The 57797-nt window shown below is 43.4% G+C and overlaps 1 protein-coding gene across 5 annotated transcripts; it reads left to right on the top strand.

Annotated features, from left to right (window-relative positions):
* The first annotated feature begins 6022 nt into the window (after window positions 1-6022).
* CYLD (CYLD lysine 63 deubiquitinase) lies at window positions 6023-56127 on the top strand. 5 transcript variants are annotated; one of them, XM_038753660.1, is made up of 19 exons: window positions 6316-6395; window positions 7609-7728; window positions 10493-10552; window positions 15031-15682; window positions 23383-23685; window positions 26987-27092; window positions 36103-36201; window positions 38198-38314; window positions 41128-41507; window positions 43191-43356; window positions 44915-45056; window positions 46260-46382; window positions 48214-48305; window positions 48645-48711; window positions 49965-50097; window positions 51149-51257; window positions 51424-51542; window positions 53296-53512; window positions 54587-56106. In XM_038753660.1, the coding sequence occupies exons 4-19, from the start codon at window positions 15179-15181 to the stop codon at window positions 54769-54771; spliced, it is 2862 nt and encodes a 953-aa protein (XP_038609588.1). In that variant the 5' UTR covers window positions 6316-6395; window positions 7609-7728; window positions 10493-10552; window positions 15031-15178; the 3' UTR covers window positions 54772-56106. The 5 variants fall into 5 exon arrangements, with proteins under 5 accessions (XP_038609587.1, XP_038609588.1, XP_038609586.1 ...); XM_038753659.1 differs by lacking the exons at window positions 6316-6395; window positions 10493-10552 and adding an exon at window positions 6023-6098; XM_038753658.1 differs by lacking the exon at window positions 10493-10552.
* Window positions 56128-57797: the final 1670 nt, after the last annotated feature.

Genomic DNA, 57797 nt, shown 5'->3' with positions numbered 1-57797 from the left:
CACGGTGGGGCTGGGTTTAGGGAGTGAAAGACGGTAAGTCTGTGGAGATGATTGATGGGAGCAGCATGGATCTGGGTCTCTATGCCGAGTTTTGAATGGTTTTATTCTTCAAAAGCATGTGTTTACTCCACCTCTGGAGCTCTTGGAATCCACTGGTGTTATCAGTTATTGACTCTTGACCAGAAAGCTTCAGTTGGAGCAGGAATTGCTACCAGACTCTCTCAGCTACAAAACTCAATTCATGAAGGAAAAGAAGCCGTACCATGACTCGAGTAACTTCTCTTGGAGAATTAGGCAGTGGTGAGAATCATTGAGCTGCGGGAAAACTTCCTTTGTTCAGTATGTAGGATAAGTTGGTCAGGCATCAACGCGAGCAGTGGTGTTAAGTGGAGTTAAACGGAACCATGTAAATCATAGTTGGGATTTATTTTCTACAAAAAATTTGCACCCTTTATTCACCCCTCCCTCAGCCCCACTGCACTTATCCCTAATTTATTTATTTATGTTAATGTTTTTCTCCCCCTGTTGCCTGTAAGTTTATTGTGTACCAGGAATGTGTTTACCAACTCGGTTATATTGTGCTCTCCCAAGCTTAGTACAGCACTCTGCAAACAGAGAGTCCTCAATAAATATCATTGACTGACTGATCCTCGCCTTGCCCATTACTCATCAGCCTTCTTGCTGACCTCCCTGCCTCCTGTCTCTCCCCACTCCAGTCCATACTTCACTCTGCTGCCTGGATGGATCATTTTTCTACAGAAATGTTCAGGACATGTCATCTCTCTCAAAAACTCCAGTGATTGTCCATCCACCTCTGCATCCAACAAAAACTTCTCACTATTGGCTTTAAAACACCTCACCACCTTGCCCCCTCCTACCTCATCTCGCTACTCTACTACTACTACCCAGCCTGAATACTTCACTCCTCTATTGCTAACCTTCTCACTGTGTCTCCATCTCACCTAATTTGCCATCGACCACTTGCCCACATCCTGCCTCTGGCCTACCTCTGGCCTCCTCAAATCCGACAATTACTCTCCCCCCCTTCAAGGCCTTATTGAAGGCCCAACTCCTCCAAGAGGTCTTCCCATACCAAGGCCCCACCTTTCCTCTACTTCCACTCCCTTCTGCATAGCCCTGTTCTTGCTCCCTTTGTTCTTCCTCTCCCCCAGCCCCACAGCAATTATGTAAATATCTGTAATTTATTTATTTGTATTGTCAGTCTCCTCCCCACCCCCATCACCTCCCAGACTGTAAGCTAGTTATGGGCAGGGGATATGTCTGTTTATTGTATTGTACTCTCTCAAGTGCTTAGTACAGAAGCAGAGAGCATCTTAGTAGAGAAGCAGTGTGGCTCAGTGGAAAGAGCCACAGGCTTTGGAGTCGGGGGTTGGGGGTTCAAATCCTGGCTCTGCCAACTGTCAGCTGTGTGACTTTGGGCAAGTCACTTAACTTCTCTGTGCCTCAGTTACCTCATCTGTAAAATGGGGGTTAAGACGGTGAGCCCCCCATGGGACAACCTGATCACCTTGTAACCTCCCCAGCACTTAGAACAGTGCTTTGCACATAGTAAGCGCTTAACAAATGCCATCAGCATTATTATTATTACAGTGCTCTCTGCACACAGTAAGCATTCAAGAAATATGATTGATTGAATGAATGAATGAATAAAAAAGGCCTGGAAAGGTTGATTGCAGGTTCTTTGAGGAGACAGGGGGTTTTGTGTAGTTGTTAGGGGTTGGCATAGTTTATGGGGCTCTCTGGGAAATGTTCTTCTCTCCACTTATCTTTCCTAGCCTAGAGGTTTGCTCTACTGCTGCTATTGCTGTCATTTATTGGCACCATTTATCGAAGAAGAAAAGCTCTTTTTCATCAGAGAAGCAGCGTGGTCTAGTGGAAGGAGCACAGGAATGGGAGTCAGAGGACCAGGGTTCTAATTCTCGCTCCACCACTTGCCAGCTTTGTGACCTGGGACAAATCACCTGATTTCTCCCTCAGTTTCCTCATCTGTTCTCCTTCGTGTATGATCTGATTGTACCAACTGATGCGTGGTATTTATTGAGTATTTGCAGTGTACTGAGAACTTTAGGGATACAGTCACTACTCCAGCTCGTAGCCCATAGAAAATGCCACAGTTATTATCTCCCCCATCATCAAAGGAACATTTCCATGCAATCTGACAGAAAACAAAGCCCTGCGAGATGTATACTTTAGATGTTTAAGAAGATTTGTCATCTCTTATTAAAACTTTTTTAAAAGCCCAATTCTTCAAAGAGGCCTTCCTGATTAAGCCCTCATTTCCTCTTCTCCCAGTCCTGCATCACTCATGCCCTTGGATTATGGGTTATGCACATTGTAAGCGCTCAGTAAATTCCATTGATTCAGATTCATTCATTCAATCATATTTATTGAGTGCTTACTGTGTGCAAAGCACTGCACTAATTGTTTGGAAGAGTACAATCTAACCATCGACAGACACATTCCCTGCCCACAACGAGTTTACGGTCTTGATGAAGATGACAAAGATAATGGTATTTGTTAAGTGCATACTATGTGTCCAAGCACTGTTTTAAGCATTTGGATAGATACAAGTTAATCAGGCTGGACACAGTCCTTAATAATAATAATAATAATGGCATTTATTAAGTGCTTACTATGTGCAAAGCACTGTTCAGGTTACAAGATGATCAGGTTGTCCCACGGGGGCTCACAGTCTTCATCCCCATTTTACAGATGAGGTAACTGAGGCCCAGAGAAGTGAAGTGACTTGCCCAAGGTCACACAGCTGACAAGTGGCAGAGCTGGGTTTTGAACCCATGTTTTCTGACTCCAAAGCCCGTGCCCTTTCCACTGAGCCATGAGTCCTTGTCTCACCTGGGGCTCACACTCTAAAGAGGAGGGAGAACAGGTATTGAACCCCGTTTTTATAGATAAGGAAGCAGGCACAGAGAAGTGAAGTGACTTGCCTAAGGTCACACAGCAGACAAGTGGTGGAGTCAGGATTAGAACCCAGGGTCTCTTGACTCCCAGGCCCTGGCTCTAGCCACTTGCCCACACTCCTTCCCGAGCCCCACTAATACACCTGATTGGCTGCTCCTGCCTACAGATGCCAGGGCTCTTAATGACCTGTACTCGGGGGATGATTTTGAGGGTTTCCAAGGTGACAGGAGGCTGGAAAAGTCCCAAATCATATCATCTCCCAATTAGGCTGACACATTGACATCCTGGTTTCTCCAGAAGGGAATAAAATTATATTTTATTGTAGAAGCACATGCCTGTCTGCTCCATCTTATTCCAGCAAGCCCCGGTGTGTGGTCAGTGGTTAGATCCTCTGTCCATCCCTATGCAGATTTGGGTTCTTTCTAAAAATACTTCTTGCCCAGTGTCTTTTCTTCATCTTTGCTGCCAAGCCACATAGCTTCCTGGCCTATTAGAGGGTTACTGTCCTTGAAGATTCATCCAGTTAGCTGTTATGGTAGGAGCTTGGTAGGGGTGAAAAACATGAGTCATAGCTATTATGGGTCAAAGTTCCTGCTTCTCCTTTATTATTTCCTTTCCTCCTCCCCTGCCTCTCACATTGGCTGCACCGGCTCTTGTTTTATAAAGTGCCCCAGGCAATGGGTCATCTATAGGTATGCAAATGAGACGGCATGTTCAGTGAGCTGAAGCCATGGTATACAACCGGTTTGCTTCCTAATCCTGATGCTTGTCCTTGACATAGGGCAGAGGTCAGTTTTTCCATTGGTCAAATGAATCAGTCTGTCAGTCAGGCAATCGGTATTTATTGAGCGCTTACTATGTGCAGAGCACTGTACTAAGTGCTTGGGAGAGTACAATACAACAATAAAAACCATTCCCTGCCCATAACGAGCTTAGTAGAGTGGTCCTCAGTTTCCGCCTTTTTCATAGCTGGAAAAACACTTTGTCACCGACATATCCAGGGTGGTTGTTATTGTTGTTGTTGGTGTGGTTGTTACCATTAATAATGTAAGTGTTCTCAAGCACAAATCCTTGGAAGAGTCATTTTCTACAGGGGGATATCACACTGCGATTAACCCACAGGCACATCTATATTCTTGCACTCTTCCTCCTCCTCTTCTTCCTCCACAGGATTCATCCTCTTCATAATTGTTCCTTCAAATGTCAGAGGAGAAGGAATTAATTAACAGTGGTATCTGATGTTCAATGAAAGGCTTCATGGCTTAATAAAAAGCAGTTCTTTAAGTATTTTGAGCACATCTGGGAATCAAGGACCGCCCTTTTAATTGAAAGCTCCTTAACTACACTATGACGCACTGGCCTTTGGCCAGAGAGGGATGAGCTGTTGTTTCTGGAAATCCATCCTTCATCTCCATGACCTCTCTGTCTCTCCAAAAGAGAATGATGAAAGCTGTGAAAACAGCAATCCCTTCCCCCACTACTTCCTTCCCTCTCATCTCAGAGGGAAGCAGCTTGGCCTAAGTGGAAAGGGCACAGGCTTGGGAGTCAGGAGACCTGGATACTAAACACAACGCTGCCATTTCCCCCCTTCAGTCTTATGGAGAGCATGTCTTCTCCAAGAGGCCTTCCTTGACTAAGCCCCCCTTTCCTCTTCTCCCACTCCCTTCTGCGTCCCCCTAACTTGCTCCCTTTGCTCATCGCCCCCCCACTCCAGCCCTACAGCACTTATGTACATATCTGTAACATTTATTTATATTAATGTCTGTCACCCCCCATCTAGACTGTAGGCTTGTTCATTCATTCAATTGCATTTATTGAGCGCTTACTGTGTGCAGAGCACTGTACTATGCGCTTGAGAAGTACAAGTTGTTGTGGGCAGGGAATGTGTCTGTTTATTGTTGTATTATATCCTCCCAAACACTTAGTACAGTGTTCTGCACACAGTAAGTGCTCAATAAAAACGATTGAGTGGAATGAATGAATGAATGAATGGATCTGCCCACTGTGTAACTTTGGGCAAGTCACTTAACTTCTCTGTGCCTCACTTTCCTCATCTGTGAAGTGGGAATTGAATACTCCTTCTCCTACCTGCTTAGATGGTGATCCCCACGCGGGATAGGAACTGGGTCTGGTCTGATTGTAGTATTTCTACCCTAGTGCCTAGTGTATAAAATAATACCACAATCATTATTATTGTTATTATTGGCATTTAAGAGCTTAACAGGTACAATTATTATCACTAGGGGATACAAAGGAATGAGGAAGATGCATAAATACAGGGGATAAATTATGCAGGGAATAAACTCTTGCAGGGAATGGTGAATTCCGAGGAGCGGCATGGAGAAAACGGCCTGTGTCCACCCCTGTTTGAAAGCCTGAGAGGCGAGGCTTCAGGAGAAAGCCAGCTGAAGGTTGGAAATATCTGGACCCGGTAACTCCGTGATCAAATCCAGAGGAAAATGGTCCAAGTCTCACTTCTGGCCCCAGGGCGCGGGGGCTCATGGGAGTGAGCCACTGTTTTGTTTTGTTCTCTGTCTCCCCCCTTCTAGACTGTGAGCCCACTGTTGGGTAGGGACCGTCTCTATATGTTGCCAACTTGTACTTCCCAAGCGCTTAGTACAGTGCTCTGCACCCATTAAGCGCTCAATAAATACGATTGATTGATTGATTGATTGATTGATTGGGGTGTGATTGGAGGCGGCGGGCCTGCCCCCTTCCCCACAGCCCAGCTGGGTAGGCGTTTGACAGCTCTCGCTGGGGGCGGGGGGAGAAAGCGGGCTGTCCCTCAGGCAGCCAATGGCGAGGAGGCGTTTCGCCTACGTCACCTGATTGACAGCCCTCCCCCCTCCCTTTGGTTCGACCGAGCTTGACGGCGCGGAAAGTCCCTTCGGCGGAGGAGGGCGCTGCCATTGGAGGCAGCGCTGTCAGGGCGCGGGCCAATCGGAGTTGAGCGTAGGCGGGTCCTCGGGCCGCGGTTGGCCGGGACGGCGCGGCTCCGGCAGCAGGTTCGGTTGAGCGCAGGGGGCTGGGGGTAGGGGGGGGGGTGCCCAGGCAGGCAGGCAGGCAGCCGCCTTCTCCTGAGGTAAATAGGGGGGGACCGAGGCGGGCGAGGATCGAGGCGAGCCGCCGGGGGAGGCGGAGGGACCCGCGGCTCCGCGGTGAGTGGGGCGAGGGCAGCGCCGGGGAGGGCAGCAAGGCCACGGTCCTCCCCGGCCCCCCATCGGGTCCGTTATCTGCGTCTCCCGCCCCTCCCCTATCATCCCCTCCCCCCCCGCCCGCCCCGCCGGGATGGTGCGCCCCCTGTGACGTCACAGTCGGGGGTTTCCCCCGCCCCGCCTCCTCCTCCTCCTCCCGGGCCACGCCCCCTGCAGGCCGGGCCGGGGGTGTGTGTGGAAATCCCAACCCCCCTGACAGGAATGGGCACCCGTTCACTGCTGAGGGGGAACTGGCCTTTGGTGAGCTCATTCCTCCTGCCTGGACGTCAGGAGTTGGGGTGGGGGGGGGTGTGTGGAGAAGAAGTGGTGGAGAGACCCATTTTACAGATGGGGCAGCTGAGGCCTTGAGGCCCTGACCAGAGGAGGCCCGGATGCCCTGACACAAGAGGAGGCCCTGGCCAGAGGAGGCCCTGAGGCCTTGACCAGAGCAGGCCTGGACACCTTCACCAGAGTAGGCCCAGATGCCTTGACCAGAGGAGGCCCTGAGGCCGTGACCAGAGGAGGCCCTGAGGCCTTGGCCAGAGTAGGCCCGGACGCCTTGGCCAGAGTAGGACTGGACGCCTTGGCCAGTGCAGGCCCGGATGCCTTGACCAGAGGAGGCCCTGACCCGAGGAGGCCCTGAGGCCTTGACCAGAGGAGGCCCTGAGGCAGACACCTTGACCAGAGCAGGCCCGGATGCCTTGACCAGAGCAGGCCCGGATGCTTTGACCAGAGCAGGCCCGGACGCCTTGACCAGATCAGGCCCGGACGCCTTGACCAGATCAGGCCCGGACGCCTTGACCAGATCAGGCCCGGATGCCTTGGCCAGAGCAGGCCCAGATACCTTGGCCAGAGCAGGCCCGGAAAGCTTGACCAGAGTAGGCCCAGACACCTTGACCAGAGGAGGCCCTGAGGCCTTGACCAGAGGAGGCCCGGATGCCTTGGCCAGTGCAGGCCCGGACGCCTTGACCAGAACAGGCCCAGACAGCTTGACCAGAGGAGGCCCTGAGGCCTTGACCAGAGGAGGCCCTGAGGTGGACACTTTGACCAGAGCAGGCCCGGACGCCTTGACCAGAGCAGGCCCGGATGCCTTGGCCAGAGCAGACCCGGGTGCCTTGAGCAGAGCAGGCCCAGAAGCCATGACCAGAGCAGGCTTAGCAGCCTGCCCCTCCTAGACCACTCTACTCTGGCGCTGGGACTCCTGGGTCTCTGCTGTCTCCCCCCCCCCCCCCCCCCCCCACCCCCCAAGAAGAAGAGTTTGCAGGGAGGGAGAGTGTCTCTCCCCCCCACCCCCCCCAAGAAGAGTTTGCTGGGAGGGAGAGTGGGGTGCACAAATCCTACCTTTGGGGACTGACTTGCTTTGCCCTGTTTCAGTTCTCCCAGCATCCGCGTGAGGATTTTAGAACACCTGTGAGTTTTACTGTTCAGGGGTGTTCCGTTAGACGTCCAGGTGTTATTATTATTTTTTCTTTAGTTTTAAAGGTCTGATAAATGAACAGCCATCTGCCACCAAGAAACCGGATTCAGTCATTCCTCGGCTCGTGTGGCTACTGATAACTTGTGGCTATAGATTCCTCTGGGGAAGACAACTCGGGTGAGAATCTCAAATGCTCTTGGAAGGTGGTTTATTTACCCTCCCTAGAAGTTGCGCTGTCAGCCCGTTTCTAAACAGTGAGCCTGTTGTTGGGTAGGGACCGTCTCTATATGTTGCTGATTTGTGCTTCCCAAGCGCTTAGTACGGTGCTCTGCACACAGTAAGTGCTCAATAACTATGATTGAATGAATGAATTAACTCAGGTTCTTAGCTGTTCTAGCAAATTCTGAAAAGGAGCTGTTCCTCTTGTAGGCATCAATCCCTAGGAAAAAATGAAGGGTGTGGGTGGGCTGGAGAGCCCAAGAGTTGATTATTTTCTTGCAATTCTTCCCCCCCGCCCTTCAACGCACACCCCAGGTTAAATTAATGGCCTTAATAGGGCATAAGTATTAGCCTGCCATTCTCAAGAATGTAAGTGGGTGGATTGGAGCTAGTACATAATCAGGGGGATATGCTGTTCTTGAAATGTTTATTGAAGCCCTGAAAACCATTTCCTTATGTTCCGTCCACAAAATCCTGCAGTGTTCTTGTCAACATGACCCTCACTTGAATGGAAGCTACTTTTTGACAAGACCTGGGCATTTAACTTAAAAAAAAAAAAAGCCTATCATAACCCGACTTTCTTCTCTTTGCCAGAATCATTTGTTAAAACCGCAGTTATAGTTGAAGGCAAGAAAAATGAGAGGGAGAAGCAGAATGACATCATAGCAAGACCTTTACTCTGATCATCTTACACTATCTGGATTCTTGTATATGAGAAGTTCTTACCATTGTAATGCAAAATGAAAATCTGTAGGCTTTTCATGCCCCACATAAATTGAGGATCTAAAAACAGATTATCATTATCATTGCCTTCAAAATTGAACTGTATTGTTTCATTGGTACAGCAATTTTGACCTAGCACTTGGCAGATTAACATTATTAGAAAACTCTCACAAGGATTGTGAAATGAACATTGTATTTGAAAGTGGGCGAAGAGGTACAGATGGAGTTTTTGCCCTAGTTGGACAGTATCTGGAGGAAGTTCTCTGCAAAAAATGAAGTCATGGTTTGTAGTGATTGATGGGGAAATGGAATCCCCGCCTTCAGTTTAGCTCATATAGGAGCAAACGACAATTGAGATATGTGCGTAATATCTAGCGGATTTTAAACTCTCCCTACTGAGATTGGAAATTAAATATCAGACATGACATAGCAGGGACTGAAAGTATAAATGGACTCAGAGTGTTAAAAGGGATTAGACTAAGAAATTTCCAGGTGCCTTTCCAGTCTGATGAGACCAGATATTATGCATGTTGTGGGGAGAAGTAAGACATTTCAAGTCGTGGGGGCAAAGTCTGGGAGACTCCGACTTACAGTGAATGAGGCGAATGCCACAGGCTTGGTTGGGGCTTGGCGCAACATCAGAGACAAGTCTACTCCTGGGTACTTCTGCTGGCCAGGGGCAGCTTAGTGCCCGGGCCTCATTGAACCCTAAGGTTGAAAGAACAGCATTCTCTTTGGAGTAATTCCAGCCGGATTGGGCATCCTGGCACTTATTATTTTACCAGTGCCCTGCTCCGGACCATCCGCTTCTCTTGCCGAACATAGCTGTACTTTGAGCAGTTTGGCTGGGTCATGTAAGCATAAGGACTCGCCTCCTTCTGTGGAAGGGTGATCTAGTTTACTTTCTTGTCTTTTTCTTTCTATATACATGGTTATATGGTATAGGCATGTACTATATGCTATAAAAAAAGTGTGTGTGTGTGTGTGCACATGCACACTTTTTAAAAAAACTTAAACATTTAAAAAAATTTAAAAAAATGTGGAAGTGCCCACATTCTGGTCCCAAACTGACAGGACAAAGCAAACCTTTAGCATCAACCAAATACTTGCAAGGAAGAATATCAGTGGAAAATGCTTATCCCTTTGGAAAAACCTGCTCCATTAACCTATCCCCTTAATAAGTCTGCCTGATTGAACTAAATCATTTTGGACTTGTTAGCCTCTGGTCCTCTTCTCATATCCTGTTGTTTTCACAGACCCTGGAGTCCCCAGAAGGCAGCCCTGAGACACCACTACTTTGGGTCTAGGAGACCCTAATCCATCAATCAGTGGCCTTTCTTGAGCGCTTACAGCATACAGAGCACTGTACTAAGCATTTGGGAGGGTACAATACAACAGAATTGCTAGGCACATTGCCTGCCCACAAGGAGCTTACAGTCTAGATGGGGAGACAGACATTAAAGTCAATCAGGAGGTAGGCAGGGGGTGGCCATCACATAACTAAATTTTATCATCATGTTCATAGATAAGGCCAAGAACAGTCACGCTGTTAAGAAACAGGAGGATTTGAGGCTTGAAAAATTGTTTAAATGAGCATTGGGTTCTTCCGTGCAGATGAGGCCCTAGGTGTGGTTGTCCAGCTGAAAACTGTTTAAATATAGGAGTGGCTAGCTTTGATTCCTGCCTGGAACAGTCCTTGGCAAGTTGATTTTCATCTTGCCAGTTCTCTGAATAGGGATCCTGTGCCACCTATTCCCCCCACCTTCTCTCTCATCCTCCCCTCCAAAATGGTGTTCTATCTGAGGTACTGGAAGAGGCACATTTTATCTTACCAACCTGATTTGTAGTCAGTCTAGGGCAAGGCAGTTTTATTCTATTTTATATTCTTTCTGAACTCCGATAATGAGTGGAAAACCTCCAGTACTTTCTAAAACAGTATATCCCAGGAGATGGAGGAAGTTCTTGAATTCCAACCTCTCGTTTGTTTTTCCATGTGAAGTGATTCCTGTGACTATGCAGATTGGGGCAGGAAAGAGCATTGAGAAGACATTCTCACTAGGTGAGCCATTGTGACTGGAATAGTATCCATATTTTTAGCCACATGAATGATTCAGCCACTTGTAATGACCTGTTGATTTCTCCTCTTTTACTGGGATTCATCTGTTAGAGCAGACTGATGATTCTGTTGCAATTTGTCTTATAAACATATTATTGTTTTTGAGCCATTTCAAATTCTGTACCGTATTATGACAGTGGTTGATAGTAAGTCTTTCAAACCTGGGTTTTCCTTTAATTCTTTATTAGGGTGCCCAGATGCTGCCCAGTAAGATGTTTTACCTGACGACAGATATAGCACTTTGTGCATTTATATTCTCTGCTTGCTCAGCATAAGAAACTCCTTTTCTCTTAGTTTAATTTTAATCTATAGTCTCTGGAGTTTTAGTCCTAAAGTATCCTTAAGGCGCAAGTAACTATTACTTCATGAATTGAAACTCCCAAGCTATACAAACTCCGCAAAAACCGCATGTGGCCTTTTCTTCTTAAATATAATCTATCGGATAGGCAGCACATCCTGTAATGCTAAATTTATGGTGTAGCTTCAAAGCTTCCATAGTAGCGCTACTTCAGTTGTCAGAATATTACTTGAAGAGCGGGAAAAGACTTTAAAGTCATCTTCTCCAATCCCTCCTCCTTTTTAGGGAAATTAGAGTGAACCATATCGTTTTCTTGAAAAGCTCTCTAAGATGAAGACTTTAGCAAGGTGTTCACTGAAGCCAATCAGTCAATCGTATTAATTGAGTGCTTACTGTGTGCAGAGCACTGTACTAAGCACTTAGGAAAATACAGTATAACAGACAGATTCCCTGCCCACAACAAGCTTACAGTCTAGAGACAGACATTAATGTAAATAAATTACAGAAATGAACATAAGTGGTGTTGGGCTGGGAGTAGGGATGATTAAAGGGATCAAGTCAGGGTGACACCACAGGGAGTGGAAGAAAAAGAAAAGAGACTTAGTTAGGGAAGGCCTCTTGGAGGAGATGTGCCTTCATTAAGTCTATGAAGGAGGGGAGAGTAATTGTCTGTTGGATATGAGGAAGGAGGACATTGTTGGCCAGAGGCAGGACGTGGGCGAGAGGTCGGCGGCGAGACAGATAAGCTTGAGGTATAGTGAGAAGAGTAGCATTCGAGGAGTGAAGTGTGTGGGCTGGGTTGTAGGAGGAGAGCAGTGAGGGGAGGTAAGAGGGGGCAAGGTGATTGACTGCTTTAAATTCATTAATAAGGAGTTTCTGTTTGATGCGGAAGTGGATGGACAACCACTGGAGGTTCTCGAGGAGTGGGGAAACATGGCCTGAATGTTGTTGCAGAAAAATGATTTGGGAAGCAGAGTGAAGTATGGACTGGAGTGGGGAGAGACAGGAGACAGAGAGGTCAGCAAGGGATAAGATATTCGATTAACATTTAGCAGTGCGGATGGAGAGGAAAGGGCGGATTTTAGCAGTGTTGTGAAGGTCACAACCTGTCATTGGGAAGTTTGTTTCTAATTGTTATAATAATAATGAAGCTGTTTATTATGTACTTCCTATGTGCCAAGCACTGTGTCAAGCACTGCATTAGATACAAGATAATCAGGTTGGACACAGTCCCTGTCCCACTTGGCCCTCACAGTGCTAGAGGGCAAGACATGGATATTTTATCCCCAGTTTACTTATGAAGAAACTGAGGCTGAGTTAAGTGCTTTGCTTAAGGTCCACTAGCTGGCAAGTGGCAGGGCTGGGACAAGATCCCTAATCTCCTCACTTTCATTTCCCTGTTAATTTCACTAGGCCGTGCTCTGTCCTCATCATATATTTATTAAGAATTTGCTATGTGCCAAGCACTGTACTTAGCAGTGGGGTAAATATAGACCTAGTCTCTGCCCCACAAGAGGTTCATGATTTAAGTGAGAGTAAGATAGACACATAGAGAAGCCGTGTGGCCTAGTGGGCCAGCAGTCAGAAAGACCTGGTACCTTCTCCTGGCTCTGCCACTTTTCTGCTGTGTGACCTTGGCCAAGTCACTTCACTTCTCTGTGCCTCAGTAACCTCATCCATCAAATGGGGCTTAGGACTGTGAGCCCCATGTGTGACAGGGACAGCGTCCAACCCGATTTGCTTGTATCGATCCCAGCATTTTGTACAGCCTGGCACATATCACCATTACCATAATTATTACTAGTATTATTTTTTGGTGACATTAACAAATTCCCCTTCTAGCCTTCTCTTCAGGCAAAATAGACTTTCTCACCAGCCTTCCCTCCCCCAGAATATGTCTTTTTAAAATTCCTAGAACAAGAAGTCTTATTAATGAGCAATAAGAAAACAGTGCAAAAGTGTCCCAATGAATTCAAATGTATTTTTAAATGGAATCAGTTGATTTTCAATTTTGAATTGGGATCCAAGTTATTCACATAAAATTCTGTGATGAGTGGGCGTTTGCCTTCAGCATGTTTAATAGGCAGGCAAAACACAGTTTTCTGATTTAATGAAGATTTACAATTTATAGAAAACTACACAAAGCTCAGCCAATACGTGCCTTTTAAAATGAAAATGTGGATGGAAATACAATGATCTTATATATTAGCCAAAACATTTAAAAAATTCTTTTAAGGAAAACAGTCCCTCTAGACCTTAAGCTCCTCCTTTAGACTGTAAACGACTTGTGATCAGGAATCATGCCTCTCAATTCTATTGTATTCATTCATTCAATCGTATTTATTAAGCGCTTACTGTGTGCAGAGCACTGGACTAAGTGCTTGGAAAGTACAAGTCAGCAACATATAGAGATGGTCCCTACCCAACAACGGGTAGAGTGGTCTACACAAAGTACTCAGCACACACCCTGGATAGATTACAGTGCTGGATTTTACTTGACATTTTATTACTATTTTTAAAAATGTGGTTTTGCCAGCATGATAAAAACAGATCTTCAAATGCAGTAGTGGGGCTACCAGTTCCTGCTGTTACACAGAATGAGAAATTTAGATCTTTGTTCCCCAAAATAAAGTTGAAACAAATACAGTCCTGTATTCAGAAGCCTGAATGGAAGCATTATTTGAATGGATTATGTATAGGAATCATTGTTTCCCTTTGGGAAATTAATTTATCAAGACTGCTAGTTTGAAAAAGTGTGATGTTTCTAATTTATAAACCCCTTTGTGTTTTCTCACACAAAGTTTAGTGTGTTGATTTATATTTTATGTCAATAAAAAGATTGACAATAGAAATTGCCGTCTGTGGCTTTTAGAAATGCAGTGCCTAGTGTAGTAGGTTATCAAGACATCTAGGGTTTCACATTTTAGAGTTGGGGGAGGGAACCGAATTGAGTGATGGGTAGAATAATACAAAAAAAACCAACCCTAAGTGGTAAAGGCAAAAACCAAGGAAGAGTTGTGACAGCGAAAAGGGTATGAATAAGGAAATGATACCAATGAAATGGATGTAGAATGTCCCAGTGACCAAAACACAGCTTGGGGTAGAATTTAGGCCAAGTGAGTTGAGGAATTTCATTAGTTCTAAATGCTGAAGCACAAATAATATAAAACTCCTACATTTCTTCACTCTTCACTGAGCCATAAAGGGATTTGGGAGTGCATAGATCTTTGAATTTTTCCTATTTCGTGTCCACATTTTTCATCTGTAGTTTGAAAATGAAATTTGTTCATTTTAAGTAAAAGTCTCTTGAACTAGAAGTTTTACTTCGCTTTCTTCCTCTTTCTAATGAGACTTTTCAAAATCTAAATTGAGGACTGGGTTAAGGGAACTTGACAATTGTCCTTGTTGACTGATTTACGTTAGTTGAATCATTGTCGTCTTTTAAGTTACTTGGCATCGGGGAAGGGAGTAGGGGGCTCTTCTTGAGGGCAGAGAGGAGAGCCCCGATAGTTCCTGGTCCTACACAGGGGCTCACTACATCCATTCATTCATTCAGTTGTGTTTATGGAACGCTTACTATTTTCAGAGCACTGTACTAAGTGCTTGGGAGGACACAGTACAGCAATAAGCAATCACATTCCCTGCCCACACTGGGCTTGCAATCTAGAGTGGAGGAGCCAGACATCAATATAAATATATAAAATTACAGATCTGTACATAAGTGCCGTGGGGGTGGGAGGAGGGAAGAGCAAAGGGAGTGGGAGATGAGGAAAAGTGGGGCTTAGTCTGGGAAGGCTTCTTGGAGGAGATGTGCCTCAATAAGGCTTTGAACCGGGGGGAGAATAGACTCTGGCTCTCCTGCTGACTGCGGTGGTATCCATTACCCAACTACTTTGAATTTTACTTAATTTAAAACAAAGTCCATGTTTCACCCTCCACACACACACCCCACCAACCCCGCTTCCCCATCTCCCCATAATTCACTTTATTTTTCAGGCAATCTCTCTTACACGTGTAGTCAGGGGATGAGTAACTTTACACATAATTTTTATTCAAATGATTGACTTCAGTTAGAGCTCATTGAAGGCAGAGATGATAAAATTTCTGTTTGCTTGTCCGTTAGGATTTTCGATCTGAAACCTCTACAATATGGACACAGAACTGCAGAAACCGAGCTCTGGGACGACAAGCGAACTGACTTTCTTCAGCGTCTCTACTAGCGTGTTACTTGTTTCTTTTTCTTGAAATCATCTTTCAAAGTTCAAATCACAATGAGTTCAGGCTTATGGAGCCAAGAAAAAATCATCCCACCCTATTGGGAAGAACGGATTTTTTTTTTGCTTCTTCAGGAATGCAGTGTCCTCGATAAACAAACCCAAAAGCTTCTTAAAATACCAAAGGGGAGTATAGGGCAATATGTGCAAGACCGTTCTTTGGGACATTCAAGGATTGCTTCTTCCAAAGGCAAGAAAATTCAGATTGGATTAAAAATTTTGGAGCAACCACATGTGGTCCTTTTTGTGGATGAGAAAGATGTGGTCGAAATCAACGAGAAATTCACGGAGCTGCTCTTAGCAATTACCAATTGTGAAGAAAGGTACAGCCTCTTTAAAAATCACAACAGACTGAGTCAAGGGCTTCACATTGACGTGGGAACATCTGTGAAAGTACAGCTGAGATCAGGGGAAGAAAAATTTTCCGGAATCGTGCGATTCAGAGGACCCTTGTTAACGGAGAGAACGCTGTCAGGAATCTTCTTCGGCGTAGAGTTGCTGGTAAGTAGGCCCGGTCCTTCCATAAAGGTTTTGGTGTTAGCCAGAGTTCGGCGCAACACTTTAGAGGAACTGTCCCACCAGAATTTCCTGCCGAAGATGTTAAATGGGTTATTATAGGACTGAGTGATCAGAGAGCCAAACAGCAATGCCATGCTCAGACGGGTGCCTATGAGAAGCAGCGTGGCTCAGTGGAAAAAGCACGGGCTTTGGAGTCAGAGGTCATGGGTTCAAATCACCCCTCTGCCAATTGTCAGCCGTGTGACTTTGGGAAAGTCACTTAACTTCTCTGTGCTTCAGTTCCCTCATCTGTAAAATGGGGATTAGGACTGCGAGCCCCCCGTGGGACAACCTGATCACCCTCTATCCCCCTAGCGCTTTGTAGGTAGGTGTAGCTCCTATAAATGCTTTTGATGAAGATTTACTACTTACATGGCCAGGCACTGTTTTCAGTTTTGCCTCTTGTTCTCATGAATTTCCCCAAGTTACAAACGTAGGCGTCATCTCCTGTTCCTAATTACTGACTGAGAGGCCCATCTGTCTTCAGCTCTTGTCCTGGCAGACGTCAAGTATGTTGCATCACTTGGCTTTGCTCTTCACTGTACCTTGAAAATACTTCATTTTCTTAATGGTATTTGCTAAGTGTTCACTATGTGCCAGGCACTGTACTAAGCCCTAGGGTAGATACAAGCTAATCGGACACAGTCCGTGTCCCACATGGGGCTCGCAGGCTTAATCCCATTTTACAGATGTGGAAACTGAGAACCACAGAAGAGAAGTGATTTGCCCCAAATCACCTAGCAGACAAGTGGTAGAGCCGGTTTAGAACTCAGATCCTGACTCCCAGGCTCTGACTCCTCTGTCTGTTCCGCCGCCTTTTCTCACCTCTTACCGTCCCCCAACCTCAGTTCACCACTTTATTGCTTGGGGAGTTTGCTGTCTGCCTTTCTACCATTACTAATAATTACTGTGGTATTTGTTAAGTGCTTACTATATACCAAGCACTGTAATAAGTGCTCAGGTAGATACAGTGTAAACAGATCTAACAAAGTCTATGTGTCAACTGGGTGGTGAAGAAACGTGGCCTAATGGAAAGAGCCTGGACCTGAAGTCGGAGTCATTCAGTCAGTCAATCATATTGATTGAGCACTTACTCTGTATAGAGCTCTGTACTAAATGCTTGGGAGAGTTCATTATAAAAATATGACAGGTGAATTCCCTGCCCACAATGAGTTTATATTCTACAAGACTTGGGTTGTAATCCCAAGAGTTAGTGTTAGAGACGAGTTAGAGAAGCAGCGTGGCTCAGTGGAAAGAGCCCGGGCTTTGGAGTCAAATCCCGGCTCCTCCAATTGTCGGCTGTGTGACTTTGGGCAAGTCACTTCTCTTGGCCTCAGTTCCCTCATCTGTAAAATGGGAATTAAGACTGTGAGCCCCCCGTGGGACAATCTGATCACCTTGTAACCTCCCCAGCGCTTAGAACAGTGCTTTGCACAAAGTAAGCGCTTAATAAATGCCATTATTTTTATTATTATTATTATTATTATTATTATTATTATTATTATTAACCGGGCTCTGCCACTAGCCTGATCTGTGACCTTGGGCAAGTCACTTAACTTCTTTATACCTCAATTACCTCATCTATAAAATGGGAATTAAAACTGTGAGCCCTATTTGGAACAGACTGTGTCCAACCTGATTATCTTGTGTCTGCCCCAGTTCTTAGTATAGTGCTGGGCAGTAGTAAGTATTTAACAAACACCATTAAAAAACAAAAACCTTGAGTTCACAATCTACGGGGGAGGGGGAAAATTACTTTATCCCCATTTTTACCAATAAGGCAACTGCGGCACCTAGAAGTGAAGTGACTTGCCCAGTATCACACAGCAGACAAGGTGGGGGAGCTGAGATTAGAACCCAGGTTCTTCCGACTCCCGACCCTGTGTTCTTTCCGTTAGGCCACACTGCTTCCCATGCTGCTCTGTTCTTGTGCCCTTTCACCTCGCCGCCACTTCTGACACCATAGACCGCTCCTTGAAATCCTGTCAGGCCACAGTTTTGCGGACGCAGTAATAACCTCGTTCCTTTCCTCCCTTGGCGAGTGCCCCTTCTTAGCCTTATTTGCTAGTTGCTTTTCTGCCTCACAGCCTCTCACTACGGGGTTCCATCAGGCTCTCTTCTGGACTCCCTCCTCCCTCTGCTGTACACCCGTGCTTTCAGGGACCTCGACTGCTCACAAGGTTTCAGCTACCACCTCTGGGGAACTCTCCCAAGTACTTTGTACAGTGCTCTGCACATTGTAAATGCTCAGTAAATAGGCTTGATTACTTGGATAGTTGGCTCCCAAATACACTTCTCCCTCCCTGACCTCTCAAATTCACTCTTCCAGCCCTGACCTCTCATCTAACCTGAAAGCCCTCATTAAATACAACCTCCCTGTAGTATTTTATATACTCAAATACTTCCTTAGGTCTGTACTGTACCATAGTATCCATCAATCAATCGTTTTTATTGAATACATACTGTGTGCAGAGGAATATACTAAGCACTCAGGAGAGTACAGTTCAAGAGAGTTGGTAGACATGTTCTCTGCCCACAAGGAGCTTACAGTCTAGATGGGGAAACAGATGTTAATATAAATGAATGTCACAGATGATAATAATAATAATAATGGCATTTATTAAGCGCTTACTGTGGGGATGAAGGTGGGGAGACTATCAAGTACTTAAAGGGTACAGCTTTATGGAATCTGTCTTCCACAGTAGAGTGTAAACTCCTTGAAGGCAGAGAATATACTTTCTAATTTTATTGAACACTCCCAAGTGTCTTCTGAGGTACTCTGTATGCGACGGGTATTCAATAAGGTCTATCGATTGATTTCCTCATGCCTTCAGGACAGCTCTCTGTGGGTAGGAATTGTGTCGGTTTATTGTTATATTATTCTCTCCCAAGGGCTTAGTACAGTGCTTGCCACACAGTTAGTGCTCAAAAAATACAATCGAATGGTTGAATCTCCTCTTGGTTGTCTGGTTGGCACTTCAAACTCAACATGTCCCAAACTGAACTATTCATCTTCCTTGCTAAACCTGCTCTTCTTGTCTCTGCCAATGACACACCATCCTGCCTCTCCCCTATGCTCCCACCCCCTTGTGTCATTCATTCAGACACATTCATTGAGCGGTTATTGTGTGCAGAGCACTCTACTAAGCATTTGGGTGAGTACAATACGACAGTAAAGAGAATACACTCCTTGCTCACGACTGGCTTACAATCGAGAGACACGCTTACAGTCTAGAGTCGTCTTTGACTCCTCACTGTCTTTTTACTCTCTGTCTTCAAGGACTAAAACCTGTCAGTTCTTCCTACGCAGTATTTCTTGCATCGGCCCCTTCTTCTCCAGCCAGACTGCTACCATATTGGTCCAAGCTCTGGTCATATTGTGGCTTGACCAGGCCAAAAGCCTCCATGATAATCTACCTACCTCCAGCCTCTCCCCTGTCCAAGCTGCCCTACACTCTGCTGCACACATCATCTTCATGAAGCACCACTCATCTCACTTCTCCTCATTCCTCAAAATCCTCCAGTGGCTTCCCATTTCCCTCTCATGAAGCAGAAAATTTCCAGAATGACTTCAAGGCTGTCAGTCAATCAGTCCGGTATTTATTGAATATTTACTGTGTGCAGCCACCAACTCATTCCATCTTAGATATCGGAAGTCTCTTCCCTGCTCCTCTCAGCTTGTTCCCTCTGTTCTTTCCAAACTAAGCTTCGTGCTGTACCTCACTCTTGACTCTCCTGCCTTTCCTTATGTTTCTGTATGTAACGGCATTTGTAAAGTGGTTACTAAGTGCCAAGCCCTGTACTAAGCACTGGGATAGATACAAGATAATCTGATTGGCTGCCATGCCCTTGTCCCATGGGTGGCTCGCAGTCTAATTCATTCAATCATATTTATTAAGTGCTTACTGTGTGCAGAGCACTGTACTAAGCACTTGTGGAGAGGGAGAACGAGTACTGAATCCCCATTTTACAGATGTAGAAACTGAGGCCACCCAGAGAAGGTAAATAATAATAATAATAATAATGGCATTTATTAAGCACTTACTATATGCCAAGCACTGTTCTAAGCGCTGGGGAGATTACAAGGTGATAAGGTTGTCCCACTTGGGACTCACGGTCTTAATCCCCATTTTACAGATGAGGTAACTGAGGCACAGAGAAGTTATGACTTGCCCAAAGTCACACAGCTGACAATCGGCGGAGCCAGGATTTGAACCCATGACCTCTGACTCCAAAGCCCGGGCTCTTTCCATAGCCCAAGGTCACCCAGACAAGCCAAAGTTGGAGTCAGGATTAGAACCCAGGTCCTCTGAACCTTGCCCTTATTCTTTCATCTAGGCCATGCTGCTTCTCAAGTGCTTCTCACTTTGTTTTATACCCCCCTCTGCACTTATGTATGTGCAAACCCAATTGTATAGTTAGTGTACTATAGTTATGATTACTCTGTAAGTGTTTTAGAGTGTATACTTCTTGTGGGCAGGGGGTATGTCTTCTGCTCAGCCGCAGTGCCCCAATTGCTTAGTACAGTGCATTGTGGTCGACCAGCCAATTGATACTATTCTAACAACTACTGCTGTTCTACTCAGTCAGTTGTATTTATTGAGAACTTACTGTCTGTAGATCACTGTACTAAATGCTTGTGAGAATCTAATATAATAAACAATATAACAATAAACAGACATAATCCCTGCCCACAGTGAGTTTACAATCTACAGTCCAGCACTTAGTATAGTGCCTGGCACATAGTAAACACTTAACAAATACCACAGTTATTATTATTACTACTGTTACTATTATGTGCTCTGCCTAAGGAAACTGGGACGTAATCAGCCTCTCCTCAATTCTAGTAATTAGAGCATGCCCAAGATCTCATTATTTGTAATCCTTCTTGCCATTTGATTTTCAAATGGCGCATAAGAGATGCTGATGGAAATGGTGCAGGCCCTTCAGATTCTCTGCAGATTTGGATACTAAGTTGGTGCCACCATCTGTTCATCTTATTATTATTAGTAATAATAGTAATAAGTAATAATAATAATAATGGTATTTGTTAAGTGCTTATTATGTGCCAGGCACTGTATTAAGCGCTGAGGTGGAAATAAGCAAATCGGGTTGGGCACAGTCCCTGTCCTACAAGGGGCACACGGTCTTAATCCCCATTTTCTAGGTGAGGTAGTTAAGGCACTGAGAAGTGAAGTGGTTTTTTCCAAGACCACACAGTAGACAAGTGGTGGAGGTGAGATTAGAACCCAGGTCCTTCTGACTCCCAGGCATGTGCTGTATCCATTAAGCCATGCTGCTTCTCAAGAACATGCTTGGTGTCTTGATCATTTTCTATTTCTTTGTCTATCCTTGCATTGTCAGGCAAGGAAGTTGAGAGCAATGCCCTGTGTAAGCAGAAGTAGGTGTTTTTAATTTATGGTATTTGTTTAGCATTTATTATGTGCCAGGCATTGTACTAAGCGCTGGGGTAGAGAGAAAATAATCTGGTTGGAGTCTATCTGTCCCACATAGGGCTCTGCACAGAGTAAACACTCAATAAATACTATTGATAGTTTGATAAAGTTCATTACCTTAATGCTTATTTTTCAGGTGAGGGAACTGACTCACAGAGAAGTTAAATAATTTGCCCAAGGTCACATAGCAGACAAGTGGCGGAGCTAGGATTAGAACCCAGATTCTCTGACACCCAGGCCCGTGCTCTCTCCACTAGGCCATTGTATCTGTTATAAAAATTAGGGTGGGAGGGGAGGGCTTTTCAAGGGAAGCGTCATATGAATCCTTTATCATCTAATCTTTGCTTTGTAGCTTTTTGGTCATCCTCTCAGTAGTCCATATTTATTTGCCTGTCTCCTTGTGCTTCTAGAGCACAGTCATCAACAGCAGTTCCCTTCTAACTGATTCAAGGACTTCGGCAGAACCTTGGCTCCTCTTGAATTGGAACAGTTTCCTGGAGCACGAAAACCATATTTTGATGGCAGCTTTTCATCTTGTGTGTTGGTCCCGATCACGGCCTCATTGAATTAGGTTGAACAAGCCTGGACCTATTAATCCCACTCTACTTCATTAGCAACAGAGTCACCGTAAAGACCGCTCACTTAAAATTCTAATAGTGTTGACCCTGTGGATGAAGAATAGTCTAAGGCACTTTATACTTTCTCAGGGCAGCAAGTTTAATAGCTGTCAAATCGGCTGCTGATATCGGTAGCTCTGTAGAAATTACAATGAATGCAGCATGGAAATCTTGAGGTTTTTCTCCACACTTACCCACTATTTGATGTGCAGCAACAATGCCAAATGCAGTGCCACTTGGGGTCTTGAAAGCCCCACTGCAGTTCTGTGAGGGCATGATTAATGATATCCACCAGTAGCCAAGCCAAAAAGACTCTGACTAGGATTTTACCCATCACCAAGAACGGTGAGAACAGTAATCGTCCCTGCCATCAAATCTTCTGCCTTCCTTTTAGGGGATGGAGAGGCTGAGGAGAAAAGTCTATTTAAACATCTAGCAGCCGCAGTGGCTTCCCTGCTTATTAATTTTGGCTGGCATGACTTCAGATCTGCTAGCTTTTCTGCCTGTCAGGGTTCTAACTCCTCTGGTGCTGTTTCCATAAGGTAGAGAAGTCTAGATGCAGAAGTCTACGTGTACACCTTGTAGGGAGATAGGTTTTTCATTGGGTCTTCTCTTTGATGGTGGAAGGTGTGTACAGAAGAGCATTGAAATGCTGTTAACCATCCTCTAGACTGTAAGCTCATTGTGGGCAGGGAGTGTTTCTAGGAACTCTTTTGGGTTGTACTCTCCCAAACGCTTAGTATGGTGCTTTGCAACGTTAAGCACTCAATAATTAACACTGATCGATTACCATTTCTTCAATATTTTCTCTGCCCGGGATGAAGATGGAGCCGTCTTCATTCCTCATCTTCGTTAGAGAATGGTGAATAACTTTTTCCTTTTTAAATGGTATTTGTTAAGCGCTTGCTATGTGCCAGGCACTGTACTAAGTGCTGGGGTAGATACAAGCTAGTCAGGTTGTTCACAGTCCACATCCCACATGGCTCACCATCTTAATTTCCATTTTACAGATGAGATATCTGAGGCACAGAGAAGTTAAGTGACTTGTTCACAGTCACACAGCAGACAAGTGGCAGCAGAATTAGAACCCAGGTCCTTCTGACTCCCAAGCCTGTGCTCTTTCCATTTGGCCATTGTATAAAAGTCCTTGGCTTGCCAGGCTGTGTGGTCCTGAATGTTTTTAGTCTTGATATTCCCCTCTTCATCTTATTTTGATCCCTCCCCCTTAGACTGTGAGTCCCTTGTGGTTCAGGGACTGAGTTCGACCTGCTGATCTTATACCTACCCCCAGGCTCAATACTACGCTTGGTACCTAGTAAGCACTTAACTAATACCACTATTGTTAAGATTATTTTTATTATTGCTATTGTTATTATCTGCATGTCCCACTCTGACTTCAAGAAGGCTTTCCTGCAAATCACTCTTTGCTTTCAATCTTTTTTTTTTTCTGTCTGGTGCATAGTAAGCACTTAACAAACGCCGTTTTTTAAAAAATATATATACCTATATTTATGTATATATTTCTTGGTGCCTGACATTCAGAAACATTTTGTCTCTTTCCTCAATTTAGAAAGAGGGTCGTGGTCAAGGCTTCACTGATGGATTATATCAAGGGAAACAGTATTTTCGGTGTGATGAAGATTGCGGCGTATTTGTTGCTCTGGACAAGTTAGAGATTCTCGAAGATGATGACAACGGATTGGAAAGCGATTACGCGGCTCCGATCGATACCATGCAGGTTGGCCTTCCCCCTCTGGAAATAAATTCCAGAGTTTCTCTGAAGGTTGGAGAAGGAATAGAGTCCGGAACAGTTATCTTCTGTGATTTCTTGCCAGGAAAAGAAAGTTTAGGATTTTTTGTCGGCGTGGACATGGTAAGAAACATTTTCTTAATGCTCCGTGGTTAAAATTTGAATGTTCTGAAATTGGAATGTACAAACTTCTTCGGTGTTCATTAGGCCCCCAAATGACTCTTTTTTCTGCTGATGGGCCATGAATGATAGTGCAAAATAATGGCTCAAGAAGAGTGTTTCTATATGAATATGGAAGGTGAGAACAGTTATCTGGTATAAAGAACTCTTCTACTGGAAAAGGAGTAAATTTAAAATGGGAGAACACATACAGGGCAAAGGCCTCAGCCACTGTCACACCGGATCTCTTCCATTGGCATCTCCACCATCCCAGTGATTTGTTAAGCGCCCTACGGTGTGGGTGGAGCTAGGTGCATTGGGGGAAACAGTGAAAACCAGTGTCACAGGGCAGATAAATGCGGGCCTGACTTTGGGGTGTACTAATTTCTCCTAGCATTCTAACCTGACTAAAGGGGTGCTCCTCATCACGCTGTCAGCAGTTTGCCTCTGAAGGGGGAAGGGGGAGGTTGGGTTTTAGCTCCCATCCCCCATGTTCTGGCTCTTTGGTCTTGGAAGATCCAGAACATATGACTGTCTTCCCATTCCTTCCCAAGCCTGGGGGTCATAGCCGCTTCCTCCTGGGCAAGAGTAAGGAGGAAGATGGTGGGAGTTGAGCTTGCAGCTTCACCCCACTACCTACAGGACCTCTGTTGGAGAGATACCAGGTTCCTTATGAATCTCGCTGAGGCTCTGATGACAGTGGAGGGGTTGAGAGACATCTCAGGAGTCTCTCTCTGACAGTAGTACCAACCGGTGTTCTGAGGAATAGTTGATTGCTTTGCCCTCCCTGACCTCTAGCCTCTAATTCTCTCCTCGACCCCTTCCACTCTAGTTTCTGCCCCCTTCACCAGTGAATTCCCTCTTGCCAAATCCAGTGGCCTCTATTCCATCCTAATCCTCCTCGACCTCTCAGCTGCCTTCATCACTGTCAAACACCCTCTTCTCTAGAAACATTGTCCAACTGTGGCTTCACTGATACCGTCCTGTCTTGGTTCTCCTCCTCTCTCTCTCTGACCACTCATTCTCAGTCTCTTTCCCATTCTCCTCCTTTGCCTTCCACTCACTAACTGGGGAGTCTCTCAAGGCTCAGTTCTGGGTCTCCTATTTTCTATCTACACCTACTGTCTTGGAGAACTCATTCACTCCCATGTGTTCAACTACCATCTCTATGCAGTTGATTCCCAAATCTCCATCTCCAGCCCTGATCTCTCTCCTTCTCTGCCATCTCATATTTTCTCAGTGTCAGTCATATTTTTTGAGCCCTTACTGTGTGCAGAGCACTGTAATAAGTGCTTGGGAGAGTATAGTATGACAGTATAGCAGACACATTCCTTCTCTACAATGAGTTTACAGTCTGGAGAGGGAGAACTGCCTTCAGATTATCTCTACTTGGATGTCCTGCCAACACCTCAAAGTTAACATGTCCAAAATAGAACTCTTCATCTTCTCACCCAAACCCCGTCCTCCCCATCCTCCCTGTCTCACAAGCCCATAACCTTTGCGTTATCCTAGGCTCATCTCTCTCATTCAAGCCACATATTCAGTCTGTTACCAGATCCTGTCAGTTCAATCTTCCCAGCATCACTGAAATCTGCCCTTTCCTCTCCATTCAACCAGTTATCACGTTAATCCAAGCACTTATCCTATCCCATCTTAATTACTGTTCAGCCTCCTTGCTGGCCCCTCTGTCTTCTGCCTCTCCCCACTCCAGTCCATACTTTACTCTGCTCCCCAGATCATTTAGCTACAAAACCGTTCAGTCCATGTTTCCCCACTCCTCAAGAACCTCCGGTCATTGCCTCCCCACCTCTGCATCAAACAGAAACTCTTTACCATTGGTTTTTAAACACTCAGTCACCTTGCCCTCATCTATCTTACGTCCTGCATACTTCACTCTTCTAATGCCAAACTGCTCACTGTACCTCTATCTCGTCTGTCTCTTCGTCGACCTCTCACCCACATCCTGTTTCTGGCCTGGAATGCCCTCCCTCTTTCTCTCTGACAGAGGATCGCTCTCCCCACCTTCAAAGCCTTATTAAAAGCACATCTCCTCCAAGAGGGCTTCCCTGACTAAGCCCTCATTTCCTGTCCTCCCACTCTCTTCTGGGTCGCCCTTGCCCTTGGATTAGCACCCTTTGTTTGCCCCTCCCTCAGCCTCACAGCACTTGACATCCATATTTTATTTATTTATATTAATGTCTGTCTCCCCCCCCAGACTGTAAGCTTGCTGTGGGCAGGGAACCTGTCTACTGTTACATTATACTCTCCCGAGCACTTAATCCCGTGCTCTGAACACAATAAATGTTCAAAAAATGCAATTGATTGATGTGATTAGGGATAAACTTTTTCTAAATCCTTCATTGGTCTCTCCAATGACAATAATAATAATTGGGGCATACATCGAGTGCTTTCTGTGTACTAAGCACTGGGGTAGATTAAAAAGATAGTCAGGTCTGGCACATTCCCTACTCTCTGTGAAGCAGTGTAGGGAGGAGGGAAAACAGCTATTGAATTGCCATTTTTCAAATGAGGAGATTGAGCTGCATAGAAGTAAAGTGACTTGCTGAAGGTCCAACTGCAGGCAAGCGGCAGGGTGATTAGAACCCAGGTCCTCTGACTATCAGGCCTGTTCTCTTTCCACTAGGCCACAACGGGAATGCTCCCTGCCACCCCCAACCCAGAGGAGATCAGGGAAGCATCACAGATAATTGTGAAAGCTCCCTTGACCCATCTTCTGAGCCCACCACTGTCTTGATTTACCCTATAGCTGGGGGTTGGGCGCACATCAATTCAGGCCCCAAAGTGGGTGGTGGTGAGTCATAAACTGGAACAGAGTGATGAATTACGTATTTGACAACCTCTAGGCTCCGAGCAACCGATAGCAGGGGACTTGAATGGCCTTCCAAATTGGGGAGCATTGGGCTGAATCATTTCACCATTTGAGGGCAACTGCATAGTTGTGAAGTTGCACGAGTTTCATGCTCTCTATCTGTACTTTTGGAGAAGAGAAACCCAGGAATGTTTTTATGGTACATTCACAGTTGATCAAGGAATCTGATTTTCAACAATTCTCTTAGTATTTTATGGTAGAGTTCACTGGGGAAGGCACATCATCAGTTTTTCTTCGTCCAAGGATATTATTTTGGACAGAATAACGTTTCACGGAATAAATTATTTAACACTGGGCATAAAGTAGAACATGTAATCGCGGGGGGAAATTTCTTTAATTAATCTTTAACATTGGAGGCTTTTTTTAAATTTTCAGGATAATCCAATTGGAAACTGGGATGGACGATTCAACGGAAATCAGCTTTGTAGTTTTGCAAGTGTAGAAAGTACACTTCTCCTGCATATCAATGATATCATTCCAGGTAGGCATTATATATTTACAAAATATTTCTCGGTAGCAGACTGCTTCTAAGATGTCATTATGTGACTTTACAGTTCTGCACGTCCTGGTACTGAAGTTGCCATACCATATTGTTATGGTATTTCCTAAGCTCTTAAGCTCAGTGTCCAACATTGCTCTAAGCACTGCTAGATCAATTATATGATATAATTAAAAGTCAATTATATGTTACTATATATTAGTGATTTACATTTTCACTAAACACTTGAGGTAGCATAGATAGGACTCAGCTTCATTTTTTCTCCCCCTTTTGTTGCTGTTTAGTAATCCTTTCTGTTGACTAAGCGTTGCTTATTTCTCTTATGTTCTACAAAAAGTTATCCTTGCCTTACTCAGATGTTTTTTGTGACACCAGTTGCCGTGAAGTTTTGTGTATTCAAATCCCCCTTTGGCAATAACATCAGCAGCGTTTAGGTGTCAGGTTCTATTTGCTGCTGTTGTGTGTGTTTTCCCAATTCAGGGGTGAGCTCAGAATGACTATATTGTTATTTTTAACATTATCAGTGCCGCCAGATAGGACGATTCTCTTTTGAGCAAGAGAGATATAAAGCAGAGAGGTCAAGGTTTAAGAATAGTCCTAGGTTTGGTTTATAGCGGCTACTGCCATTGCTAGAGAAAAGACTGGCATTGGTATCCTTCAACTGGGGGTTAGGGTGGCATGCCATTTGGCATGTCATACTACCCTTTGGTCAAGGCTCAGTCTTCTACTCCTTTTATTAATAATGATATTTGTTAAGTGCTTCCTATGTACCAGGCACCATGCTAAGCGCTGGGGCTGGAAGCAGTGTGGCTCAGTGGAAAGAGCCCAGGCTTTGGAGTCAGAGGTCATGGGTTCAAATCCCGGCTCTGCCAATTGCCAGCTGTGTGACTTTGGACAAGTCACTTAACTTCTCTGTGCCCCAGTCACCTCATCTGTAAAATGGGGATTAAGACTGTGAGCCCCCTGTGGGGCAACCTGACCACCTTGTAACCTCCCCAGCACATAGAACAGTGCTATGCACATAGTAAGCGCTTAACAAATGCTATCATTATTATTATTATTACAAGAAAATTGAGTTGGACACAATCCCTGTCCCAAGTGGGGCTCAGTCTCAATCCCCATTTTACAGAAGAGGTAACTGAAGCCCAGAGAAGTGAAGTGACTTGCCCATGATCAGACAGCAGACAAATGGCGGAGCCGGGATTAGAACCCATGACCTTGTGACTCCCAGGCCCACTGGGATGGGTGATCCTCTCTTTAACTTTCTTTGGCCAACACCACCTTTAGGAATGCAAAGATCCTAGGGACCATGGGACTTCAGAGAAATAGCATTACAACTGGAGAGGTTGTTTTTTTTTTTAAGGGTATTCGTTAAATGCTAACTGTGTGCCAGGCACTGTACCAAATCTTCCTAAATCCGCCTGCTTCTGCATGCCATGAAGATTGTTCAAAGAACTTGAAATTAACCTATCATTCAGGAATGGCCTAAATTACTTCATTCAATCATATTCAGTGAGGGCTTACTGTGTGCAGAGCACTGTACTAAGCACTTGCGGGAATATAAGCGCTTAGTACAGTGCTCTGCACGCAGGTGGTAGATAGGAGATAATCAGGTTAGATGCAGTCCATGTCCCACCTGGTGCTCACTGTCTTAATCCCCATTTTACAGATGAGGTAACTGAGGCCCAGAGAAGTGAAGTGATTTGCCCAAAGTCACACAACAGGCAATCGGCAGAGCAGGAATTAGAGCCCAGGTCCTCTGACTCCCAGATCCGGGCTCTTTCCACTAGGTCACGGTGGACAACTTGAAGCAGCAAGAGTCGTGGCAATACCTGATTTGTGTTGGCTACCCTTTGTCAGCTTCCCTTGCACCACTTCACAATGGCACAACAACACAAAGACTGTCATTGGGTGGAACGGCCTATTGGTGTACCTGTGTGGAAAGGACTTTGTGTTCCACAACGATCTCTCCAGAAACACATGTAACACACCAGCATCAGGTTTTCTGAGCAGTCAATCAATCAATCATATTTATTGGGTTCTTACTATGTGCAGAGCCCCGTACTGAGCACCTGGGAGAGTGTAGTACGACAGAATTAGCCTTCCCTACCCATAATGAGCTTACAGTCTAGAGGGGGAGACGGACTTTAATGTGAATAAATAAGTAATTTGTAATAACATATTATTTAAAGCTATGTACACAAGTGCTGTACAGTTGGGTGGAGCGAATACCAAGGATCTCAAGGTCATAGATGACGCGGAAGGGAAAGGGAGCCGGGGAAAAGAGGCCTTAATCGGGGAAGGACTCTTGGAGGAGGTGTGACCTTAATAATGCTTTCAAGGTGGAGAGAGTGGTGGTCTGGCGTGTATGGAGGGGGTGGGAGTTTCAGGCAATGGGGGGGCGGATGTGGGAAAGGGATTGGCGGCGAGAAAGACGAGATGTTTATATGTTTGTACATATTACTCCATTTATTTATTTATTTTACTTGTACATATCTATTCTATTTATTTTATTTTGTTAGTATGTTTGGTTTTGTTCTCTGTCTCCCCCTTTTAGACTGTGAACCCACTGTTGGGTAGGGACTGTTTCTATATGTTGCCAACTTGTACTTCCCAAGCGCTTAGTACAGTGCTCTGCACACAGTAAGCGCTCAATGAATATGATTGATCAGGGCACAGGGCGTAAGTTGGCGCTAGAGGAGTGGAGTGTGTTGGCTAGGCTGTAGTAGGAGATTAGGTGAGCAGGTACTGTAAGCCTAGTTCAGTTTGGTTCTACTGCCCCTGGTGTTTTCTGATGAAATATCAGGGCCCCGCTTCTAGGCAGCGGTGAACGACAGGTATCTAATGGTAATTAATTAATTAATTAATGATGGCATTTATTAAGCGCTTACTATGTGCAAAGGCACTGTTCTAAGCGCTGGGGAGGTTACAAAGTGATCCGGCTGTCCCACGGGGGGCTCATAGTCTTCATCCCCATTTGACAGATGAGGGAACTGAGGCCCAGGGAAGTGAAGTGACTTGCCCAAAGTCACACAGCTGACAGTTGGCGGAGCTGGGATTTGAACCCATGACCTCTGGCTCCAAAGCCTGCGCTCTTTCCACTGAGCCATGCTGCTACTACCCCGAGAATGTGGTAGTTGACACCAATTCCCTGTATGCATGTCAGGAATCTGTGATTAATCAATATCCAAACTGTCACTTCCCGGGAGGGATGGCAGGATGGTTGGGTAGAGAGTAGGCTTGTAGGAATTTTGGGAAAGAGTGGCAGAAGGACTGGAGAACTGGGAAGCAGTGCAGCCTAACGGATAGAGCACAGACCTGGGAGTCAGAAGGACGTGGCTTCTACTCCGGGCTCCTCCACTTGACTGCTGTGTGACCTTGGGCAATTCACTTGAGTTCTCTGTGCCTCAGTTACCTCTTCTGTAAAATAGGGATGAAGACTGTGAGCCCTTTGTGGGACAGGGTCTGTGTCCAACCTGATTAGACTGTATCTGCCCCAGCCCTTAGAACAGTGTTTGATACACAGTAAGCGCTTAACCAATACCTTCACTGGGCTTGGGAACTGCAAGAGAGGCTGACTGAGCCTTATCCCTGTCACTGGTCTCTCATTGACCCTCCTGCCTCTTCCCCCACCATCCATTTCTCCAGCTCCCCCAGCCCTGGCGGCTCCCTCTACTCCCTACTTCATCCCTAAAACTTGGAAGGGGAATTAGGCTTTTGTAGACCACCACAGGGGAGGCTGGGCTCTTCAACATTCATACGTCTTCTGACTGAGTTTTCCCCACCTTTCACACATACTCATGGTTAGCCAGTGCCATTACCTACCTGGAAGACGAATAACAAGGCATTACAGGGCTAAGAAATCTTTTTTTAAAAAAACACTACACATATGTGGGGAAGCCGATTCTAAACAAGTTAAATGCTTTATAGCCGGAATCATGAATGATAGGGTGTAATGCCTAGTGGCGCTTTGCGTTTGGCTGGTGGGTTTATAGCCTAAAACACTTTACTGGATGTGGGACCTCTACAACCACATTTTCATTCCTTCCTACCAGGACTTCAAAGTAACGGGACTCATAGTTGCACCCTTAAATCCCATTTTGTCCATGAACGGAACGTGGCTTAGTGGAAAGAGCTCGGGCTTGGGATCAGACGTGCGTTCTAATCCTGACTCTGCCACTAGTCAACTGTGTGGCTTTGGGGAAGTCACTTTACTTCTCCGTACCTCAGTTACCGCATCTGTAAAATGGGGATGAAGACTGTGAGCCCCACATGGGACAATCTGATTACCTTGTATCTACCCCAGCGCTTAGAACAGTGCTTGGCACATAGTAATAATAATAATAATCATAATAATGATGGCATTTAGTAAGTGCTTAACAAATACCAACATTATTATTATTATAGTACATACTTAAATACCAAAAAACAAAACAAACAACAAACTAACCTGATCTGTGTATCTTTATATTTGGATCGCTGGATTTGGAAATTTTTAGATTTCATATTTTAAAATTAAGTTTCCATTCTTAATGTATCCCTGCCTAATCTTTTCAACTTCCAGGGCTCTGTGAAGAGTTAGACTGGACTTTAGTAATCTTTTCCTCCCGCTTCCCCCGAGTAGGTCCAGAAAAGTAAGATAAATATGGTTTCCTTGGACATTTATTTAGAAGAAAATTGAAATATTTGTCTGGCAACATATTTATGTAAACAAGGTACTCTTTCCGGATTATCCTTGTATTCTAAATTGGACAAGATACTCTTTTACACATTCTCAGGGCATTTGGAAAATGGATGCCTTTTAATCTTAACCTTCCCCTAATGATTCATTTATCTCCTGGACCAGGAAAAATATACATTTTCATTCTTTTGCTTCCAGAGCTGTGTGTGGAATTGGGTTCAAAGATTTTTCAAGGGCCAGTTGAGGTTGCCATATGTATTTTAGTCTTTATCGTAGTTTCCGCTGAAGTTCCAGGAGTGTATGCAAATTTTTATCATACAAAGCTGGCAAATATTTAATAATAAAAAAAATCAGTTCTCAAAGGAGACTTCTGAGATAGCTAAGTAGAGATGAGTAGAAAGAAGGTAATATTTTCCCAGCAGCAATAACCGCTGTGGGTTAACAGAATTATGCCTCTGGGGGGCACAGATGTAGTGTAATTGAAGTGCTCTACCAATTTAGAGCTTCTGTTCTTACTCTGTTTTGAACTCTATAAAACGCTTGCCGTAAATTCTCCGCCTGGCGATTACTTGTGGAAATGGTAAATTTCTGCTTGTATTAAGGTGACCTGGTGTTCTGACTTTGGAGAGTCAACTACCACTGTCCACTTAACTTTTTTAGCGGGACATGGTTTTTCATCACAGAAACCTCAAGGTCACAGAATACTGCTCTTTTTTTCAAAAAAAAAAAAATGGCTGGCATCTTAGTCAATGGGCTAGAGGAAGGCAACAGTCCATGTTTCCCTTAGGTGGTCGGGAGGAGGCAGATGAGCCAGGGGGTGGGTAGGAGGAGTGAGTAGGCCACTAGGGGCTACTGTTTAAGCTCACGGGCCAACTGGGCCCACTGGAACTTGGTCCTAGCGCTGAGCTGGGTCTGCTTTCCTCAGTGACAGTGACAGCTCAATTGGTCTGTCGTGGCCCACCTGCCAGAGCCACTGCTATTCACGTGGGAACAGTGGTGCTGGAAGATAATGTGGCTCAGAGGGTGAATACCATCTCCTTCGCCACCCATCTCTGGCCTCATCCTGATTCAACTTGACCGGAATTCTGACCACTTAGATTGAGCTACTCTCCCAAGTACTTAGTACAGTGCTCTGCACACAGTAAGTGCTCAATAAATACCATTGAATGAATGAATGATTTTTTCCCCCTTTTTTTTTTTTTGATGGCATTTATTAAGCGCTTACTATGTGCCAAGCACTGTTGTAAGTGCTGGGGAGGTTACAAGGTGTTCAGGTTGTCCCAACTGGGGCTCACAGTCTTAATCCCCATTTTACAGATGAGGTAACTGAGGCACAAAGAAGTTAGTGACTTGCCCGAAGTGACACAGCTGACAAGTGGCGGAGCTGGGATTTGAACCCATGACCTCTGACTCCAAAGCCCATGCTCTTTTCACTGAGCCATGCTGCTGACCAGTTGGTCATATCCAAGTGGTGTTAAATGGCTCTTTCATTTTTTTTTTTAAAGGTCCAATTTTATTGAATTTAACTGCACTTTTGTTGTATTTATTAAGAGCTTACTATGTGCCAGGCACTGTACCAAGGGTGGGGATAGATAGAAGCTAATCAGGTCAGACAGAATCACTGTCCCCCATAGGGCTCACAGTTTTAATCCCCTTTTTACATATGAGGTAACTGAGACACAGAGAAGTGAAGCGACTTGCCCAAGGTTACACAGCAGGGAAGTGGCCGAGCTGGGTTTAGAGCCCGGTCCTTCTGACTCCCAGGCCCTTTTGGTATCCACTAGGCCATGCTGCCATCTTTGCCCAACCTTGTTTTGAGATTACATGGATGTTTTTTCAGTTTTGTTTTTAATTTAGGACTGGATTTCTAAGTTGAGGAGTTTCAGTGGGCTGGAGTCATCGTTTGTTCCATCACAGTGTAAAGCAGAAAAGAATCCCCAACACATGAAGCTTAGCTCGTGTACAATCAATATCGTTCTCCACGGCTTGTGGCCTGACAAATAGAGAAGAAAGATTTTAAGTATTATTATTATTTTTTTAGTTCAGGGCTCTGCATCATCTGTATTTCAGTCTCTCTTCCAGTACGGCTTGAAATGTAGATCTGAGAAGGTATTCAGTGGCAATTAGCCAGAAAGAATCAGCTGGCACACGGGCATTATTATCATTATTATTATTATGGTACTTGTTAGGCACTTCCTATGTGCCAAGCACTGTTCTAAGCACTGGGGTAGCATTTGCTCCTTGCCGTTTTCGATTTCTTCTTTTTAAAGCTCTTGAATTCCATGGTGAAGGCTCAGCTCTGAATTTTAATAAAAGTTACGGTCGTGTTTTCTTTGGGATTCAAATGTCGGACACATGAGCCGCGCCTATATTTGGCTTCTTGGGGGTTACTGACTGCCATTGCCACCTGCTGAGACTGTTAAGGCAACCCCCCCCTGCCTCTCTCTCCCCCCACCCCAAAAGGATTAGTCTCCGTCCAGAGGAAAAGAGAGAAGCAGCAGCAATCTCTTCCACAATCCCCACGATTACCACCTCTAGCGGTCAGCTTTCCCATCGGGTGAATGTGTGTCGTGTCTCTGGGAGTGTGGCTTTTTAGTAGGTTTGAATAATAGTAAGAGGACTTGTATTCTGGTGGGCTTAATGGTAGGGGCTCTCTCTGTCCATGTGTAGCTTTATCGGGGAGATGGACTTTTGGGACCCTCTAGGGTGATCTGAGACTCTCAGGTAAGAATTTTTCCCACCAAGGTTACTTGTGTCCACGAAGACCTGTGCATCTCATTGGTGGAGTTTAGGGCATTTTCTTTCTTGTTTTGTTCAGATCCTTAGCATGTGTTTCTTCTTCAGTGAATCCGTAAGTTGACACCTTTTCACTTGTGGAATTTCAAATGGATAAAATAATTCTGCACTTTGATTTTCCTAAAAACATTTATATTTTAGCATATAATTTTACCTGAAGACTTTTTTCCTATGAAAAATGGTTATAAGTCCTTTTATCTAGCCTTTGAAATCACTGTAATTTCTTCTTAATTTAATTTAAACGGCAGAGCTAGTTGTTCAGTTATAAAATTGAACATCTCTTTTACGTCACCAACAATCCACATTGGGTTGAAATCTTTGTTTCTGAATGTCATCATTAGCAGGTATGGTTCCTTAATGTTACGAAAAATGTTTAATTCTTTTCTACATTGGCTTTCCCTTCTAGACCTTGTGTATGTCCAACTGTCCAATTTCTGTGTAGCCTGATGGCTTTGCGTGGACTAGCCTGATGGCTTTGCGTGGACCTTTGAACTCAAGTCGGTCTGGCCAAATTCTTTAGGTCCTATTCAAGAAGGCATTTGAAAATTTTGGCTAGGTGATTATTTTGCTTTAACTTTCCTTTCTACTTTTTAGGCTTCATTAAGTATATATGTGATTTAATTTTGGATATATTCTCCACTGTTAAATTAGCGTTATTCATTCCGGAATTAAAAAAAGTGTTCTGAATAATAGATGCATTTTTTAAGCATCTATGTATACATAGGCACATTTATGCATTTTTTACAATCCTTCCAATGGGAAAAATGGACCGATATAGGTCCACAGAGACATGATTACATAAACTGAAAAAGTGGAGAGGGAGACTGTCTTTTATTCCTCTTCCCACTGACTCTTTCCCCGATCCCCAGCTAGCATAAGGACCTCTAGGAGCAGTTTCATGTGAGGGATGAGAAGCAGTGCGGCCTAGTGGATACAACATGGGCCTGGGAGTCAGAAGGATCTGGGTTCTAATTCCGCCTCCTCCATTTGTCTTCTGTGTGACCTTGGGCAAGTCATTTAACTTCTCTGGGCCTCAGTTACCTCATCTGTCAAATGAGGATTAAGACTGGGAGCTCCATGTGGGACATGGATTGCATCCAATCTGATTAACTTGTATCTACCCCAGTGCCTCGAGAATGTGTATGGATGAAGGTATGAAGGCCAATATGGTGGCAAAGTGGGACTGGTGGTCTAACCTTATGGTGGTTTCTGCTCCCGGCAAGATCAATCAACGCTATTTATCAATGGCATTTTTGAGCACTTACTGCGAGTCGAGCACGATACAAAGCACCTGGGAGAGTACGAAATAACAGAGCTGGTAGATATTGTTCCCTGCCCACAAACAGCTCGCCGCCGTTTTCCCAGAGCATAAGAGAGATTCAGTGGGGATGAGTAGATTGGGCTGCAGGTCCAGGTATTGAAGAGGGAGTGTACAGTTTTGATTCCTCTGCAATAATCTGAATTTGAAATATCAAACTAAATGCAAGTTTGAAAAAAGTATTTGTCATATTTCAGAAAGTGTGACCCAAGAAAGAAGACCTCCCAAACTTGCCTTTACGTCAAGAGGTGTTGGGGATAAAGGGTTATCCAGTCACAGTAAACCAAAGGCCTCAGGTACAGTTTGATGGAGTGAAATCTTTGGTTGCTGGACAGGGAATTCCGATGAGTCGAATGGAGGAAGCCAGGAATGAGTTAACCTTTTATAAGCTCTTCATGGCCTCTTCATAAATAAGATTCTTTCTTGCTCACTGCCGGTTTCTTTGGGGCCCTGGGTTGCTGGTTCTCGGTAATTTGCGAGGCCGATATGTAAACATGGAACCAGGTGTCCTGTCTGAGCTCCTGAGGGTGAAAGAGCCTCTCTCCCTGCTTCCCGCTCAACTCCCAAGGTGCTATAATTCACCTTCAGTTGTGAGGGAGGGAGAGAGAGACAGTAAGAGAAAGAGAGATAGCCCCTTCCCTCGTTCTTTACTGGATGCGAGTTTGATGGAGACTGTTGGCACCTTCGCCCTCTGAGAACCACCGTGTTGAGGGGTGGTTGGAAGTTGGGCAGAGCATTGACCTTTGAGCCATGCAGGATTGCCACCCCCTCCCCTAGACCCAGCTCCCACACCACTACAGGCCCTGGCTCAGTTGAAGCCACTCAGCCCAAGCCCTGTACTGTGGGCTTCCAGTGCAAGAGAAGAACACATTCTTCCACCTGTTTCCCAGTCCAGGAGCTCACCACTGTCCATTCCCATCTCTGGGAAGGGTAGACTTGTGGTCAGCCTATACAAAACCAGGAAACACCGATTGAATTGCTGGAGCCTATTTGGCCTCATCTCCGGCTCATTTGCTGAGCCTGGGGTCGGAGGTTTCAGGAGATGGAACCTCCTCCCCCGCAGTGGTGGAAAACTGCTTTTAATCTTTAAGCCCCCGATTTATAGATGGCCCAGTAGTTGACGAAGCCGCGTGACCTTCTGGAAAGAGCACAGGCCAGGGAATTAGAGGACCGGGGTTCTAATCCCAGCTCCACCACTTCAGTGCTGGGTGACCTTGGTCAAGTCACTTAACCTCTCGTGGCCTCAGTTTCTTTCTCTGTGAAATGGGGATTAAGCCCTACTCCATCCTACTTGGATTATGAGCCCCAGGTGGGACAGGGACTGGGTCCCTATTGATAATCTTGTATCTACCCCAGTACTTAGAACGGTGCTTGGCACTTAGTAAGCACTTAACAAAGAACTTAATTATTTATTATGATCATTTGCAGTAAGACTAGTAATATTTATTCAACACCAACCTTCACCAAAATATTATCTGCTGGCTATCTAATCTTAAAATAGGAGATGAATTGTGCTATTCCCAGTGCACCAGTCTCTACTTTACAGGAACCATCCTTTACCTAAATTTGAGCAATCTGGAGCACTCGCCGGCTAATTTAGCAGAAAGGGTAGCTCCTGGCTAGATTCCAGAGTTGGGATTGCTCCCTTGACTCTCCACGGACATTCTCTGAGGAAAGGTTGAAGCGGAAGTAGTGTCCTCTTTTTTTCAGGGGGGTAACACAATCTTCTAAGCCAGGAATTTGAGACCTTCCCCTTAAAGGGCTGCAAATTCCCGAACAGTTTGTGAATATTTATTCACCTGTAGCCCTACAGCTTTTAGGATAAGAATAATTGTGATATTTATTGAGTACTTTCTCCCGGCCAGGCCCTGTATTAAGTGCTGGGGTAGACACAGTACCAGTCTAACAATGTGAGGAGATAGTTTACATACCTCATAGGGATACGTAACTGCCACACAATACAATATCTGGATCTAAGATTGAGAATAGGTGGCTTTGACCCTCAAAGTTATGTGGAAGAAGTAATTTTGGAGTGTTGCTTTATGAAATAGTACTGACTGGATTTTTCTTTCAAATTTTCTCATATTGACACTTGGGCTGAAGACTCTTTTTGGCATTACCAAAATGGTAACCAAACTTCTAAACCGAAATCAGGAAAACAGATGTTGTGTGTGTGTGTAAATCTATTAGTAGTTTCCTTGGTTGTTTTCTGTGTTTGCATGTTGTTGTTGTTGTTGTTTTTTCTTTGTCAAAAACCTGGATTTCAAAGCAAGTTCCTCTCCTGTTCCCCAGGATCTACCTCAGACCCTGGAAGCAGAAGCAGATCTGAATTATTTTACAACTTAAATGGATCTTCGGTTGATTCCCAACCACAAACCAAACCCAAAAGTACATGGTATATCGATGAAGGTAATTTAGAATTAAACATGTCTTTCTGTTAATGCGGTCCCAGTCATTAGAGCACTGCGTGGGTCCAGAGCATCCTGGGAAGGGGTGCACGGACAGCTGAGAGCAGGGCCCTGAACATGGCTGCTCTCCTGAGGCCTGGGAAATATCCCAGGGGCAGCACAGGAACTTTGTGCATGGGCTCACCATCCCTCACGAAGGCTGTGGGGTAGTACCACAGCGTTAGTCTTCCTTGAAGAGTTGGTTAACCTTGCTTAAGGCCTTCTAGTGGGCAGCCCAAGGAGGCCTGAAATAGGGAGGTGTGGGCCTCACCAACTGGAGGCCACTCCGAAAACCAGACTGATGAGCCCCAGCCCCAGGCAGTCTTCTGCTTCTGCCCTGTACATCTCAAAGGAAAATCAGTCAATCAGTGGTATTAATTGAGCACTTACTGTGAGCGGAACAATGTACTAAGTGCTTGGGAGAGTCCAATATAACAGAATTGGTGGTCACATTGCCTGAATACGAGGAGCTTGAGCAATGCCGTAGTTTTTCATTTTTCATCACCAAAATAGCCAGCCAGCCGAGTTTCTGCATTCGTGTTTCTGTCGCTGTAATCCGACTTTCTTTTTATTTGAGCCCTTGAGGGGGAATTTGGTAATGTTGTGCATATGCAGTCTTTCTCTCTCCCTTTAGCTTAATTGTTTAGGAAAAGGTAAGTTGCCACTAAACCCAAACATTTCCACTAAAAGCAAATTTCTGTGCCTTTTTTGTTGTTGTTCTTTCTATTTTCTGGAAGAGGTAAAACCAGTACCAAACCAGTACTTTCCACTATTGTACTGTGGAGTCTCAGTGACGAGCAGACCCTGGTCCACTTACTCAGTTACCTGGCTGTTTTTGGCTGCTGTACTGGGAGAAATCACTCCTATCTCCCTCCTTCCTAGACTGTGATCCCCACGTGGGACAGGGACTGTATCCCATCCGATTAACTCGTATCTACCCCAGAGCTTAAAACAGTGCTTGATACATAGTAAGCACTTAACGAATACCATCATTATTATAATTGTTATTTATTAAGTACCTCTTCTGCGCAGAGCACTGTACTAAGTGCTTGGGAGAGTACAGTATGACAGAGTTGGAAGGCACGATCCCTGTGCCCTCAAGGAACTCCCAGGAGTGGGCTTACTAGATAGTCTGGACTCTAGACTGTAAACTCATTATGGGCAGTGAACGTGTCTTCCAACTCTGTTATAGTGTACCCTCCCAGGCCCTTAGTACAGTGCTCTGCATGCGGTAAGCGCGTAATAAATATGATTGATTGACTGAAGCAGTGTCCTGGGGACGCCTCCATTGTGATGAGCGTTTTTTTTTTGTCCAAAAGAACTCAATCCCCTTGCCTGCTAAATAGTTTGGCTACATTTATTGCCTCACACAAACCTCCAGAGTGGCATCAGCCCCTGAAAGGCCTCCTCCAGCCCTTCTAGGTTTGCAATTGCTACAGTCAAGCACGTGAAGTAATTCTCTGCGCAGAGTGAATATAAACCCAGAACCTCTACTGATGGCATATGATTAAGGCAAAACCAGTTCGTTCATGAGTCACCCAACTGTCATCTACCCCAAATTTATAAGTGAAATGACATTTCTCAAATGTTCACTGGAATGATGGGTAAATCAGATCTGACTGTGTTTCAAAAGGAAACGAACTTTGGAAAGTTCTAATCTCAGCCCCTGTGCAAACCTTTTGAGATTTGTCAGGTCGAGCTTCTTCCCCTGAAAGAGCTGATTTGTAGTCAAAGTTAGTCAGGAGCTTGTGGACCTTGTAATAAATTTATAAATAGTATTTTAGTACTTTCAGTTCACCTAGTTCTAGCAACCTTTATATAGCACTACACTGATTAATCATGATTTATTTACAACTTAGTCCACAAGCCATTTATTTAACACCAACAGTAGGTGACAGGCAGATCATAATTGTCATTTTTCAATTTCTCTTTTGAAGAATGCAATGATATTTTTTCCAGATCATATCTTTTAAAAAAACAATAAAGTCATAGGTTCTAGCAGTGGCGAAACAGAAATTCTACTTCATCTTGGTGCTAAAATTTCGAGGGTATCTTCCTGTTTCTGAGATGAACAGTTTTTACTTCTTGGTAGAATACTCTGGAATTTCCCAGGTAGATCCTACTGATGCATGTCAAATTTAGGGTCCTAATTTCATGAAATGACGAACTGCGCCTAAAATAATGAAATGGACAGGGTCATTCCTGGGTTTACTCAGCCTACGCGTGACTTGGGCAAGTCACTGAACTTCTCTGTGCCTCTGTTTCCTCATTTGTAAAATGCTTGTTCTCCATCCAGTTCAGACTGTGAGCCCCAAGTAGGACAGGGACTGGGTCCCATCTGATTAACTTGTATGAAGAACAGTGCTGGACACATAGTAAGCACTTAACAAATGCCATTATTATTATTATCATTATTATTATTGTTATTTGAGTACTTGCTCTTTGCAGAGCACTGAACTAAGCACTGGAGTAGATAGAAGATAATCAGGTCAGACACTTGGGGCTCACAGTCAGAACTGGGTGGAGAATAGGTATCAAATCCCCATTTTACAAATGAGGAAACAGGCACAGAGAAGTTAAGTGATTTGCCCAAGGTCACGCAGCAGGAATGGGGCTTAGAACCCAGGTCCTGGGTCTCCCAGGTCTGTGCGCTTTCCACTTGGTCCTGCTGCTTATTTTGGAGGAGCAGGTGAGAAGTTTTAATACTTTTTTCATTAAAAGTTTCTCTCTCTCTCTTTCTCTCTTTCTCTGTCTCTCTCTCTGTCTCCCCCACAGTTGCTGAAGACCCCGCAAAATCCCTTACAGAAACATCTCTTGACTTCGGGCAGTGCTCGCCACCTCTGCAACCTACTCCCACCAACTCCCTACCCAGTGAGAACAGATTTCACTCTTTGCCATTCAGCTTAACCAAGATGCCCAGCACCAATGGAAGCATTGGACACAATCCCCTCTCTCTGTCCGTCCAGTCGGTAATTGGGGAGCTAAACACCACGCCCATCCAAGAGACCCCCTCTATGGCCGTGGCCTCCAGTAACGTCCACGGTCTCGAAGTCGGCTCGCTGGCCGAAGTGAAAGAGAATCCTCCGTTCTTCGGTGTGATCCGTTGGATTGGGCAGCCACCAGGATTAAATGAAGTATTAGCTGGATTAGAACTGGTATGAATTGTGACACTGCTTATACAGTATTCTTTCACCGTCTGTTTTGAATGGGGAGCCTCATTTGTCAAAAAGATGCAGGTGTCAATATGCAGATGAGGCAGTCAGTGCTGACCAAAAGACAGACTTTTATTCAAGGTTCTGTAATTCACCTCATGAGCATAGGACTCCCCTTTGGTAGCCTGCACAGTGACATCTATTCTCATTGTTTTTTTAGTTTAATCAATCAGTGGAATTTATTAAGCACCTCCTGTAGGCAGAGGATTGCACTTAGGGCTTGGGAGAGTACATTTAGCTGACATTCTAGTGGGGCAGATAAGACATTTAAAATAATTTACAGATAGGAAGAGGGAACACGGTGAATGTCAATTGTGTGCTTGTTAGTTGATATGTGTGTAAGTGTTTGGTTCGAAAGCTGTTATTAGTGCAGTGGTCTGCGCTCGGTAAATACGATTGAATGAATGAATACTTGTATCATACTTGATAATTACATACTAAATGCTCAGTAAAATGCTTTGTACTCAGTAAGCACTCAGTCAAAAACATTGATTGATTGGAATGCTACAGGAGGTCGTGCACATAGTTGGTGCAGAAATGTTGAGGGGAATGTCTCCAGGGAAGAAGAGAAATTACTCAAGTGGAGGTTGGGTTCATACCCATTTTATGAATCTTAGGTGATGAGATAGCGATCCCGCTGGAAAATGAAGGAGTCAGTTGTTTAACTGTGAAAGTAACTCTTTGTGATGAGCCCCAGGGTACTGTTTAGCACACTGCGTTAGAGAGGAATCGGGTCTGTTACCTTTCCTGTGACTCAGAGAACAGATGAAAAAGGGAAAGATGGTCTCATTTTGGCCAGCTGTCTTTCAGACTTGATAAATGATTCCTTTGTACATTTATGGGCGGAAGAGTAAGCTCAGAATGTATGTAAATGCAGAATGCTTTAAATGCCCATTTATCATAATTTAGCCATCAGTTTAGAAAACTTGGTTCAGTATCCTGTGTTTAGAAGTACCTAAATAGCTTTTAGGTTAGAATCTAATTATGAGTGCTGAAATGGTAGAAATGACTTATTTCAACCCTCCTCTGTACTTTTCCCCTTTGATAACCTGTATTATAAGCTTGTTTTGAGGTGGTTCTTGTACTTTTTCCCCTGGATAAAATGTGTCACAAACTGGTTCTGGGGTGGTTCTTGTTAGTGAATCCTATTAATGTTAATTTTCTCCTCGGAGAAATGGATATCCAACTTCCTGGTTTGGAGTAGAAGGGGGAGGTGAAATAGAGTGAAGCAGGGGAAGTTTCATGTCATTATTTTGACAGGAGGATAGTGAGTCTGTAAATATTATGTTTAACATAAAGACCTAAGCCTAAACAAATCAGTCATTTCTTACAGGATTTCCTTCCTGGCCAAAGTGCAGCCCATAGCCGAGCTATAAGGCCTTGAAACTTCCATTTTCATGGGGTTGTCGGCCCAGGGCTGATGAATCAATCAAACAGTGATATTTATTGAGGGCTTAGTGGGTGCAGGGCACTGTACTAAGCGCTTGGGTGAGCTCTATAACTGAGTTGGTGGGCACATAGTAGCCAGTGGTTCACCAAATGACTGATCCGGGGCCCCTACTCGGTAAATAGCAGTAATAGAGAGAGACATGTAATCAATTCTACCTCCAAGCATTCCTTTTGTAGGAGGACGAATGCGCAGGTTGCACTGATGGCACATTTAGAGGGACTCGATATTTCACTTGTGCCCTGAAGAAGGCACTGTTTGTTAAACTCAAGAGCTGCAGGCCAGATTCCAGATTTGCATCCCTACAGCCCGTTTCCAACCAGATCGAACGCTGCAACTCATTAGGTATCTGCCTCCTTTTTATTTTTCGTTTTCCTTTTTTTATTTCTTCTTCTTCGCTCTTAACCCACTTGGAACTGTGCCGGTTTCCAGTCTCAAGTCTTTGGGCAAGAAATCCCTCGGACAAGAAGGGTTTAGCCCAAGGGTTTGGAGTCTGTTAAATATCTTGTCATTGGGTTTAAAGAGAATTAAAGTGAGATATGGTTCCTTCCATTATAAGTTAGGAAAGGGTGGGCGGAAAATCTTACGTGTTTCATAAGATGCGAATCATCATCCCAGGTCATGGACTCTATCTGTTTTTTTTTCATAAGTATCGAGTCCTGTCTGGAGTTGAAGATTGTTCTTTCTTTGATGTTTACTTCGCTTGGCAGGTACATGAATTGGTACAAAGAATCTTCTGGAAGCCATCTCAGCACTGTAGTAAATGGCACCTCTCTCCCCTTATAAATAAATGCTACTGTGTCCACATGCAATTCCTCCCAGAAATCTGGCAGAGCAGGGAACTGAAGCTAAATCGATCCTGAAAAGTGAAGTCCCCTTCCAAGCATTTATGCAGATGAATTTAAAGTGTTGGATTTTCTGTTTTTCATTGTGGCTAAACACGCATTTGAAAATGTTTAGACCCTCTCAGAGGTTCAATTGTCATGGCACCTCTTTTCATCCAGCAACCACTGAGGCCCTTGAGGGGTTCTGACTAGAAAGCAGATTGTAGTGGACCAGGGAGAAATGTGTAAGCAGAATCTCATCTGTGGAAATGTTTGCCAACATGTTTATTTGGATTCAGAAGAGGAAAGCGCATCCTAGGGGTTGAGGAAGCTTCAGCAGAGTTAGCAGGAGAGCAAACACGTAGAAGGGGCAAAGATAAATGGAGATTCGTTAAAGAATCCCACTGCCCAACAAAACCTCTTTCGTAGTTGTCTCGGGGTTCAACCCTACTTAATAGTAATAGCATTTGTTAAGCGCTTACTGCGGGCTGAGCACTGTACTAAACACTGGGAGAAAATACACAGGTATTGAGGAGCCTTACCCCTCCTGCTTCCTGCATCATAAACCTGCTCAAGTCCTATAATCAGTAGCTCTGGGACCTTTTTTGGTAGAAAAATGTGCTGGAGGTCATAACTACATTAACTATCCTGCCCCCTCCTCCACAAAGAAAAAACTGACAAGCAAACAAACTCTTTTCAGTGCAAAACTGAAACAGCTATTTCTGCTTTGGAAATATTTAAAAAATGACACACATTTTGAGGTCCAAATAAAAAAGGTTTGCTGAAACGTGTATGGGGTAAACATGTGTCAATAGAGTAATGACCCTAAGTTTGAGGTTAACTGTATTTTAAATTGTAAAACTTGAAAAAAAAATGATACTGTAGGTTTTGTAACCTTAGCTAAAATCACAAAAATGAAAAGCTTGGTATTAGCTTTAGAAATATAATTTCAGCACTGAACTGTAATGCAATAAAATATCAAAAATGTCATTTTTATAAATGGGTAGAAATGGGCGTGGAAGCAAATCTTCCAAGTGTTTTTAATATTTTTTCTTGTGTATGTGTAATATAATTTTCAGCTTTTGGGGGTTACTTGAGTGAAGTGGTGGAAGAGAACACCCCTCCAAGAATGGAAAAAGAGGGGTTAGAGGTCATGATTGGCAAGAAGAAAGGTATCCAGGGTCATTACAACTCCTGTTACTTGGACTCCACCTTATTCTGGTAAGTTTAAAATGATGGCATCAGAGAAGAGGATGGAAAGTTGAAGTCAGAGGAGAAGCAGCTAATGGAGAGAAATCATTTCTATGCTTGCTCAAAGTTGTCATTTTCCTTGTGCGTTTGTAAAACATTGTAGCCTGAAGCCCCCTACTGGATAGTGAATGTTTTGGGAAGGAGGGGTGGACTCAAACTTTCCATTCCAAAGATGAGAGCATTGTGACTTTTGTGTACGCATTATATTGAACACAATGGTTTAAATAAACCAATTCTTTACTAGCAGGTGATTTCTTCCCCTAATTTTGATTGGTTCTTTGATGTGAACTAGAGGAATGAAAGGGGAGCCAGATATACCCTGTAAATTAGGCTTCAACGGAGGAAAGTGATTCTCAAACTTTTGGCTTTGGATCTGTTATTTTGTTGACCTTTTTGGGAAAGTTTTTCCAGGTTTCTCCTCCTCCTGACACAAAGGCAGCGATTTTTTTTAACCTTTTTGCCCTATCAGGCTTAAGCTTTCACCTGATTCAACTAATAATAATAATAATAATAATAATAATGATGGCATTTGTCAAGCGCTCACTGTTCTGCCGGGGTTGGGGGGGGGGGGGGGTACAAGATAATCAGGTTGTCCCACATTGGGCTCACAGTTTTAATCCCCATTTTTCAGATGAGATAACTGAGGCCCAGAGAAATGAAGTGACTTGCCCAAAGTCACACAGCTGACAAGTGGCAGAGCTGGGATTAGAACCCATGACTTCTGACTCCCAAGCCTGGGCTCTTTCCACTGAGCCATGCTGCTTCTCCAAATAGTTCTTGTTCTGATACCTTCCTTCCATTTCCTCACTGCCCAGGTGAACAGACTTGTTAAGAGTTCCTGGTTGGTTCCTTGGAAGATCTTTAGGGGTTTTAGAGTTCCTTGAAACATGAGAAAAACCCAGATTGGACTCACAGCCCAAGGATTGCGACTGTAAGCTTTCCGACCCTTACACCTGGCGATCAGTGGACTGGCACTGATATATTATTAATAATAATAATAATGATAATAAAATTCTGCCCCAACCCCGCCAGGTGGAAATAGTCTGGGGTCAGAGGGCACCTCTACTGTGTTTTCTCTTTCTCCGCTTTGACGCTCGTATTTGAGGTTGGCTTCCCATTTTGTTATATCTTCAAGGTGAGAATTGTGGCCATTTTTTGTCCTTTGTTTTTCAGCTTATTTTCTTTCAGCTCTGTTTTGGACACAGTCTTACTTAGACCTAAAGAAAAGAATGATGTGGAATATTACAGTGAAACACAAGAACTACTGAGGACAGAAATTGTAAACCCCCTCAGAATGTAAGTTGAAACAACCATCAATCAATCAGTATATTCATGGAACACAACTGAGTGTAAAATACCACACTAAGTGCTTGGACAAATACAGCAGAAGCATGACAGAGTTCCCTGCCCTCAAAGAGTTTACAGTCCAGTCTGAAATGTAATCGGATTGTAGATCTTCGGGTGTCATCCAGCTGCATATTCTAAGGAGGAAAATTGTTCAGTTATTTGAGTTGCCTCATTCCATTGTGCCATGAAATGAACAGATTGCAATTCTCTAGTCCTTCTAGCATAACTGCTCTTTTTACTATTACTTTTAAAATCGTTTATGTAAATCCAGCAAAGTGACAAGCACTTGTGATGCCATTTAATGATTTAAGCAGTCTCTGTGGAATACTTTGCAGTTCAGTAATGACACTGGATTAATAAAAATACTGCAGGAATGCTTAGGACTCCCAAATTGTCTGTCAGCATACAGTATATGTTTTACCATTCGAAATGGTGTCAGCGTGAAGCAGACATGTCAAATTGACATATCTTAATTCCTGAAATTTAATTTAACTTAAAGTAAAGAGGCATGGGGAAAATGGTTGTTTGTTTAGCAGCTACCTGTGAATTCCTATATGAGAAACAGATGAGGTTTGTTTTATTATAAGTTTCTTGCCTAAAAAGAGCATATTTATATCCCTTTAAAAGAAAAACTTTTCCATTTCCTTGAGCAGGAAATATAAACATGTCTCTCTTTGGCTGGAGGAAACCATCTGAACTGGCAGAAGCACAAATGGCAGGACACACCTAGAGAAAGCTTTCGACAAGTGGGGTAGGGGAGGTGGGAGCCCATCCCAGCCTATCTCTTAAACCTCCCAAATTGGAATTTGGCATCTCTGTAGTTTTAAAAATCACTGCAACTGGCAAATGGAAATCAAGCTCTCTAGGGACCCTCCCTTGCAAACTTTTCTACTGGAAAAGCAAGACGAATGTGTTCAAACTTGGGGATATTTTTCTCATTTGTGAAGGTTTTTCCAAATAATTTGTTTGAGTCAAAGGTACTGATGAAGAGGGGTCATCAGAATGTTGTGATACCTTGAATAAAAAGAATTCCTGTAACATATAACATGGTTATGTTTAAAAAAAAAAACAAACCAAACCTCAAAATCAAATCTCATATGAGCTACCAAAAATGGCCTAAGTGTTCAAAAAGTGTTAGTGGAATCGTGATGTCATAGGTTGCATTTTTTTAATCTATAGGTTTGATAGATCTGTTCCTGCATAACCATGCTTGCTTGGTGATCATGATAAACTTAGCTATATTGGTCACTTATAAGGTAACTGGGCATGTGTCTGGATTTGTCTTCCCGTATTTTCACATCAGGCATATCCAGAACTATTGCTGTGGCTCTACATTAACATGGTTCAGTTTTGTCTGTGTAATATGGGTGCGTAGCCACATGACAGAATGCAATTTATTTATTTTTCAAGAAATATACCTTGGTGACTTAGCATGGACAATCACCCCAGCCAACTGGGATTCATTCGTCTCCCATTTCCATAAGCCAAACTAAAAAAAAAAAAAGCCTTTTTCTTTCATCATGTAACCACAATATAGTTAAGATACTAATATGGTAAATAAGAAATAATGCTGATTCTGGAATATTTAGAAGTGCCACTTCTCCCCCTGCCCTCCCTCCCGGAAAGAAAACTCGTAATGTAACTTGGAGTAATTTAGTGATCTCATAAGAAGAGTAATTTATAACCATGGTTAAGTTGTGGGGGAAAAAGCCTATAATTTGTGGGTGAGGGTATCTGAAGGTAAATGTTATTTTAAAATAACAGATTTCTTCTAATATAGATATGGATATGTGTGTGCCACAAAAATAATGAAGCTGAGAAAAATACTTGAGAAAGTTGAGGCTGCGTCAGGATTTACCTCTGAGGAAAAAGGTGACAGATTATTCTCATAAGTATTAGTAAAATGATTGGCAGTTGAAATGTAATAAGTATATGTTAAATTAATCAGGAATCACTATGTAATAAAATACTATTTACACGATTCATTGTTTTTATACTAGATTAGTGTTCTTTTGTAGTTTTTTAGTAATCTCTATTTCTACCCTAGGGAAAATTGGTGAGATTTATTCCGAAAATGAAGCAACATTTATTTGCTATAAAAATGCACTCAGTACAAAACTCTTCAAAGTAAACATTTTTATAGTAAGATTTTTGTTGGTTGAATCGTATGACTAATGACCTCCCTAATATGTGAATATCTTTTTCACATAGATCCAGAAGAATTCTTAAATATCTTGTTTCATCATATTCTAAGGGTAGAGCCATTGTTAAAAATAAGGTAAAACTACAGTTTTTCTTAATGTTGTTAAAACATATATGCAAAATATATACATATCTATTTTTCAGCAAAATCAGTAGCAGTTATTGTGCATGTACTGTTTGCAGAACACTTTAATAGGCAATTGTCAATTATAAATCCACACAGAACTAAAAGACACAGTCCTTTGAGTTCAAAAAGCTTACAGTATTTAATTGCCAACATCCCAATGGAAATTATTTTAAAATTTACGTTATCTCACTATTACTTATTATGACCCTCAACAATATAAGCTAAATTGGTTTCAGTTCACAGCTTCTCTAGACAAATAACCCCAAAATATGAAGTTCTGTGTTATTTTCTACCTAGAAACAGAGATTATTGCAGAACATTATCTTATTAAATTATATTCACATTTTCAATGGAGCAAGTTAATGGACCTTTTAGAATCTTATTATAAATCCATTTCTCCAAAAATGTTCTCTTTCATCCATCACTGACTTCAAGTATTAATTTTGTAGCTTTTAAATTAGCTGGATTTCTATCATTTTATAACAAATATCAGCTATTTGATTTAATTTTTTTTGCCTGGAGAAAAGTTAGATAGTATTAATTTCATTAGAAATTTGATTTTAAATAAAACTCCATAAATCTGTACATGGCAAATAATTTAGACAGTTCAAGTGAAAGTTCTGAAACTTTACATACCACTAAATTTTAAGACTATTTATTGATGTTACCCTGTGATAATGCAGACCAGTGATTCCAGGCGCAATTGCTTTTACCTTCAGTTTAAACAAGACATATTTGGAAAAAAACCAAACAAACCCACAAACCCTTAGCAGTGTTAATGATCAGAAATTCTTCCATCTAAGGAATTCCGTAATTTTATTTTTTTCCATCAGATCCTTTGTCTTACCTATTTTTTCTTTTTGAAATAACACCATTATGTAAGCACAATGTCTGACAGCTGTCAGCCCTATTTCATTATTCTTGTCTCTCTTGTAGCCTAACATTTTAACTTGAAAATGAACACTTTATTTCTAAATTTTAATTCTGATCTGAGCAAATTTGGCCCAAATAGTCCTCTCTCAAACTGTTTCTTGGGCTGTCTGCAAAAGTTAAATTAAAGAAGAATGTCGATGAGGTCTGGACAGTTTTTATAGAATTTTTGGCTTCATAGTTACTTTCTGAGCAGCCCCATGTTGTGATATAGCCATTCAGGAAGTCGCGTTTTTCACGAGTTTTAAAAAAGATTATTCTGGGCCCTTTAGGTCAGCTGGTCAGAAGGTACAAGATTGTTACTTCTATCAGATTTTTATGGAAAAAAATGAGAAAGTTGGAGTCCCTACCATCCAACAGTTATTAGAATGGTCTTTCATCAACAGTAGCTTGAAATTTGCCGAGGTTAGTGTCCGCTGTTCATTGTGTTGTTTTTGTAAATGTTTCTGGCTTCCAAGCAGTGGAATCTAGGTCTCTCTCTAGATTTTTCAAGGGGATGACTATGTTTCGATGTCATCTGTAGACCGGGAATAATGTAACCATAGGAAATGTTCTTTCTGTTGTGATGAACGGATTTGAAGAATGGAAAATGCCTTCCTGTTAAGACTGGGAGCTATAGATCTGTGTGCCAAAGGGAAAACACAAAGTTTAACGATAATTGTCAAATAATTTAGAGTAGTGGAAACCAAAGGGCATTTTATGTTCTGTTAAGTAGAACCAGGGTCTCTCGATGCAAAGCTTAGTTCTGAGCATTTTATCCAAGCACATTATCTAAACAAACCAGGAGGCAGTTTTACTGGGTTGTTTTTTTTTGTTGTTTTGGGGGTTTTTTTAGTTAAAGAGGACAAGTAAAACAGAAAAATCATCTTAAGTTCCTTTGGTTGAAGAGAAAATGAAATAATGATTTCTTTCTCTGAAAAATCTGCTGACTCCACGACACTAATCGCCATAGATGCTTGTGGTTGATTTTTTACTGCATTCATTTTTGAAAGAATGTTTAGTTAAGCATTAACAGCCAGTGCCCCTATTTGTTAAAAATTAGATGTAGTGTTCTCAGGGGATGGCAAGTTCTGTGCTGTAGATTTCCAAAGAGCCCACCATTTCATGGGAATTTATATATCATAACGAGCAAAATAGGATGTCTGTGTAAAATGGCCCCTTTAAACTTGCTGCCTCCTAATTCAGAGAAGATGGTCTAACTGCCTAACTGTGGGTATCTGTCCATCTGTGCAAAAAACCAAGGTCCACCCAGCTCCTTTGGTAGTTTAAATATTTGTGGCTAGACAAGGAAGCATCTCAAAATTACACATTTAACTAGGAAGATGTTTGGTAGATGTTTGGATTATTAAGCTTTCAGTTGACTGCTGGTGACACCCTGGTTGTCTTGAGAAAGTTCATTTTTGGCCTATGTCTCTAATGGAAATCTGAATCAGGTTTTTTTGTTTTGTTTTTTAAGGCACCATCTTGTCTGATCATTCAGATGCCTCGATTTGGAAAAGACTTCAAATTGTTCAAGAAAATTTTTCCCTCTCTGGAATTAAATATAACAGATTTACTTGAGGACAGTAAGTGTGAAAGTGCTCACGTTGGCTTCCCGTGGCTTAACCTGGGAACCAGTATGTCTAAACCGAAAGTATCGAGCACACAAACACTGGTCTATCAAAGGTAACTTTTTCCTCTTTCTAATGAAACAAAGGCATTAATTTTTTTTTTCATTTAACAAAAATGTAGCTCCCAGACAGTGTCGTATATGTGGAGGGCTTGCCATGTATGAATGCAGAGAATGCTATGATGATCCTGATATCTCCGCTGGAAAAATCAAGCAGTTTTGTAAAACCTGCAACACACAAGTAAGTTGGGTTTAGCCCACTCTCTTGGAGAGTAAGTTGTCCACATTATCCTAGAAGTAAATAATACTGACGTTGTGTATGTCTTGTACTGGATAACTAAGGATAAGAATTGCTTCAATCAGAAACAGAGTTCAGGTTGTGAAAAATAAAGACCTTCTGAATTTGTCGGGAAAGGATCAGAGGTTTTTTAAGTCGACCATAGTGATTTTTGTTAAATACTTGGGGACTCTGACCAATTTCCCCTTTACACTTGGCAATCGTGGAAGTTGGCAAGAGGGCCGAGACAGGATTTGGGTGAAAGGTGGAACCAATGAGGTTATTGTACTACAGGTCCCAGCATGCCGTGGGCCCTAAACTATGTATTGAGACCAGTCCAACCCCAAGTACAAAAATCCAAGCATTCAAAGGGAAGCAAGAGTGATTGAAAGTTGGAGCAAGGTGGGCTGACCAGTTTAGCCAGGTCAGTCCCACAAGAAGTTATTTTGTATGTTTTTCTGAAATGTCTTAGACTGCCTAAAGATATCTGGAACATATTGTTCTCTCCCAAGTACTTAGTACAGTGCTCTGCACGCAGTAAGCACTCAATAAATACAATTGAATGAATGAATGAATGTTCCAGCCAAACCAAGACATTTTTTTAAGGCATTTGTTAAGTGTTTACTTTATGCCAGGCACTGTTCTAAGCGCTGAGATAGATGCAAGCTAATCACTTTTAGGTGCAGTCCATGTCCCACATGGGGGCTCACGGTCTTAATCCCCATTTTCCAGATGAGGTAACTGAGGCAGAGAGAAATGAAGTGACTTGCCTGAGGTCACACGGCAGACAGGTGGTGGAGCTGGGATTAGAACCCAGGTCCTTCCGAGTCCCAAGTCCGTACTCCATCCACTGGGCCATGCTGCTTCCCTAAAATCATAAACCTCATTCTACCCCGACCCCTGTGAGACTTGGCAGATTCATTCATTCAATCATATTTATTGAGCACTCACTCTGTGCAGAGCACTGTACTAAGTGCTTATGAGGCATCGACTTCAGTGGATCACTTAGAGCCTTTTACTTCTTTGGAGTGAGCTCAAGATCAGTGAGGAAAAGACTGGATTCCCAACAACCCACGCACCAGAGCTCCCTGGGATAAGTAGTAAAGAGGGACACTCATCAGAGAGCCTGGAGGACTTCGGGGTGTGGGCCACTCCTGAAGCCCAAGGGAGCCCTTCCCGGGGACAAAATCAATCGATGGCATTTATTGAATGCTTACTGCGTGCAGAGACCTGTACAAAGCACTTAGGAGAGTACAATATAACAGAGCGGATAGACATGTTCCCTGTCCACATTGAGTTTAGAGACACCCTCCTGAGGTGGGTGAATGCAGGGATCATGTCTAATAATAATAATAATAAAGATGATGGCATTTATTAAGCGCTTACTATGTGCAAAGCACTGTTCTAAGCGTTGGGGAGGATACAAGGTGATCAGATTGTCCAACGTGGGGCTCTCAGTCTTCATCCCCATTTTACAGATGAGGTAACTGAGGCACAGGGAAGTCAAGTGACTTGCCCAAAGTCACCAACTCTGTTCAGTTGTGCTCTCCCAAGCGCTTGTGCTCTGAACAGAGTACGAGCCCAATAAATTCTGTTGACTGATTGATCACCCCCTGACCACCTGGCAATGTTGTCAGCTTCCACCTAGGATGGGAAGGCCCTCAATTCAGGAGGCACTGCTTATTTAACCTCTTTTCTTGACCTGACTCTCTTGCAGGTTCACCTTCATCCCAAGAGGCAGACTCATAAATTCAACCCCGTGTCGCTTCCCAAAGACCTCCCTGACTGGGACTGGAGACACGGCTGCATCCCCTGCCAGAAGATGGAACTATTTGCGGTTCTCTGCATAGAAACCAGTCACTACGTTGCTTTCGTCAAGTATGGGAGGGATGACTCTGCCTGGCTCTTCTTCGATAGCATGGCCGATCGGGATGGTATAAAGTGCTCTTTTTTGTTTTCAGTTTGGGACCGTTTCTCTATTCAGCTTGAAATAGGGCCTACTGGAAAGGTGACTTGGCCTAATATAGATTAAGTCTAAATTAATCAATTAAATTAATATAAATTAGGGAGCAGTGTGCCTAGAGGACAGAGATCTAAAAGCCGGCTCCACCACTTGTCTGCTGTATGACCTTGGGCAAGTCAGTTTAACTTCTCTGTGCCTCATTTACCTCATCTGTAAAGTGGGGATTAAGACTGTGAATCCCACGTGGGACATGGGCTGTGTCCTACCTGATTAGCTTGTATCTGCCCCAGTGCATAGAACAGTGCCTGGACATAGCTCTTAAGAAATACTGTTGGAACAAAAAAGCCAGGTTGCGACTGACTCTTGGAGGATTATTGCTTTTGTTTTGGAAAGGGCACTACTTTTGAGGAGCCAGTCATTCTGGGTTGGAATATGAGGCATATTCTTCTATCTTAAAATAAGGCAGGGAATGTGTCTGCTTGCCCTCTGCAGTCTTTCAGATGTTTAGTACAGTGCTGTGCACAATCCACTCAATAAATGCCAATGACTGATTGATTATCGTTCCACTTGCTAGGTTCCCAGGGATATTTTTAAAGTTGATTTTCATGCTGATTATCGAGGATCTGCCTCTAAAACCTGTCTTCTAAAATCCCTCATTGAGTCCCACCATCCTCTCCCTTCCCGCCCATCAAGAGCCCAAAGAGCAGCCCCTAAACAGTCTTCAAAAGATCCCCAAGTTGTATCCCATCACAAAGTGTGCCGGCGAGCCAAGTCTTTTTTCTTTCCCCCCCCACTTAAACCTCATGCGTTGTTACGGCAATGCAGAAAAATGTTCTGGAGACCTCGTAAAATTGCGGAAAAGTTGGGGAAGTTGGAGGTCTGTCAAGTGAGGGTATCAGTTAAGCTCAGCAGACTGTCTCGCTAGAGACGTTCCCAGGATCAGACCGTCTTTGTGGGCTCATCTTGCCCCGGCATTAGCCACAGTGGAGATGTGTCAGAGTGTACGAACCCCTACGTGACCAGCAGAAACTCTTGTTTTTCCCAGGTGGTCAGAATGGCTTCAACATTCCTCAGGTGACCCCGTGCCCAGAAGTAGGAGAATACCTGAAAATGTCTGTGGAAGAACTGCATTCCCTGGACTCCAGAAGAATCCAAGGATGTGCCCGGAGGCTGCTTTGTGACGCCTACATGTGCATGTATCAGAGTCCGACAATGAGTTTGTACAAGTGAACCAGGCCTTCTGGAAAGGGAAACAAAAAACTGCAAAATTTCTACCGTTGCATTTTAACTTGAGCTGGCAGTTCTGATCACATCCATTGCCGGCAATGGGTGTCTCGGTGGAGATAATTCAGCAGAAAAAGATTAGTGCATTTAAGAACATATGGCATTTGTGTAACTGAAGTATTTAATAAGAAGCAATTTGCACTCCTGGAAGTATGTTGTGTGTTTTTTTCTTTTAAGTCTAACTGAAGTTGTTCAAACCCGAAGCTTTAAGTTAAGTGCATTGATCATACGATACTTTTGAAAGGCGAGAGAGATACTGTGACGATTTAAAACTTCCTTAGTCCATTGAGCTTGTAACACATACACTAATGTCTTCAAACTCAGTGTATTCCTCCTATGGGCCAAGGATACTAAATCGCTGTTTTTTCCTTTGTAGCTACTGGTTGCCTTGAGGGAGTAATTTGGTTTCAATAAGAGGCTGATTTTGGAGGTCTGTTGATTTCTGCTATATTCGTTTTGTTAACCCTTTCCTATCTAGCGCTGATTCTGCATGTCTGCAATCTGCTGAGGTTCTGTGTTTCTACAGTGGTAGTCAGATAAAACCTAAGCCCCCTCTTAAATCGTATTAATTTCCGTTTCTTCTGTTTTTCAGATGAGTGATTGATACTGTCAGAAAATGTCCTTTGTGATGTAACTTTCTTGGGGGGTTGGGGCAGTGGTATTTGGCAAATGAACCTTTTCTTGCGTGTTGGTAGATATCAGCTAGCAGACCTATTTTTTTTTTCAGACTTTCTAAGCTCTTGTGGAACAGTGCACTTATGTACAAAAGGATCGGGCTGACGAGGTGAACCACGAACTAGCCTTCGCGAGCTAGTCTACCGTGAAGCTGTGCTTTATATGAAAACGCATTTGCGATCGGTCAATCATTTGCAATGATTGAATTAGTCCAGAGACATGTTTTGGGCTCAAGTTTTCCAGTGCTCTGGAAATATGGTAGAATGAAAAAGTTTCACATACCAGTACAATAGCCAAGAAAATAAATTGGTACTCGCTTACCTGAGTGTAGCAACGTGTGGAACGGATACTTCTGAATCAGATGTGTTCTCTTTATTTTTGTATCCAGTGAAATCATGGTGTCGACTGACTTCATACTGACTTCTGACTAAACTAATAAAAAATGGATGTTTTCTTAGCTAATATCCAATGTGTTTTCAGCAATTGGATGTTGTAGACTATAAAGGCAATGAATTTCACTGTTGTGGAATGTATATTCTCAAGCTGAAGTTATTTGATGTTTCTCTGGGGTGAATTCCTAACTGGGCAGGAAGGACCGGCATGGAGGCTTTATAGGCATTTTATTCAACAAGGCCCTGAATTTCAAGCCTGTGGTTAATCTTGCATTTCTTACAAATATTAAGCACTTTCACCCCCACCGTATTGCATCCTTTCATTCCCGTAGACTTTTATTAACCCTAAAAGCATCTCCAAGGTATAGAAAATACCACAGTTTTCATGTCAGAGGTAGTTTTTCATCGTTTGAAGTGGAAAAGTCAGTCTCCGTAGCACAAAGGTGGGGTTGAAAATAATGCTGGGTTGCGTCTCCATAACACCTTCTTCTCCCACCAGTTTATTAATGCAGTGAACAGAGTGATTGCTCTGGAGTCAGGGCTAGCGTCCCCTTGCCTAACCATGAACTGTCTGTCCTAATTCCTTCAGAACACACTGATCACATCATTACCATTCAGCGATATTAGAAAATAGAAAGAAAAACATTGACCCTTCCTCCAGTCGACAGTCTAGCTTCCCAAACCTGGATGGGGGCTGGGGACTTGTTTCCAGGGGACTTTGATGAGTGGTTATCTGTAGCCGGGATCGTTGGATGGTGTTCACGCTCTTATGTTTTGTTTTCTGATCCAAATTTCCTTCAGCAACAGTCTGGTTTTGATTTCTTACATCAGTAGTTTTTCCATTCCTTCTCACTCCTTCAGTCCCTGCCACATCTTTACTTTTTTATGCTTTTATTTCCAATATCTGTGGCATATGAATAGTTGCTCCTTTTACTCCTGTAAAAAAAGCTTTTACTCTATCAGCCTACAAGCAATACAATATTAAAAAATCTGCTACAAAGTCATAGGAGACTTTGGTTGGCATGCCACATATTTAAAAGCAAGACAATTAGAAACAGAATCCTCCTGCTTGTAACAGTCACAAATTATCTCAGAATCATTTAGCTAAATGCTAAATGATTTAGCATTTCTATTAGCAAAGAATGCCCCTATCAGGAAAATGGCCTTGTTTTTTCTCTAATTTCAGTGGCTTGGGTACTCAGGAAATGCACATTTATTACCCACATTAGGAGATCTCCATGAGAATGATGACATGTTGTTTTGTGCAGAGAAGAAATTTCAGATCACTTCAACCTTCTGCTGTGTGGTACAAGGGAGATACTGAACAGTGAATGTCTCCATAGGCCGGATAGTTTCTGTCAAACTGAAACCAATTCCCTCCAAGCTTTAATCATGGTTTGTTCATCATCTGATCTATTTCTTACCATTTGAATATTTTGGGAGGATTTGGTCCTGATGAAACAAAGAAATAGGCAGAAAAAATCCACTTTAAAGGTGGAGCATTCACAGTCAGCTGTTCGATGCGTGAAAATTCTAAAAACTTATGAGAGAACAGATCTCCAAACATGAGGTAGTAATTAACTCCTTTTATACATGGTAACATGAGGTGTTCTCTAGGGAGCAAAGACCTTGACAACACACCTACTCCATGACATTAATGAAACTAATGTTTGAATTCCCCAAATGGGGTCAAAGAACTATAAAAGTGAAACCAATCTATTAAAGTAACTTATTCCTCGTGTATCTAGAGCCGAGGACTTGAGAAAATGAAACTCCCTACTGAGATCTGGCATGAAACTGCCTGTTTGGGGTAGAAAGGATCTTTAGGCGAAAGGGGGTTTAGGGATTTTTTTTCCTATTGTCCCCGGAATGTATGAAACACTGTCTGCAAGAAGTGCCAAAATT

Source organism: Tachyglossus aculeatus, chromosome 11, assembly GCF_015852505.1.
Source record: "Tachyglossus aculeatus isolate mTacAcu1 chromosome 11, mTacAcu1.pri, whole genome shotgun sequence".
Classification (NCBI taxonomy): Eukaryota; Metazoa; Chordata; class Mammalia; order Monotremata; family Tachyglossidae; genus Tachyglossus; species Tachyglossus aculeatus.
This window is presented reverse-complemented; position numbering and strand designations above follow the sequence as displayed.

Excerpts from the sequence above, each read along its gene's own strand:
- CYLD (XM_038753659.1), top strand. The coding sequence starts at position 15,179 with ATGAGTTCAGGCTTATGGAGCCAAGAAAAAATCATCCCACCCTATTGG. Across the intron at positions 50,098-51,148 it reads GTAGCTTGAAATTTGCCGAG|GCACCATCTTGTCTGATCAT; the intron begins GTTAGTGTCCGC and ends TTGTTTTTTAAG. Across the intron at positions 51,543-53,295 it reads GTAAAACCTGCAACACACAA|GTTCACCTTCATCCCAAGAG; the intron begins GTAAGTTGGGTT and ends ACTCTCTTGCAG.